This window comes from Saccopteryx leptura, chromosome 8 (genome assembly GCF_036850995.1).
Source record: "Saccopteryx leptura isolate mSacLep1 chromosome 8, mSacLep1_pri_phased_curated, whole genome shotgun sequence".
NCBI lineage: Eukaryota > Metazoa > Chordata > Mammalia > Chiroptera > Emballonuridae > Saccopteryx > Saccopteryx leptura.
The window spans coordinates 77,160,939-77,233,027 of record NC_089510.1 but is presented as its reverse complement, the minus strand read 5'-3'; positions in this window follow the sequence as shown (position 1 = coordinate 77,233,027).

Here is a 72,089-nt window from a genome sequence, read left to right as displayed (position 1 = left end):
TTAAGTCTGATGTTATTATATATATAATTTTCAATAAAATCAGACCTTGTTGTGGAAGTTGTTTTAATATTTTCAGTTGAGCCTAAAGCTGTAATGGTTTGAATGAATTATTTTCCATTTCTTATTTTATACAGCAATATGAATCCCCCTGAGTTCCTGTCTGATTTAAAATGTGGATAAAATTCCCTCTTATCAATTGCTAGTAAGAAGTATGGCAACAAAAGAACTTGATTTAGAGTTAGACAAATCTTGATTTGAGCCTCGGCTTCCTCACTTACTAGGTTCACGATCTCAGGTGAATAAATTCCCCTCTATGAGCCTCAATTTCACCTAGAAAATGGTGAAAAAAAATAATCTTGCCTGGGTAGTGTTGAGAATTAGAAATAGCAGCACACAGGGAGTATTGGTAAACTGTAAATTGCATGCCATGTTCGTTTACTTTATTGTATTTATTGATTTTTTTTTTTTACACTGAGGATTTTCAAAAGAGGGAGAAAACAATTTCTGCCTTAAAAGTATGACAATTTTTAAGTTAGGCTCTATACATTTTCTTATTTAGTCCTACCTTCTTTGCTGACGACTGTGCTTAAGCCTTTATGCTTCTCTGCTAACCTAGTAACATAACAGTGTCTGCCTCTATTGAAAGGACATCTGAGCCAATAGACTAGAGAGCATTTTGCGCTCCGGGGAGGAAATGTGCTCAGGACATCTAAGGTAGCACTCTTATTGTTAGTATTATTCTCCTAGATCATTTTTTTGCTGATCCAGTAACATCATCAGCAGCCAAAGTGGAAAAAAAGTAAATTATTGATGGCTTTGCATACTCGTGCTGAGCTGCAGCACAGCTCTGTGAAGAGCAGACCAGAGCTGAGCTCTCCCAAGGAACACGAAGCGGTGGGAGCACAGTGGAAAGGAGACCTGTGGGGATCGGTTTCCAACTGCATTGTGGCAAAATGAATAATTCAGGAATATTGTTTTGGGTTAGATATCTTTTTCAGCATCTTTAAAAACCTCCCTTTCTACCATGGTGGGATGACATAGCTATTCAATATCACATGAAGCTTTCTTTGTTGGCTGTAGTGCTGGACAGTAGCAGAGTGAAGAATGTGATTATTCCAAATAGATTACAATATGCTTTTTACATCAAAATATTTGTTACAATTATGATCTCTAAATACTTGAGAAGCGGGTTTTGGATTTTGAAATGTCTCGTACTTTATTCAATTGAGTCCCCGTCTTGGATGTAAGTGTCAGGAGAAGGGAAGGAAAATGAGAGCCACATGTGATGTGGCCACTCACCAGGTCATCCCCAAACATTTCATTTAGCTATATACATTCTGTCATTTTGAGCATTTTATTTTTATGTTTTGTAGCCAATAATGTCCTTTAAAATCCTTTTTAGAAAGGTTTGCTAAACTTATTTATAATTTGCCTTTTTTGTTTGTTTGTTTTTTTTGTATTTTTCTGAAGCTGGAAATGGGGAGAGACAGTCAGACAGACTCCCGCATGCGCCCGACCGGGATCCACCCGGCACACCCACCAGGGGGAATGTTCTTCCCACCAGGGGCAATGCTCTGCCCCTCCAGGGGGTCGCTCTGTTGCAACCAGAGCCACTCTAGCACCTGGGGCAGAGGCCAAGGAGCCATCCCCAGCGCCAGGGCCATCTTTGCTCCGATGGAGCTTTGGCTGCAGGAGGGAAAGAGAGAGACAGAGAGGAAGGAGGGGGAGGGGGGTGGAGAAGCAAATGGGAGCTTCTCCTATGTGCCCTGGCCGGGAATCGAACCCGGGTCCCCCGCACGCCAGGCCGACGCTCTACCGCTGAGCCAACCGGCCAAGCCTAATTTGCCTTTTTAAAAAAAGATTTGAGGTGGCTTTAAGAGAAAGACACATACAATAGGTTAATAATATATATAAGTGTAATTAGATAGAGGCATTTTATCTGCCAAGTTTTCTCATGGGGGAGAACTGTGTTTAGAGTGCACAGTTGACCTTCCTGGAGTGAAAAGAAGAATCCCAAAGGTGTATTTCAATACCAAAGCTGATCCCTGAACTAACTTGCACAGGCCAAGGGGAGAAAATTTCTATTGCTCCCGAAGAGATGGGAGGAATGTGAGGGGGACAGGGGAAGAGTTGGCGACATAGGTTACTTAAAGTCCTGAGTGACGTGCAATGTCGGGCTTAGCTTTGCCCCTCACTCCACTGTCCTCTGCCATCAGGAGTAATCATTTTCCCTAAATGCTGCAAACTGTGGGGTTTTGGTGGCAACTAGTGATGGAAATGAGCATAGTGACAGAAGGTGAAGAGGAGGACGCTGGGCCAGAGGGACTTGGGGGCTGCAGCTGATACCTGAGTTACAAAATCTAAAATGGCAGGTGAGAAATAAATTTCCCAGTAATTTACAATTATTTATAGAGGTCTATGGTTTATTTCAACTCTGGCTTGGAGTTTCCTGACAGCCACTGTAGAAAGAGAAGCATGGTCAGTTCCATAATTCTTGTTCTCAGAGAGGAGGATACATATTATCCTCAAGGTGTTTTTTTCCCCCTCACTTTAATTTGAGAAGGAGTTTCTTATGTAAGCCTTTCCTCAAAGGACCACAAGTGACATAAGAAAACGATGCCTTCAAAAAAGTTTTACGGTCAATGTATGAACACATTTTTTTGTGGCTGATCCTTGAACTGCCCTTGATTAGAGTCCAGGACATAAAAGCTAAAGCACAATGCAGTGAAAAGAAAAGAGTTCTTTAAGGGACTACACTAATCTTGTCTACGCAGGAAGCTGTCTGTAGTGGAAGTTCGTGGCTGATGCCATCCCAGTTGATTAGTCTAAGACAATCACGGTAATTACTTTCCCTTTGCCAATGACTCAGTAATTAGGTGGTGACCTAAGCCTGGCCACTGAGAAACGAGGGGAGAAAAGCTAGGGAAGTTCTGGGAAAGTTTTTCTCCAGCTTACATAGGAAATGCAGGAAGAGAATGTTTCTCTTCTTTCATGGGACATTGTTGTATATAATGTAACACCATCAGAATGAAGCCTCAACACTAAGGAAGGCAGAGTGGATAAGTAGAAAAACTCTTCTTGAGCTACTGATTCAGTTGGAAATCTCTTAGTCTTGTGCAAGTTAATGTATTTCCTTATTGGTTAAGTCAGCTTGAGTTGGGGATGATTTTACTTGTAGTCAAAAACATTTGACTGATACATCTTTCAATAATCTGTCATTATCCATTGTTTTATTAAAAACAATAGAAACCAGCCTGACCAGGCAGTGGCGCAGTGGATGGAGTGTCGGACTGGGATGCAGAGGACCCAGATTCAAGACCCCGAGGTCACCAGCTTGAGTGTGGGCTCATCTGGTTTGAGCAAAGCTCACCAGCTTGGACCCAAGGTCGCTGGCTTAGCAAGGAGTTACTCGGTCTGCTGAAGGCCCACGGTCAAGGCACATATGAGAAAAAAAATCAATGAACAACTAAGGTGTCGCACGAAAAAACTGATGATTGATGCTTCTCATCTCCATTCCTATCTGTCTGTCCCTGTCTATCCCTCTCTATGACTCTCTCTCTGTCTCTGTAAAAATAAAGAAAATTTTAAAAAAAGAAAAAAACAATGAAAACCATTATAGGGGAACAAAGGGAAGCAAGTGGGTGAGGTCAAGACCCATCTTTGGTTTGCCTCTGTGATCAACCTCATTTTGACCACTCTCTACCTCCTGCTTTTCTCTTCCATCACTCGCTTGCACAGACTACTCTTGACCCACGCGCGCGCGCGCACACACACACACACACACACACACACACACACACACACACACCTCCTCTGGCTCACTTCTACTCAGCCTTCACTTTTTCAAGTTCATTCAGATGGGGGAGTGAGGATTTCTCCACATGCACCCCTAATCCTATTTAGGGTACCTGTGGTAGGGCATCTGAGTTGGCCCCAATGATTCCTACTTCTTGGCATTCATGCCCTTGTGCAGTCTTTTTCCTTTGATATGAGCTATACCTGTGACTCACTTGTAACAAATGGAATACATTTAAAGGATGTGCATTTTTTATTTATGATGTCACTGTCAAAATTTAGTTACAAAAAGACTGTGCCCTTTGTCTGCAGCATCCTTTCTCACACTCTGACTCATCCTCTCTGACCATCAATTGTCAGAAGTCCCTCAAACATGTCAAGAGAAGCCCACATAGTGAGGAACTTCCTTGCCAGCAACCGTGTCAGTGAACTTGGAAACAAATCATAAGAGTTTGCAAGCACATGACATGCCATACCCAGGTGAACCTTCAGATTAGACCATAGCCCTAGCTGACAGTTTGGCTGTGATCCTATTTGAAATCTAGAGTTAGAGGTACCTAGTTAAGCCATTTCTGAATCACCTACTTACATAATTTATGAGATAAGAAATGCTTGGTATTTTGAGTCACCAAGTTTTGGGATAATTTGTTATACAGCATAGGTTATGAATATAGTAGCCCTTCTCTGAGTTCCCATAGGATTCTATAGTTTTCCCATTATGGCACTTATTATTTATTTAACAGTTTTACTAGATTGTGAATTCTGTGAGGATAGGGACATTATCTTGTGTGTTATTGTATCTTCAAGAAGTAACATTGTTCTTGGCACAATAAATTTAATCCCAAGTGGTAAAATAGTCATTAATTTAACAAATCTGTAAATAGCCTGAGCACCAACTAAAATGGTGCCAACAGATAAAATAGAGTTTTGCCGCTCAGAACCAGATAGCTAGCACTGCCATATCTATTGTGGCAAAACCATCAGTGAGAAGAGAGAGTGCAAACCTGTAAAAACTGATCAGTCCCGCCTTCCCACTGACCAGCCCTGGCCCTGGAGATGCCCGCCTGACCTCTCCGGGTCTCAGTTACTCACTGGTAAGTGAAAGAAGATTTTACATCTTCTTAAAGCTCCCTTTCAGCTCTAATATTCTACCTTATACATAAACCCTTCTATAAACATTTACCTCAAACTATTTCAGATCAATGCTCCTCAATCTTTTGGTTTTTCCATTTCATCGTATCTGTGGAATATAACCCAGTGATTTCCTTCCTTGGGGGAGTAATAGGCACATCAATTTGGGGGCCTATGGGAATTCCTGGGTAATGTGTGTCATGTGGAAAGATTTTTCTGGATGATTCTTAGCTGCTTGATATCCCTTTTGAAGATCTTTGAGGTAACACATAATGACAGACCAGCAAATTATGGTCAACAGACCGGACATTCTGCTGTTTGCTTGATAATATGGATGTAGTAGAACTTAACTCTATGTTCAGTAGAAGCTTAAAAGAAACAGCTGAATAATAATCTAAGCAGAAAAATTTAACAAGCAACCCACTCTGGTAGAGTTGCTGTCAGAATACAGATCTTACAAACACCATCACAAAGTTTTTTATTTTCCCAGGGGCTGAGGTACTTCACACACATGAGCTTCTGAAATTGGTCATCTATTGTGTTTTGACAATAATTTAGAATGCAGGACTTCAAGGTATTTGCTATGTGATGAGGAGGCTCCTATATCTACCAGAGATTATTGTCAATATTCTTGATGGAAAAGCCCATACTGCTAATTATTTTATAGCAGATTCTTCTGAGATACAATAATGACAATAATAAAAAAATGATAATACCCATCATTTGTTTAATTTTTTCATTTTTCAAAATTCTTTCCATCTGTCACTGTGTTATCCTCACAGTGTACCTGTTAAGTAAGCAGTACAGGTGTCCTAAAGGTAATGCTTTCCCTGTAAGTTAATCTGTTTCCTCATTCAATGTGTCATTAATCCAGAACCCACTGTGTGTCAGGAGCTCACTGAAGATGCAGTGCTGATGAAGACAAGTGTGATGCTTGAGGACTGAGAATCTAGGAGAGGCAAACCTGTAGGCAGGTAGCTACAGAGATGTCAGGCATGAGCTTTTGTTCATCATAGTGACCTGCGCATCTGCTTTGCATATGGCTCATAACTAGAACCGCATAGGAGTCATGGGACAGAGAGGATTGTTCCAGGAGTAGAATCGTTCTTGTCGCGTCAACAAATGTCCCTCCATTTACTCTCCTCCATGAGGGAAACTAATTGCTTTTCTGGACTTTTGGGCTTTGTTTTATTCCCAGTGAGGCCACACATTTCAGAAACTCAAGAGACGTGTGACTCGCTGTTTGGCAATGCCACTTCTCATGGTACTGAGGCCCTCTCACCAGTGAGAGGGTCAACCTCTTAAAAGAAGCTCTTAAATGTAAAAAGCTTAGTAAGTGAGATGTGAGACATTTTAGTCTTCAGATAAAGGCTGTGGGATGTTGGAACCTAGGTACACTGGCTTCTGGAAGCCAAATGTACATATCTCTTCCCAACTCCGTGTTCAGTACATCAGATAGGAAGCTGGAAAATCATCCATCATAAGGTCAATTTCACCATAACAATCAGTAAACCCTACAAATCATCACTGTATTTCTCCCGTAGAGCCAGTGTAATATTTATTGGCACACGGCTGGCCATCCTTCACCTGAGGCTGGATTAAATTGATGGATTTACTAAACTATTCTGCATGTGATATGCATAACAGCCTCTTAATTTGGGTATGAATAATAATTATACAGACTGTATTAAATTTCCCCCTCCTCCTACATATGTGGGTTAAAACTCCCTTAATCTGCCCTGGCTGGTTGGCTCAGTGGTAGAGCATCGGCCTGGCATGAAGGAGTCCTGGGTTCAATTCCCGGCCAGGGCACACAGGAGAAGCACCCATCTGCTTCTCCACCCCTCCCCCTCTCCTTCCTCTCTGTCTCTCTCTTCCGCTCCCGCAGCCAAGGCTCCATTGGAGCAAAGCTGGCCCGGGCGCTGAGGATGGCTCTGTGGCCTCTGCCTCAGGCGCTAGAATGGCTCTGGTTGCAACAGAGCAATGCCCCAGATGGGCAGAGCATCACCCCCTGGTGGGCATGCCGGGTGGATCCCGGTTGGGCGCATGCAGGAGTCTGTCTGACTGCCTCCCCGTTTCCAACTTCAGAAAAATACAAAAACAAACAAACCCCCCCCCAAAAAAAACTCCCTTAATCTAGCATTTAAATTTATGCAAAATAGCAAACAATACAGGTTCTATGATGAGAACCTTGGAACACTAATAATGCTGCAATCTTAATTATGCAGCCACCAAACCAATGCTCATTCAAAACCATTCTCCTACCTTGCCACCTGCAGGAAATCTACATGCCAAAAACGAACTTTTCTTCTATCATTGAAAAATATGCATCTTCCTTCTTGCTGGAAAAAATAAACTAAAAATCAAATCAGGACAGAAAAATGTAGATGTGTGCATTTCAAAAATTTTTATAAATCATCAGTTTGAACACCTAGTGCTTTTCTCTAACTTATCCTCAACCAAACCACTGCTGAAGGATTTCCCTGTTTCTGCCAACAGGCTTCCTGCTTTCCTAATAACCCTGTCGGAAGCTCCAGTGTCAGCCAAGGGCTCACCCAGGACTAGGCCTGCAGAAGAGGTTCAATAGATATATGATGGATAGATAATTTTAAAAAATCTTTCTCCTGTATAAGCCCACGCAGTAAATTAACAAGTATATATGTTTTTCTGCCAAGTGCTCACTTCTCCTTTTCTGCCAATACCAACCCAGGCCTTTGCTGCCACACCTCTTCCAGCCATGTGTCTGTGCTGGGCTCTCTCCACCTGCAGGCACTTATACAACAGCTTTACCTGAGTGTGTGTTTTGTATCAAGTACTAGGCTTGTGATAAAAATGAACCAGACTGTCAACCATCAAGCTAGAACAGACAAACTGATGTCTCTGAATATGACAATGGCTATAATCATGGTAAACATAGAATGCTATAAAGGAGAGGAGGGATTGGGACCATTTCAGTGGCTCGAGAGTCCTAAGCTAAGTGTTGCAGTGTCCCTAGAATTTTGCTATGGGAACAACACAGAAAAAAATAGCCTGAGAGGAGGGGAAGTAGTACCGTATTTGGTCTTGAGTAATAGCTAAGTCAGGAGGGAGATTCAGAGGCTTGTGTTAAATGCGGCTTTGCTACTCTCTGAATGACCTTAGGCAAATCACTTAAACTCATTGCATCTTAGTTGCCTCATGTGCAAAAGGCAACCGTGTGCCTTATAAAATTTTCTTGGTGGTGCTGATGAATGTACATTTCTCAGGATGAAGCATACCACACCTCAAATGCTCAATACATGCTGCCTACTTTTGATACTATTCTAGGCAAAGGAAATAGCCTTTGACAAATTATGGAGGTAAGAAACAAGTACAATGTGTTCTAGGAAGGGCAAGCTTCCTGGGAATAGTGCTGGGCATTGCTTGGGGAGTGGTGAAAGATGAGATCGGACTGGAGTGGTAGGCAAGATCCGGGACTGGAAGGACCTTGAGTGCCGTGCCCACAGAATTCTTTGTGCTTTAACCTGGGGGTGATAAGGATCCACTGAAGGATTTTAAGTGACTCATTCTGCTTCTTGCTGCCCAGGTGAACATTGCTCTTATTATCTTTCTCCTGCTCAACACCATCAAAGAGAAATAGAGCTAAGTGTTTGTTAGAGATAGTGAGTAACATTAGGCAGGAAGGGAGGGAGACTCCAGTATAAAATGAACTCAACTGCAGTGAAACAAAAGATGAGAGGCTTTCTAAGCACTGGAGTGTGCAAAAGGAAAAAGTACCGAGAGACAGCAAGAAGGGAGGCGGGTGCTGGTCGGCGTGGTCAGGCCCTGTATGGTGGTGCTTGTCAACGGCAGGCTTCGACCCTTCCAGAGATTGGGTGACAGGGACCCCAACTTTCTTCATCTTTACAGTTCAAAGGGATGGCTCCTTGAGAAGGATAATCCTGGGTTGTAGAAGATACATCTCAAAAAGAGAGAGAGGATGTGTAATTGCAAGTTGCTTAAAAAAATGCTCTGATAAGAAAAAGAAGATGAGGGGACTATATAGTTAGAAAGCTGCTGGAACAAGTAATACCCTCCTGTGGCCATGCTGCACTTTCTCCACCAGGCATTCTAAGGGGCTGTCAACCTAAGGATAAGACATTGGGCTGATGGAAGCCATGCTGCTGTGTATTCAAATCTCTTAGAGTGTGGGGTGGACAAAATTGTTTGTCCTTTACAGTTCCCATAGACCAAGTTTGAGGTCTGGTCAAGAAGGCAGCTTGGCGGAACCCGATTAAAATTTGGTCAAGAAAAACATTCTGCTGTAGCTTTCTTTCCTGTCGTGTGATAGCTAATGACTTCTTGCTTAATTTTTTAGACCCTTTAAAATCTGGTCCCATCTGCTGGAGACACCTAACCAATTAGTCCCCCAACCCTATGATTTATATGACCTACCCAAGTTCAGTTTCAAATAGCCCTTCCTACATCTCTCTCATCTTGACCTTTCGGCTTTGGTTCTATGGTTCTCTTTCTTCTCTGCTGCTTGCATATTTTCACCCTTTATAACCTCACTCAGTGAAGGCCCTATTTACAAAGACTTATTTGATAACTCAAGGCCCATTTCTGTCAACTCTCAACATTCAGTCTTCTTTCCACACAAATTAGCATTTAATTATCCCTTACTGTGTTTGGAAAGTGTACTGGGCTTGCAGTTCAGAGTTTGGGTCTCAGTTCTATGGAACAGCTGTTTAAACACAAGCAAGTCCATCCCTGAGCTTCAAATTTTCATCTGCTATAAGGACTCATCCCTAAGTATTGTTATGATTAAGTTAGATGATATAATGTTTGCAAAAGTGCCTAACAATGCATGGCTCAAGGTTTATTTAGGCACAATAGGTATGTTTTGAATCTTTTATCATTTTTATATATTAATTGTTCCCTGATTTTATTGTAATCTTCAGAGCCAAGAACCTAGCTACTATTCTTCTTTTCCACAGTCTCTTATCAGTGCTAAGCATGTGGTGGCACTGATAGAAGAATTGATTAATTGCATCCTTAGAAGAAAGGGACTGAGTGTGTTTGTTGTATGTTCTGCAAAAAAATATTTAACAGATGCCCGAAAAGGAACTGAGTCCTTCAGACACATACTAAATAGAGGCTGAAAATTTTACAGTTCTAGGAAGCACTAGTGTAGACTAATGGACACTTTGATCTTTAAAGACTCTTTAACAGCCTTTCAAACACTAGGACATTTTAAACAGAAGTCTGGAAGAAAACTGGGAAGTGGTAATAACTATGGGTAGCGCTTAAAAAATGTGGCTCAATGACAGGCTCAGCATTGAAATAATGCAATCAGAGCTGGAATTCCCCATCTCCTCACTCCTTCTTGCTGGGGAAGCTGTCTCAGAGTAATTAGCTTCTAAACATCCTCATGTAATAAATGAGGAGAACAGCAGACACTGAGAGTGATTTATTATTTATCATGAATAGCAAGTGAATGAAATAATTTAACAACCACTAATCTCTAAAAGGGACCCACTCATTTTTAATCATCTCATATGACATGTGATCACTCATTCACATACATCCTCCTGAGCTCATCCTACTGCAAAAAAGTCTTAATGGGCAGCAGAACGCTATTTACGTACTGCTGTGACATGAGCGAATCATTAGATGGATATTACAGCCTGTGGGATTGGGCCCATGTTTGTATGCAGTGTGACAACTTGACACAATCCATACACATGTCACCTTTTGCATCCCATTAGTATCAAGGGAACCCTCAAATGCTAATATAGCGTGGTAATAATTATACGGCTCCCAGTTCTGAGGCTGGGATTAGAAATGGCAACTGTGATGACAGATACAGATTGTGCTGGGTTTGTCACATGAGAGAGAGAGAATGTTAAAAGAATGGTAACCTGATGATAATCTTTGTCATGGGAAGAAATCTAACTGAAGCAGTTCCTATTCTAATTATAATTGTGCCAGTGAGTATTGTACTGCTTATTTCTGAGTCACAGGGGAATGCAGTATCAGTATTTTATGTCTAGCATATTTGGAGAACTTCCTTTATCAACTCATTATTCATATATCTAGAAATTTAAGGAATATAAAACCAAGTTTTGTTGTGATTATAGATGTTTACATCTCTAAAAGGACAGGGGAGAAAATAAAGTTGATTAAGAGGCCAATTAAATTGGCCAGTTAATCTATTGGGCTCTGGTATAGAAAGTAGTGATGATGGCTACTAATAGTGTCTACTCCTTTTCGACTGCCTGCCACATGCTAGGTACTGCTCACACATTATCTTATTTAATTCTCACTACAAACCTGTGGAGTAGACAACTGTATCACTGTTTGCACATGAAAAAATGCATTTACTCAACCTTTGCTTTATATCAATGTTGACAAAACAACTTAGGAAAAAAATTGAATTCAATCAGCTTATTTTGAAAGTAACAAACTTGAAATGATCTTTATTCTATTTTTTTTAAAGATTAGTTTTTGTATTATGCTATAACCTCAATGGGATTATTATTTTAGCCAAACTATTATTTATATTATTATTCTATTATTATTTCTATAACATGTTTAATTTTTAGTTAAATTATTTCTGGTATAATCTCTAAGAAAAGGAATGTTTCTATGCTATGACAAGGTTCATAGATCAGTGGATGAATATGACTGTGTGCACGAACCACCTGTCAGGAGAGATCGTCTTAATATGCAGAGTCTGACACAGCAGGTCTGTGGTGGGGCAGTATGAGATGCTGGACTTCCTTTCGCCTCACTGTGATGCTGATACACTAAGTGAAGGTACTACAAATGGAGGTAGGAGATGTTAAATGAGAAAGAATAAAATCAGTCCCTTCTATGAAGCAGCTGTCATTCTCGTTTTGAAGTTAAAGAAGCCACAGCTTTTTGGGGGGTTAAAGGGTGGGTAAATGCTTTCTCTCTCTTCCTCCATGTGTCCTGTGCATTAGAGTAGAATTAATGTTTTTCCTTATTGCTTTTCAGAAATACTCACATTTCCTTCAGATTCTTTTTAGTCTTTCACATTGTATCATTCCTTATCGGCTACCTTGGTTTTAATTTGATTTTGAGTTATAGTAAAAGAGTGATCTATACTCTTCTAGACTCCTAAGAACTGTAAGTGATTGACTTAATTTGGACTAAAAAAGGACCGGCAATAAAATGGGCAGAACAGGAAAGGCCATTCCGGTGGCTTTTACAGAGTCATTTGATTGGCAGCTTGACAGGGTAGTAGTCAGGACTGTAAACCATACAATACATAGAGTGTAGAGTAGTAGCCTTTGTGTGGAAAACACTAAACTTATAAGGCTATGTGTTTCACGGTCCGGTCTGACTTTAAAGTTTGCCTTCAGCATAAGGAAGACTTTCTATGTGTCAGAATGAGAAGAAAATGTTCTTGTAGGTAGACATTTCTATCAGTACAGGAACTGCCAAGAGCCAAGGACCCTTAATATGCCTTCTTCACATAAAACCTTGTGTAATTTATAAGAATTCTTGGTATTTTATAAAATTTTTTTTGTTATGTGGCTAAAGAGAGGAAGCCCTGGTGTCAAACTGAACTGAGTTTGAATTGTGGCTCTGCCTTTACTTGTCCATGAGACCTTGGGGACTCACTATCTCTGAATCTCTGCATCCTCTTCTTCAAATAGGGATAATAATCATGACCTCATAATGTTAGTATATGGGTAAGTGCTGTCACCTGTGCGAAGGACCTCAACCAAATTAAGTGCTCCGTAAGTTGTAGTTTCCTGTCTCCCTGTGCATGCACTACATCTGCAGGTGTCTCAGATATAATTGCATGCCACGCTTTTCCCAGTCACTCACGGCTGATTTATAAAGCATAGTATTGATAGACTTCATTAACAATGACTAAACTACATGCTCCTACTGTCTGGTTAATCAATGTCAACAAAAATCAGATTAGGAAAGAAACATTAGAAAATAAAAAGCTTTTGATTATTCCTCCTACTTCCTTCTCTCCACCTCCTTTCCCTTCCTCTTCCTTCTCCTCATTGTTTTTTTTTTTTCTTTAGTTAATCCTTATATTCAAATAAAAGTTTGGTGGAATTAATTTACAGCTATAATCAACAAGAAAATAAATATTCTTTTTCTGTTCAAAAATTAAAGGAACCTGAAAAACTCAATTGATTTAATTATATCTCTTTTGTTCATTACAAAATTATGCCCACACCCATGTAATTCCTCACAACAGTCAAATTCCAACCACCTAGTACACAACAACTCTTCTCTCAAAGACTTCTTTCAGATTTAAGAAGACTTAAAAACAAAAAGCCAATATGCTAGAATAAGTCGTTTTCTTCCTTCTTAAAATGTATGAATAGAATTTGTACCAAGGTATCCATGATTATTCTTTCCATTTAAAGAACAATTGTTTTTCCAAGATTAAGGGTTCAATAAAGCAAAAGACCTTAATCTGATTTTGTTTTAGAGTCTTTTCTCATGAATCTGTCATAATTTGTCCCCTCACGAAAACTTAGTGATCCTAAAAATAATTTTAATGCCTTTTCTCTTGCTTAAAATCTTTTAATTTGAGGATTCAAGATATTTGCTTATAATGTGGGCCATTTATGGAAATAGGAGATGATTAGTATTTGGAAAAGAGGTAAGTGCTTAAGATTTGATTTCCTGTGGTTACTTTGAAAGATAGAGTCAGAGCAAAAATCTGACCCCTGTCTTTACTTCTTTAACTAGACAACCAAACCACATTGCTTCTAACTGAACCATTAAACAGGGTAAAGTAATGAAATTTCATAGGTGAAGACTAAGATAAGAATGATAAAATTACCTGGGAGTTCAAAGGACATATCAAATCCCTTATACATTTGGGAATCCTTTCATTCTCATGACATGTAACACGATTTCACACTTTCAATTTCTTACCTTCAAAGTCACAATCTAAATTTGAGACTTGCATTTGCATGGCCAGGAAAACTGCTTTCCTCTACCAGTAGCTTGCCATCTGAGTACCATTTCTTAGTTTGAATGGGCTCATTTGTATGTCAGAATCCTCCAGTGTAGATGGACACTGGGTTATGTTTCCTATTTTCCTTTCTGATGAACTTCTACACTTTCTCTTCCCCAATTTCCTACTGAGACTTGCCTTTGCCGCCCCTTTTCTGGGCTTCCTTGACAGCTTTTGAGCTCCTGGCTGCCTCTTTGAGAATGGGGATGAGCCAGAGGCAGCTCTCACCCCATCTACTTCTGTGTCTAGAAGTTCTCTTGGAGTTTTCCTTCTGTTTCCATTTTATCCCACGCCAGTGTTTACTTCCTCCAAGGATTTCTTATCCAGACAGATCAGTGCAAGAAGGGAAATCCTTCTTTCCCATAATTATTATGTAGCATTCCTAGATCTTTTGTAGTCTCCCTTAAGACAAGACAGGTATGTTTTGTGTGTGTGTTTGTATGATATGTGTATGTGTGTGTGTATATCTCCTTCTTCTTCTTTCTCCTTTCTTCTTCTCCTCCTCCTCCTCCTCCTCCTCCTCCTCCTATTCCTCCTCCTCCTCTTCTTCTTCTTCCTCCTTCTCCACCCTCCTCCTCCTCCTCTTCCTCCTTCTCTTCTTCTTCTTCATCTTCTCTTTTTTTTGTCTGTTTGTAAATCAAAACCAGACACTGAGGCTTTTTTAGAGAATGAATAAATAGCCCTGGCCGGATAGCTCTGTTGTTTGGAGTGCTGTCCTGCAGCACATAGGTTGTGGGTTCGATCTCCAGAGGTACACATACAAGAACAGATAGATGTTCCTGTCTCTCTCTGTGTCGGTCTCTCTCTCCCTTTTGCTCTCTAAAATCAATCAATTAAATTTTTTAAAAAAATGAATAAATACATAAAAATATAGTTTTCTACCATATCCCATAAGAAGCTTGTGAAGCCTTGTAATCAGATGTTAAAACAATCTTGGTGCTGTGCCCACAGAGAAGGTAAAGCACAAAAGGCAGTTCTCACACTGGATGTTGCTGCCCCCACTTACGACTTTTCGGCATTTGTCTTTGACCGCTACTTAATACTTTACTTTCCCAGTCTTATTTGTTGCATCTATTTAATTAATAGCTTTATTTCATGGGAAAGTAAAGTTTCTCCTCCTCAGGCTCTAGTAAGGAACAAACTAGAAAAAGAGCAAAGAAAAAATTTGCCTCAGGCACAGAGAAGAATAAAGGACGATGAGGTTACTTTGAAGATGCTAAGCAGTCTTTTTCCAGTCCCTGTTTCCCAAATATGTAGCACACCAGCTTTAAATGGATCAGTAAGAAAATAATCAGTTTTGTTGGAGAGGCTTCTCTCTGGGCCAGGTTTCTTTTCTATAGTAGCTGCAGTGTTTTCAAATAATTCAAACTGCATGTGCTTCTCTTAATTTTTCCCCTTTTCAACTCATCTGGCCTTTATAAGAGACATATTTGGATGACCAGCTGCTTTTTCCTTTTTTCTTTCAAAGGCAAATTTCCCATGTAACAGAACATCTCTGATATTCCTGTGAGGAAATATAGAAATGTGTATACCAACTGTAAACTTTCCAGCTGAAAATTCCTTCAGATATTTTGTAAAGCAAAAAGAAAAGGATGTAAAAAGTTACTAGTGCCTTGGACAAACATAAATGGGATTGCTTGTATTCTGGATCGAGCCCATGAGTTTTCAGGGTGAGAAGGTTAATTATAAATTGCCCATTGAATACATTTCTAAGAATTTTTCTGGACTAATTTATTATTACAAAAATTAGCCCAACAGTTTTATTTAATGATTCTTGAAATTATGTCTTATATTAGCTTTTTGAGGAAAACATAGATGGCATTGGTCCAGGAAAAATTATCTTTTTCTCATTACGAAGTCAGCATTCCTAATTTTTCTATGATCCTTTATTTTTCCTGAAGAGCTCTGGCTGAGTCTTTGTCATTTACTGTACAGCTATTTTGCTTACATTTAAAGAACTGAGAGGTTGGGTTGTATGCATCAAAAATACATCTCCTGATAATCAGCTCTGTTACTTAGGGACTATAAGATTTTCAGTTCAGCTTTTCGATTAACAGGGAAAGACAAGGTTGGTTTGCTTTGTTGAGATCTTTTCATGTGTTAAAGTTGTAGCCTCAGTTTGCAAAAACATAAATGCTTTGCTACCATTCCTGGCAGTTTTCTGAATTAGGCTGTTTACCCATCACAGTACATGTCAGATTATTGATTTATTTTACTACTGAATAAAGTCACTTTTATTATCATCTTTGTTACTGGTATCAACTTTCTCCTCATCCTCAGCATCATCATATTAGTTACAAAATATATTAATTAATAATTTTTTTAGCTCATTATGTAGAGAGAAACCAATAGAAGAGGCCTACATCTTAGAATATGCCATACAACCTTGTTCCCTTGCTGTGGATTGCTGCTTCACTTAGGCCCTAGAGGTAAAGCCAGGAGCTTGAGCTCACATCGTTCTTTACCTGACCTTCACTTTTATGAACACATGTTAAGAACCTTGCCTAACTTTGAATTAAGGCAAAGATAGGATGGTGTGCTCTTTCAATGTTATAGAAAAGCATTGTCTATCAGGTATGTCCACAGATAACTTAATTATTCTGGAGAATATGCCTGAGTTTTATTATATCTACTATTGATTCCAAGTACACTTTTTATAAAGCTGCATGTTCACTGGTAGGTTTTTATCTAGAAGAGATGCGAATAATTTCTGCCTGATAGAAATGATAACCCCAAAGGTTATTGTTCTATTGCTCTGTAGGACATCTTAACTAGTTTTGTATCTAACCCCATCTTATCCGAAAATTTTCTCTCCCATTCTTATCTAACCCTGTTCTTTATTTATTTTTTATTAATTTTAATGGGGTGACATTAATAAATCAGGGTACATATGTTCAGAGAAGACATCTCCACGTTATTTTGACAATTGATTATGTTGCATACCCATCACCCAAAGTCAAATTGTTCTCCATCACCTTCTATCTGGTTTTCTTTGTGCTCCTCCACTTCCCCCACCACTCCCTCTCCTCCCTCCCCCCCCCCCCCAACTCCGGTAACCACCACACTCTTGTCCATGTCTCTGAGTCTCTTTTATGTCCCACTTATGTATGGAATCATATAGTTCTTAGTTTTTTTTAATTTACTTATTTCACTCAGTATAATGTTATCAAGGTCCATCCATGTTGTTGTAAATAATCCTATGTCATCATTTCTTATGGCTGAGTAGTATTCCATAGTATATATGTACCACATCTTCTTTATCCAGTCATCTATTGAAGGGCTTTTTGGTTGTTTCCATGTCTTGGCCACTGTGAACAATGCTGCAATGACCATGGGGCTGCATGTGTCTTTAGGTACCAGTGGTTTTGAGTTTTGGGGGTATATACCCAGTAGAGGAATTGCTGGGTCATATGGTAGCTCTATTTTTAATTTTTTGAGAAACCACCATACTTCTTCATAATCTAACCCTGTTCTTTATATCTTTGAGCCATCTTTCCTGTCCAGCTGGTTCTCTTATTAATGAGTTGAATGACTCTAACACATACTTATTTTATATCTATACAAATTATGTTTTATACATTCTTGAAAGTTATACTTTCCTATGTGTCACTCAGGGTTCATATGTAATTTTTTAGCAATATATATATATATATATATATATTGCTTGAAAGTGATAAGTCACAGAAACAATTGCTTATTAGTTTAGATAAATTAAACCTTCACATAAATCCATTTTAGTACCCAATACTACTTCAAGGACAGGCCAAATCCCATTATTTAAAATATTGATTTTATAACAATATGTTAAGAAATTGTCTTGGGTTCAATGTGATAGATGGAGGATTCTTAAGGCATGCTACCCTTAGTCATGCAATTAGCAGAAACAAAGTGATGTAGTTACCTTTATCCGCTGAGTTTTTGAAAGAATTTTGATTACCATGACTTGCCTGAGAAAATAAAAATCCCCTTTAATTTCTTCAGCAACTTGGTCCATAACTGGAACTGAGTTAATTTGTTGAAACAAACAGACCAATGTATAGCATTACCTTTCTGCTTAAACTGGATAACTAAATTTCATGAAGGTTGATGTCAGAGTAATGGTGGCATGAGAGATACTCCTGATTTTCCCCTTGAAATTTCAACCAATTGAGCAACTATAACGTAGCAAAGGAACCCAAGCTAGGATCACAGGTGCACCTGAGGGATCCCTGCACCAAATGGACAGGGTGAAAAGGGGTTAGAAGATAAAACACATTGTGGTGGGCTTTGGAGAGGACAGGAGACAAACCTGGAGTGACTTTTTTTTTTCTCCACTGGACTATGGGGAGAAGGGAAGCTCAGGCTCTCTAGATTTTGTCTGAGGGATACAGAGAGGAAAACTCAGAGTGACTGGGTCTCCTTCTGCCAGGAGGAGCAATGAGACAGAGGGGCTGTGGTGGAATTAAACTAAAGTGGCCAGAGTGTGGGGTCACAGCCAGTGTTCCCATGTTTGACCTGCAGCCCACACTCAGAAGAGACAGTGAAAACTAAAGTGAGGGTCCCTAGCCTCTGAAATCCTTGTGGTAAGGAGAACAAAAGAGATAAACCCCACAGCTAGCTCTCCAGAGCTGCTTTCTCCCCTGGAGAAGAGAGGTGCTCTACATCCAGTCCCCAGGTCTGTTGAGACAGGGGAGGGAGCAACTGGAAGCTTGAAATCACTATTGTTAAGAGCAGTAAAGCCAGAGAGCTGAAGCCATGAAGCTGAAGCTATAAGGCAGAAGACGTAAAGACCTCACAACACACCCCACCCACTAGAGCTACTGTGGCCCCACCTACATCATTGCTGCAGCAACATCTCAGGAGAAGACAGCTCAGGAACTTCACAGAGATAAAAATTATAATACAGTGACACCTACTTGAAGAAACCTCTCAAACCCAAACTATATTCCCCCTTTTTTTTCCTTTTTTAAATTCCTTTTCCTCTTTTACATTTTTGAATTTCATTCTTTTAAATTATTATATTTTTATTTTATTACTTGTAGGTGTTTTGTTTTTGATATTTTTGTTGGCTTTTGATCATATTTTTCCTGTGATTTTTCTTCTTTACTTGTCATAATTTTTAAAATTTTTATATTTTTTATTGTATTGAAATTTTTTCAATATTTTTAGATTTCTTTTTATTAGGGTACTTAACAATACTACACTCAAATGCCATTAAAGAAGAAAAAATCAAATTCCATGGCTACATAAGACAGACATATTTCAGAAAGAGAATGAAAAATCTTCAGAAAAAAATCTCAGTCACATGGAAGCCTTGGAGTTAAATGATAGAGAATTCAAAATTGAAGTTCTGAAAATACTCAACAAGATATGAGAAGACACTAGGCAACTTAATGAGCTCAGAACACAAATTAATGAACAAAACAAATACTTCACCAAAATACTAAAACTTTAAAAAACAGGGATGAAGAACTCAGTATGTGAATTGAAGACTGAGGTAGCAAGTTTAGCTAATAGAACAAGCCAGATAGAGGAAAGAATCATTTACATCAAAGACAGGCAACTAGAGATACTACAGGGAGAAGAGGAGGGAGATTCATGAATTAGAAAAACTGAGAGAACTCTACAAGAATTTTCTGACTCCATCAGAAAGAGCAATATATGAATAATAGGTATATCACATGAAGAAGAAGAGAGGGAGAAGGGAATGGAGAGCCTATTCAAACAAACAATGGATGAGAATTTCCTAAGCATATGGAAAGAGTGAGAGCCTCGAATCCTAGAAGAAAACAGAACGCCAAGTTACTGCAACCCAGTCAGACCTACTCCAAGGTACATCAAAATAACCTTGTCAAAAATCAATGACAAAGAATCCTCAAGGCAGCTAGGGAAAAGGAGACCATAACATATAAAGGAAATCCCACTAAGTTATCATCAGACTTCCCAGCAGAAACTTGACAAGCCAGAAGAGAGTGAATCCAAACATTCAAAGCATTGAAAGAGAGAATTACCAGCCAAGAATACTATATCCATCAAAGTTATTCTTTAAATATGAAAGAGAAATAATAACTTTTACAGACATACAGAAGCTGAGAGAATATATCACCAGAAGACCCACACTGCAGGAAATACTCAAGGGGGTTATTCGACCAGACACAAAGAACAAAATAAATCAAAACTACAAGTAAAAGCTCCCACAAGGTCACAATCAAAACAAGGATAATCCATGACAACAATAACCTGAAAGGGGAGAGGATAAAGATCTGTAGTAGCAAAGGAGGATGGAGTGCAGAAGCACTTAAATGACAAAGAATTCTTGTACATGGAACATTTTTCTCTTAACCTAATGGTAACCACCATAAAAAAGCCACTACTGAAACACACAGCTTAAAAAAAGAAGAAACGGGAATGAAGTATGGAATACCACCAAACAACAACTGACAGAAAGAGAAGAACCAAACAAGACACAGAGCTATCAGAAAACAAAACATAAAATGGCATAGGAAATCTTTAAGTGTCATTAATTACTGTAAATGTAAATGGACTGAACTCACCAATAAAGAGGCATAGAAGAGCAGATTGCATCAAAAAGCAAAATCCAATCATATGCTGCCTTCAAGAGACACATCTAAGCTGCAAGGACAAAAGTAAATTCAAAGTGAAAGGTTGGAAAATGATTCTCCAAGAAAATAATATCCATAGAAAAGCAAGTGTAGTCATAGTCATATCTGATAATGCTGACTTCAAGACTACAAAGGTAACCAGAGACAAAGATGAACATTTCATAATAAGGGGACATTGTATCAAGAAGACATAACATTTCTTGTTGGAGAGGCTGTGGAGAAAAAGGAACCCTCATACACTGTTGGTGGGAATGTAAAGTAGTACAACCATTATGGAAGAAAGTATGGTGGTTCCTCAAAAAACTGAAAATAGAACTACTTTATGACCCAGCAATCCCTCTACTGGGTATATACCCCCAAAACTCAGAAACATTGATATGTAAAGACACATGTAGTCCCATGTTCATTGCAGCATTGTTCACAATGGCCAGGACATGGAAACAACCAAAAAGCCCATCAACAGATGACTGGATAAAGAAGATGTGGCACATATACACTATGGAATACTACTCAGCCATAAGAAATGATGACATCGGATCATTTACAGCAAAATGGTGGGATCTTGATAACATTATACAAAGTAAAATAAGTAAATCAGAAAAAACCAGGAACTGCATTATTCTACACGTAGGTGGGGCATAAAAGTGAGACTAAGAAACATTGATAAGAGTGTGGTGGTTATGGGGGGAGGGGGGAGAAGGAGAGGGAAAGGGGGAGGGGGAGGGGCACAAAGAAAACTAGATAGAAGGTGACAGAGGACAATCTGACTTTGGGTGATGGGTATGCAACATAATTGAACGACAAGATAACCTGGACTTGTTATCTTTGAATATATGTATCCTGATTTATTGATGATACCCCATTAAAAAATAAAATTATAATAATAAAAAAAGAAGACATAACATTTCTTAATATATATGCACCAAACCAAAGAGCACCAGATTATATAAGACATCTATTAACTGATCTAAAACTAGAAGTAAACAAAAACACAGTCATGCTTGAAGATTTCAGCACATCATTGATAGATCATCCAAACAGAAAATCAGTAAAGAAATATCAGCCTTAAATTACACTTTGTACCAAATGAACATAATAGACAGTTATAGGACATCGCATCCCAACATTTCAGATTATACATTCTTCTTAAGTGTGCATGGACCATTCTCAAGGATAGACCATATGTTCAGCCACAAAATTAACATCAACAAATTCAGGAAGATTGAAATTATACCAAGCATATTTTCAGATCATAAGGCTTTGAAATTAGAATTCAACTGTAAGAAGAAAGTAATGAATCTGACAAAAACATGGAAATTAAAAAAACATACTTCTAAAATATGATTGGGTAAAAGATGAAATAAAAGTAGATATCAAAAAAATATATACAGACAAATGAAAATGACAACATGACATATCACAATTTCTATGATGAGTGAAAGTAGTAATCAGAGGATAGTTTATGTCATTAAAGCTTATATCAAGAAACAAGGAAGACCCCTAGTAAACAACCTAACATCACACCTTAATAAACTAGAAAAAGAACAAAGGCAACCTAAAATCAGCAGAAGAAAAAAAATAGTAAAAATTACAGCAGAACTAAATGAAATAGAGAACAAAAAATTATAGAAAAAAATTAACAAAGAGCTGGTTCTTTGAAAAGATCAATAAAATCGACAAACAACTGGCTAGACTCACTAAAAAAAAAAAAAAAAGAACTCATATAAACAAAATCCAAAATGAAAGAGGAGAAATTACCACAGACATCATAGATATACAAGAGATCATAGTATGAATGATTATATGCCACCAAATTCAACTACCTAGAGGAAATGGATAAATTCCTAGAACTATACAATCTTTCTAGACTGAGTCAGAAAGAAGTGGATAACCTAAATAGACCTATAAGCAGGGAGGAAATAGAAACAACTATTAAATACCTCCCCCAAAACAGAAGTCCAGGACCAAAAGATTACACTAGTGAATTCTACCAAATGTTCAAAGAAGATTTGGTACCTATCCTTTTCAAAGTCTTCCAAAAAATTGAAGAAGAAGAAGAAGAAGGATACTTTCCAACACATAACCCTTATACCAAAACCTGGCAAAGACAACATAAAAAAAGAAAACTACAGACCAATATCTCTAATGAATGCAGATGCAAAAGTCCTAAAATATATACTAGCAAATCAAATACAACAACACATTAAAAAAATAATACATCATGATCAAGTGGGATTCATTTCAGGAGCACAGGGATTGTTCAACATATGAAAATGATCAACGTGATACACCACATTAATAAAACAAAGTACAAAAACCATATGATCCTATTAATAGATGCAGAAAAGGCATTCAATAAGATACAACATCATTTTATGTTTAAAACACTCAATAAAATTGTATTTTGATTATATATATGGCATTTATTATGTTGAGGTACCACATATAACAAACCATCAGCTAATATCATACTAAATGGTAAAAAAAAAAATGAAAGCTTTTCCTCTAAAATCAGAAATGAGATAAGGCTGCCCATTCTCTCCACTTTTATTTAACATAGTTCTGGAAGTTTTAGCTAGAGTGATCAGGCAAGAGAAAAAAATAAAAGGCATTCATATCGGGATAGAATAAGTACAGGTATCACTTTTTGCAGATGACATGATCCTGTAAACTCCAAAGACTCCACCGAAAAGCTGATAGAAATAATAAACCAGTACAGTAAATCACAGGTTACAAAATCAATATACAAAAATCTACTGCTTTTCTATATGCCAACAATGAAACTTCAGAAAATGAACTAAAAAAAAATTTCTTTTATAATTGCAACAAAAAAATAAAGTACCTAGGAATAAACTTAACAAAGGATATGAAGGCCCTATATACTGAAAACTACAAAATATTAATATTATTGAAAACAATTTAAAAAGACACAATGAATTAGAAAAATATTTCATGTTCATGGTTTGGAAGAATCAATATAATTAAAATGGCCATATTACCCAAAGCAATATACAAATTTAATTCAATCCTCATCAAAATCCCAATGTCATTTTTTAAAGAAATAGAACAAAAAATTACCAGGTTGATATGGAATTATAAAATACCCTGAATAGCCAAAGCAATCCTATGGAAATAGAATGAAGCCAGAGGTTTCATACTACCTGACTTTGAATGATACTCTAGAGTCACGATAATCAAAACAGCATGGTTTGGGCAGAGAAAACAGACATACAGACCAATGGAACAGAATTGAGAGCCCAGAAATAAAACCACATATATATGGACAAATCATCTTCAACAGAGGAGCCAAAACCACACAATGGAAAAAAGAAAGCCTCTTCAATAAAAGGTTCTGGGAAAATTGGAAAACTACATGCAAAATAATCAGACTTGGCTGCAGTTTGTCCCCCTGCACAAAAATTAATTCAAAATGGATCAAAGACCTAAATATAAGACATAAATATATAAGTTACACAGAAGAAAACATAGGTACTAAGCTCATGGACCTTGGCTGTAGAGAACAATTTACGAATTTGACTCCAAAGGCAAGGGAAGTAAAGGCAAAGATAAATGAATGTGACTGTATCAAACTACGAAGCTTCTGCACAGCAAAAGAAACTGACAACAAAACAAACAGACAGCCAACTAAATGGGAGATGATATTTGCAAACAACAGCTCTGATAAGGGGTTAATATTCAAAATAGATAAAGAACTCATAAAGCTCAGCAGCTCAGCAACAAACAAGCAAATAATCCAATTAAAAAATGGGGAGAGGACCTGAACAAATATTTCTCCCAAGAGGACATACAAATGGCTAATAAGTCTATAAAAAGATGCTCATTTTCACTAGCTATTTGGGAAATGCAAATCAAAACTACAATGAGATACCATCTCACATCTGTGATTTAGATTGGCTATTATCAACAAGACAGGTAATAACAAGTGTTGGAGAGGCTGTGGAGCAAAAGGGACCCTCATCCACTGCTGGTGGGAATGCAAATTAGTATAACTATTATGGAAGAAAGTATAGTGGTGCCTCAAAAAATTAAGAATAGAACTACCATATGACCCAGCAATCCCTCTCTCTACTGGATATCTACCCCCTCAAAACTCAAAAGCATTGATATGTAAAGACACATGCACCCCCATGTTCATCACAGCATTATTCACAGTGGCCAAGACACAGAAACAACCAAAGTGTCCCTAGATAAAGGACTGGATGAAGAAGATGTGGTACATATATACTATGGAATACTACTCAGCCAGAAGAAATGATGACATAGTGCCATTTACAACAACAACAACAACATGGACCGGCCATGAAAACATTATACTGAGTGAAATAAGTAAATCAGAAAAAGCTAAGAACTGTATAATTTCACACATAGATGGGATATAAATCTGAGACTCTTGAACATAGATTAAAGTAAAGGGGGAAGGGAATGTGGGGGAGGGTGAAGAGAACTTGAGTGAATGAGGAGGGGGAGGGATGGGGGGAAGGTTAGAAGAACAAATATAAGGTGACAGAAAATGATTTGACTTTGGGTGATGGGTATACAACATAATCAACAGTTCAAATGCTATAGAAATGTTCAGCTGAAACTGATATACTCTTATTTTTCAATGTCACCCTGTTAAAGTTAATTTTCTAAATAAAATAAAAAATAAAAATAAACTAGTTAACCATAGAGTCATATGCAGCCCTTTTGTCATCATTGTCACTGTTGCTTTGACTCACAAGTGATTACATTTTTAAAAAATTAAAAATTTTTGAAAAGATGATACATAATGAATGAATGTTTAAAAATTCAAAGCAGTATAAAAATGTATACAGTTAAAAATTTTTCTTTTGCTACTCTCCCCATTATGAGATTTCTATCCCCTGCCTTCTCTGCCCCAGTAATGGGTAATTTGCTTTTTAAGTACTTTTTCAGTTTTTATTTGTGAAAACAATAGCAAATATGACAATATCCTATTTTTCCTCTCATTCTTTATAAGTTATACATGTGGGTTGGCACCTTGCCCTTTTTACTGAAAATGGATACGTCATCAGTCTTTCATATCAGTACATAAGATACTTTCTCATTTTCTTTTAACACAGTGTGGCTTTATCAAAGTTAACAAACAATAATTTTGTTAATTAAATACCAAGTGAATGTGGAAGGATGCCATTTAACGCATGAAACATTTAATATATGATACCAGTCAATATTCTAGATGCTGAAGATAGCAAATATAATAAGACACAAACCCAGTTTTTAAGAAACTCATGCTACTAATAGAGACAAAAAAACATAGCTAAAATAGTGTGTGTTTAGTATTATGAGAGATATATTTCCTAAATGCCATGAGAAGAGAATTCAAGAGTAATTGATTCTGCCTTGATGGTGTGAGAGGAGTGAAAGAAAACCAACCAACAAACAACAATAGCAACAACAAAACTGTTAATTAAGCCTAATCCGGAGGGACCCGAAACATTGAAGATGTGAACAAAGTCCGTCAACTCCACACCAAAGCTTCATTGTCTAGCTTGGCCAAGCGGCGGCAACTCCGACAGAAATCTGAGGGAGAGCGCGCTGGCCCTTTGTTCTACCTAGTTTTTATAGTTTTGCAAGTGGGAAGTACAGAAGCAAAAATTGCAATTAGGTGCCTTTTACCACTATTGGTTATAGTCATATGTCCTTTAACATGATAGGACCATGTTCAATTTGCAAGCCATACATCATTTTGGAGAAAACAAAATTTACAAGTCAACACAATGGTAGAAAGATGTCTCTTTACATATTAAAAGGCATTCCTATATTCTCTAATGTTTATCTGCCATCTCTGTCCAGAGTCACACACATTAACCACATGCATTCACTTAGGAGAGGTAGTTTCCGTGGGGACAAATACACACAAATGGCTCATTGCTATAAGAAAAGGTTTATTTTGGCTTTACTCTTCCTGCACCTGGCTAGTCATTCACCCCTTTCCCCACAGGTGTGGTGGAATGTCTGGGAATCCATGTTTTCCTTCCCTTTGCATTTACAATACAATGCCAAGGGCCATCTGGTTATGCCAATCACACAGTACAGAGACTATTCTCACAATTTCTCTGTGCACCTTAACCCAAATTAATAAAATGTTCTTCAAGCCTCTTAAAATATTAATATTAATTCTGCAGCTTTTGGTACTTTACAACACCTGCGGCTGAAGTGGCGCAGTGGCTCCTCAAAACAAGGTGACATTTGAGCAGGGTCTTGAAATAAGAATATGAAATATGACAAAATCATTTCTTAGTCTAAATGACCAACCAAATTCATGATTTTTAAAAGAAAATATTTGGCTGTGATTATTTTTTCCCTAATTCTCTCCTATAACTCTGTCCTAGGTTATTTAGGATAAGTAAGTTTACACTCTAGTTGGTGTTTCCATCTTTTAAGTGTTTGTAGATTGTTTCATTTTCAATCATCAATTCACCTGATACAGTTCACAGCTTTTCATGTTCCCTCCTGTTCCAGCCATTTTTCTTGAAAACAATGGTGACTGCGTTGGCTACATGACCCCACTTTGTATCCTTTTAAAAAGCAGAAGCAGTGCTTTTGTAAATTTTGATGTAAACAACTCCTACCTTCCCAAAGACTCCTGCCAGGTTAGTTCATTTGCACATTCATCTCATTTCCAATCTATTTATCCCAATGTAATAGCTTAGTTATGGAGCTCTCCTGCTGAATCAAGAGCTCTTCAGAGGCTCACCCTGAGAACACCTCCCAATATGAATTGCAAGCCATTTATTTTCATTTGTTTACAGGCTTTCATTTGTTTCCATTTGTTCTTGGTCTTTCAGCTGGCCTTTCAACCGTGAGATAGTGTCCATATACATGTCAATTTTTGTTAAGCTCCTAAGTAATTCTAAAGCCCTATCCAAGATATTTCCCTGAAATCCTTATCCATTGGCTACACTGCTCTCCCAAGTTCCTTTATGGTGTAATTCTCTAGAAATGACCTATCAAGTATGATAAAGCTTTTTGCTCACAACCTGTATTTTTTTCCCCACTTCTTTTCTTCCTTTCCTTACCCAGGTCTGAGTTCTATGACCACAATGACACTCAGTGGTCAGGCTAGAGTTTTGGCTGTCTTACAGAGGCATGGTGATTCTTCACCAACTGTGAGGACTCCATGGGCAATGTTTTTAAAACCTCCTTTTCCAAGATTCTCACCAGTCTGGATATTGTCTGGAGCTCTGCTATTATTCTCAGCTTAGAGCAATCTGCTGAGAGCCTCAAGTACAGAGAGGGTGGGTACACCGCTCTCTTGAACCAGCTGTTTTGAGTGAGGAATGAGGCAATCTTATAAAGCCAGACAGAGCTCGAGGTTGAATTGTTTTACAATAATCTGGCAAGTTTGCCCTCAATGTACTAATTTCTTTGATAGTTTTAAGTGGTAGTGAGACAGTACATTGTTAAATTACAACCCCTAATACTCCCAACCTCTTTCTCTTCTTTGCATTTCTACTTAGTATTAACCCCTTTTAATATGCTATATGTTTCACCTAGATTTTATTTTGTTTGCCCTGTACTTGAATGAAGGCTCCATGAGGAAAGGGATTTTTTTATTATTTGACTGTATGTTCAGTGCCCAGAAAAGCACCTTAAACTTAGAAATTGCACAATGTACGTTAGGTGAATGAATAAATTTATATATAATGCAAAGGTTGCACATCTGCTTAAGTTGTTCTCCATAGGTTCAGTTTATATATTTGTTTTTCTGCTTCTGTTGATATGCTGCCTTTTCCCTTTCACATCTCTTACAGCCTTTGGAATACTCCTAGGTACCTCTTCCCTCTAGGAAACTTTTCTTGAATTATCACATAGAGTTTACCCCATCAATTATCCATTCAATATTTATTTTACTATTTTAAGAATGGCAGCACTCTCATATGAGGTGACCCTGTGATCTAAAGGCCCCGAAATGCTTTATACCTGGGTGGCCAAAGCTGCCGGCCTTGTTATTTCTCCACGTCGGCACACCTGTGATGGTAGGAAAAATACTTCAGTTTGAGTAGCGGGCACAACGCACATTATTCAGAACGCTGCCTTTAGGGTTAGTCCAGTCAGTCCAATTTTGAAACCCACCTGTTTTTACTATTTCTGTGATGGTAGACAGTTATTAAAATATTCTGAGCCCTAACACCTTCATCTATAAGATGAAGATGAAGATAATAATATTTCCCTTGCAGGGCGATTGTGAGAACCAGCCATAGTATATCAAACAATGCGCTGAATAGACACTACCACTATTATGATTATTATTACTCTGAATACTACCACTATTATTATTATATCATATCCACTTTCTTTTTATTTACCCTATCCCACAGTAATCTCACTCCAATCCAGGATACAAATTTAGCTATTTCAATTTGGGATTAAAATTTCCACACATCTGTTCATTTAACAAATATTTATTGAGAGTTTAGTATTGCCAACTACAGCACCAATTGCAAGAAATAAAGGATGAATGCATGTTAGTATCTATAACTTCAGAGCTGACTGTCTATGACATTTATTCATTTGTTCATCAAATAGTGCAACAAATCTTAAAGAAGCATTGATTATGTCCCTGGTGCACTTACAGGGAATAAGAAAACTCTACGGCACATTAGAATGTGATAAGGGCTCTGAAAACAGCAGAGCTGAGTAAGGGGGAACAAGAATGCAAAGTGTATGTTTTTGTGGGGAGTAGGAGCTTTGAATTTTAACTTGAGGGGTTAAGGCAGAATTTTCTGGGAATATGACATTTGAGAAGACATCATGGAAGAGGATTTCAGCAGAGAGAATGCAAAAACTAGAGCGCAGAGTGGTATGTATTAAAACTGCAGTATAGAGTCAGCAGCAGAGGCCGGAGCCAATGCTCTGCTTGTTGTAGATGTAGGTGGTGTAGGATCTGAGGCTGGGTCATGTGAACTGGTCCTGATGGAGTTCCTTGGGCAGTCAGCCCAGGGTGAGGGCAGACTTTCCTTTTGGACCATGGTTTCTTTCCACTGCACTGATGCTGATGCCCTCTAGCCCCTGGATGCTGTAAATTATATGATAGTAAATTATAGCCTCTCCTTTGAGCTTCTGGGACAGGATGTTTTCTGCAAGATTTTCTGTCAATCCCTTTCCCCAGCTGCTGCCCACTTTTTTCCTCCACTTTATTTCCCAAAAACTAGGGGCTTACTACTGAATACCCTATTCATCTCTCCTTTTAGAAAGTCAGATGGTAACTACCCACATGCCACACATATTCTACCTCCACTATTCTTTTCTTCCTGGCTTTACCCCTAGATTCCTCTTGTCAGAGAGACTGAGGCCTTTCAGCTTCCTCGTCTCCATTGCGTTATTTTTGCTGTAAGAGCAGGGAGGGCAGACGGCTGGACCGCAGTGTGAATGTGGTGGAAAAATATGGTGGCATGGGAATGCAGGACACAGGGAAGATAAAGAAGTAGGAGTCTGGGCTACATTTTTCATTGCCCAAGTCTTAGTCTTAGTTATTTTCTAATATTCCCTTATATAAGACTGAACTGCTTAGCTCACTCTTGTAGAATAGTAGACCCAAGGTGCTGATAACATGGGTGCTTTTATTCCATAGTTAGAAAGGACAGATCTGGGAACAAAACATGTAGCAATCATCATGTGTTTGCTGATAACACCTAATAATCCACTTCAGTTATTTTTTCCATCCTTGTGACACCAAGGTTTCTTATTTTAATGGTCTTTGTACCCAACGAAGAATGGTGCTACCAGGAGTCAGAATTAAGTCTCCACTCCCTGAAAGGTGAGATCTCCTCCTGACCTTCTGGGTTTCATACCGCTATTCAAATAGCTTAAAAAAAATTGAAAAAAGGAACAAATTATTTCCATTGTTGCTTGGAACAATAGGCCTGTATTTTCAGAGAACAACAGATTGGTATTGGGCAGCATAGACAAAATGTAGGAATTGCCCTGGGGTGCTAAATAGAATACTGTATGTAGTGACAATTTATCTAATTGGGAAATAAAACATCCTTGTCACCAGCCCTCCAATCTTGCTTCTTTAAAGTCACTGACAGTTAAGTGAAGCCATTAGCTTCTGCTCATAAATAGCATGACCCCTTTCCTCTACTGACTGAAGTACTTACTTTGTGCTGCTCATCTTTCTTTTCTCCTCAGACCCCCATGTCTGAGGGCCACTATGGCCTGTCCAGATTATTGTGCAAGGTTTCGGTATCTTTCCTTCTTGGACATCTTGGGACATTTTTCTTAACCTACTAAAAATTAGCTCACTTATGTGATTGAAAACAAGACCAGTTTATCTATAAATCCAGTCCAGGTTTGAACTAAACAGTTAAACTAATATTCACAGTGGTTTACACTGTTTTTTCTTTTTTTTTCCCCCTAGTTTTCAACTATCTGTTTTCAAAGAGGAGAGAACCATAGTTGAGCCTTATCAGTTGGGTAAGTGGAGTGGTGTGACTTGTAGATATTTTATGTTTATTGTTTAAAATTTTAGTCACATTTTGTTGTGATGTTTTAAGATATCATCAATATAAAAGATTCACTCTTAAAGAAAATTTAAGAGTTTCGCAGTCACCAGACATTTTAGCAAAAGAGGTTAATGGAGGACATTATTTTATCTCTAAATAGTACTTTATTAAAGTATAATTTACTCTACTAAAATGCTCAAATCCTAAATTACAAGTGTCTTCTAACATTGGCATGTGGTTAGCCATCACCTGACTTTCCAAAGGAACAGAAGATGAGGAAATTTGCATAAAAGAGTGGTAATAAATAGTCTAATTTTCAGTTATGAGTTAGCATTAAAATTTTAATCTATTTGTTAGAGTGTGTCAAAATTAAAAATTATTTCTAACTCAATCTTTTTGAGAATATGCTAAAATAATGATGTTTTAAAAAATAATGAGAATAAAACCCCAGCCTACTCTATACAAAGTCAATAATTTTACTAACAAAAATGACTTTCTTTGCGACCCATTGTGTCTTGAACATCTAACTTATTTCTTCATGTATCTGTCTCCATATGCTAGATAATGACAATCCTGATGACGATGATTATATCCCATTATCCATCCCCAGGGCCTAGTATGGTACCTATCACATATTAACTGGTAATAAATGTTTGTGGAAAGACTGGATTGAATAAAGAAAATGAGAATCACAAAAGCTGCTTTCAAGTCTCACACTCAAAGAACAGTGCTGATACCTTTGGAAAGCTTAGTTGAGAGGGAAAAACTCAGGGATTAAGGGTTATTTTCTGCTAAATCCTGAACATAGATAAAATATTTAATTAAATACTGAGAGATAACTAGAAGTACTTGTGAAACTACACAAATGAATACATTTACAAGTATTTTAACTTACCAATTATAGATTTTAAAACTTTGCAACTTTAATAATGATCTTAATAATAATTTTTCTGTTAAAAGCGATTAATTAAATAGCACATTTTCTATTCATAGCAATTAACAGAAAAGTGGTTTTTATTTTCCCTCATCTTTAGTCTAAGCTGTGTCCAGCCATTTGTTCCACAAATTCAAAATCATCAGCTCCATTGGTTGGTGAAAACCACTGAATTAGTTGTTATGAGGTAGAGAGAAATAGTTAATCTCATAAATCCAATTTATAAAGTTTTGGCAATTTTTTAAAAACCTTTTCTCTCTAAATGTGAGAGACATGAAGCAAAATTCCAGATTCAATTTAAGTAACTTTTCTCTTTGGAAATGTTATTTATCTGAGCAGTGAGAGTAAATGCCACTGCATTCAGTTCTAGAGAAAAGTATTTTTCCAGATTTTTTGGCTCCATTTTAAGTAGGAAAATATAAGTTTCATAATGTAATTCTTCTTTCAGAATCATTTGTATCTGTGTATTTGGCAGGTGCTGAACACACTCCATTGTACCGCAGAAGAGATCATGGTGAATCAGCACAAACAGTTCCAAATTGAAACATTCAGAGAGGGGCTGAATTTCCCTTGTTCTCAGAGGTTGTGAAGTAAACACTGGCAGGGTTTATTTATAAAGGCTCAGGGCTTTTTTGAATGTGTCAGCAGCCTGCCATGGCTCTAAACATATTATGTTGCATTTTTTTCCCGATGACTCAAACCTATAAACTTAAAATTACCTAATTAAAAAGATAGCAAACTACAAAAAAATGGGACCAAAACTTCAGTTCCGTATCTTGCCTGAAATGAGATAATTTCGGTAATGCCTCTTCATGCCAAATACAACATTTCCTTTTAGTTATGAACATTCTCTGACATTAACTGAGGTTTCTTGGTTGGCTGATTGTTGTCATTTTGAATGATATACATGGCATTCTTTTCCTGCTTTGGTAAAATATGGATTTTGTTTCATATTTGTTTTCCTTAATAAGCTATGAGTTACATGGGTAACTAAAAGAAAAACAGCTTCAGAGAAGTGTTAACAAATAATATTGGAAGGTATACAGTTGTTTTAGATAAGAATTTAAAGGTAAGATTTGTTGTGACTAAGTCTCAGCAAAGAATCTGTACTTACTGAAGCCTAATGATAAATACTTAAAATCCGATAAGAAATACTTCTCAGGTATAGTCATTTCTAGCATTGTTTTGGCATTTAGAATGCATTGATAATGCTTCAGTTGAATGACATGTATTTGATGGATGTGCTGAAAATAGAAAATCAGCTGTGAGAGGGCAAGGATGCCTTCTTTCCTCTGTTTTTTCCTTTCTCCATGGAATTGGTTTCACTAAACCTCAGTTTCCCCATTTGTTCAATGGATATAAATTGCTTTCTATATTCATTTCACAGCCACATTGACTATAGGGCTCACCCAAAACAATGTCTATGGATCCCTTTAAAGTAATAACAGGCTATACAATTTTATTGGATTTATTATTAGGGCTGTATAATACTATCTCATCTCATACCTTTTTCTTCTTATAATAACTTTTATTTCTTCATCCAATCCAAAATGAAACCAAGTGAAGACTTTGTAAATAATTTATGTAGCAGAAGGATTTTGTGAGCCCACTTATTCATGCCGGAAGCAAAGGTTAGGAAGATTGTAACAGGAAAAGAGCAGGAGGGCTATTTCCCCATATTTCTAAATTTTCTGCAAGTATTTGCTTTAAAAGAGAAGTAGATAATAGTGAAGAAAGGATTCTCTAAATCTGTTTATAAAAAAAAAGAAAAGAAAAGGACTGGAAACTATTCTTCAAAGGAAATTTATACTAACCCACAACATGTAAAAGGGACAAGAGGTTTAAACAACACCTCCATACTTCGTCATTTCTCAATGCCAATGGATCAAAAGTACTTCAGACGAGTGCAAAGACTCAACAGGAAACAGATTTAAATTCAGTATTTATTCTATGTCTTCTAGGGAACTGCAGCTATGTGGGGTACAGGTATGAAGAAGACAGGGTAAAGGATAAGAGGATGAGTGTCTATTCTGCGCCAGACATGATTCACATATCATTGCATTTAAGCAGCACAGTAACCAGTAGTACAGACATGACAGTAGAAACTCAGGAGGTTGCCTTCTGGGTCTTACTGGATAATGACCCCAGTATCCAAACAGATTTGTTTCCGAAGACTGTTCTTTGGCTGTGGCAGAAATTGAGTCATGTTTATATCACAACCCTTAAAATTAACCTTTAGGAAAAATAGATGCTCACCTATTACATGTCAGTCAAGGTCACAGTAGTTAGTGAGAAGAGTTTGGTAAATTAGATGAATATACTTTGTGTTGTTGATTTCTTATCATAAAATCTTTGCACAAGCTATCTGAAGCAAGGGGGTATTCCATTTTATTTATTTATATTTTTGGTAAGAAGTAAACAGTAATTTTTTAGGTTGGCAGCATAAAATGCAAATGACAGCTAAGATGGGCCAGCAATTTGTCTGTCTCTAAATTTGTTTATGAGAGATTGTTAGTAAAAATATCTTTTGTCCTGGAACATGAAGAAGAGCAATATTTTGATGATGAAGCCAAATCAACTTATGCAAAAATTTAATGTGTTCTTGCCCTAAAATTTATTTATTTAGACTAAAACTCAACCTACACTTATCCATGGCCTTTGCTGTTAGTGTTACAAAATGGAGAGATTGCTTGGGTGAATTGAACCAAACATAACAATGTAAGAGAAAAAAAGTTCCTATTTTGACCAAAACATCAGGGTGCAAATTATTCTTTAAAAAATAAGCTTGGCAACTTCTATTTTCATCCATGACAGAGAAACTTGTACCCATCTGAATCTCCTGCTAAAACAACTATAAAACTGAACAGAATGCATAAGGCAACTTTTTCCAGGCCCTACCAAACAATGGAGGACTGTAACCTGAGACATCAGCCCCATCATGGGCCTAGCTTCCTCCCCCCCCCCCCCCCATAAATGTTCTTGCCTCTGCACAGGAAAGGTGAAGCCAGTTCGGGTGGCAGTCTTGGTAACTGGTTTCAATATTTACTGGTCTAGTGTATGTGGAATTGGAATCCTAGAGAGCAAAAAGAACCTGGAGTAGATACTATATTTGAAGAAGTAATGTCCAAAATGACCCCCATTTAAAAAAAAAAAAACCACATCAATTTACAAATCCAAGGAGCCAAACAAATTCTAATAGGAAAACTACAAATAAACTACACCTAGCCATAGTCTATCCAAACTGCTGAAGAACAGAAAGAAAAAAAGTTAGTGCTGGGAGCAGTGACACAAATGATAGCTGCTTTCTTATCACAGTAATGGAGGCCTGAATACAGTGAAGTAATATTTAAAATTTATTGAAAGTGAGAAAGCAATCTGTGAATTCACCAGTTTATATTCAGACTGAAAATAGTGGTAGGCAGTAGAATGCCCTCCCTTCCCAAAATGCCCACACCCACTGTGATTATGTGCCCTTACAGGACACAGTGGTCTTTGCCGGTTTGATTCACGCTACCCACTTTGAGATGGGGAGACTATTCTGAATGCGTAGAGTGGGCCAAATATAATCACATATAATCCTAATCCCTGAAGGCAGAGAATATTTCCCAGTTATGGACAGAGGGAGATATGACTCTGGAAGAAGGATAAGAGAGAGGCACAAGGCTGACTTTGAAGGTAGTCGTGAGCCAAGACATGCGGACAGCCTCTAAAGCTTGGATAGAAAAGGAAATAAATTCCCTCCTGGAGCTTCTAGAAAAAACACAGCCATGCTGTCGCCTTGGTTTTAGCCCAATGAGACTCATGTCAGACTTCTGAACTGTAAATTAATGTATTTTTTTGTTTGTTTTTAACAAGTAAATATGTGGTAATTTGTTCTGGTAGCAGCAGAAAGCTCACATAATATACAAAAATAAAGATGAGATTAAGACATTTTCACAGAAACAAAGGTTGAGAGAATTCATCTTTAGCAGACCTGTATTTCAAGATATTTAAAAAAAATTTATTTAGAAAATTAACTTTAACAGGGTGACATTGATCAATAAGGATACATAGGTTTCTGGTGAACATTTCTGTAGTATTTGAACTGTTATGTTGTATATTCATCACCCAAAGTCAAATAATTTTCTTCCACCTTACACCCTTCCTTCCCTCCCCCCTCCCCATTTTCCCACACCTCCTTTCCCCTCCCCCACATTCTCTTCCCCCGGTAACCACTTCATTTTTATCTATGTCCATAGTCTCAGTTTTATATCTCACCTATGTGTGAAATCATACAGTTCTTAGCTTTTTCTGATTTACTTATTTCACTATGTATAACATTCTCAAAGTCCATCCATGTTGTCATAAATGTCACTATGTCATCATTTCTTATGGCTGAGTAGTATTGCATTGTATACATGCACCACATCTTCTTTATCTAATCCTCTATCGAGGGACACTTTGGTGGTTTCCATGCCTTGGCCACGGTGAACAATGCTGCGATGAACATGAGGGTGCAAGTGTCTTTACATACCAATGTTTTTGAGTTTGGGGGGGTTATACCCAGTAGAGGGATTGCTGGGTCATATGGTAGTTCTATTCTTAATTTTCTGAGGAACCGCCATACTTTCTTCCATAATGGTTGTACTACTTTACATTCCCACCAACAGTGAATGAGGGTTCCTTTCTCTCTGCAGCCTCTCCAACACTTGGTATTACCTGTCATGTTGATAATGGCTAATCTAACAGGTGTGAGGTGGATAAGACATTTTTCATAAAGTAAAACATTGAAGAATTGGTCACCAGCAGAACTAAGCGACAAGAAATGCTAAAGTTCTTCAGGTGAAGGGAAAAGAAACCAGATCTATGGGATTGAGTATACAGCATTAGGGAGAATAAATGTGTTCTTTGTGGCTGTTATTGTTTTCACTGTATTAAGGATGGGAGCAATACTCTTTCTGGCTCTACATACTGAGTGAAATCTGGAAGTCAACAATTGCCCTTTAAGTGCAATAACATGGACTGAAAATGAAAGGCTGGTAAAAAGGAATCTATGCTAAAAGCATAAGAAAGCTGGTGTGGGTACATTAACATCAAACAAAGTGGACTTTCAGATCAAAAGCTTTACCAGAGGAAAAAGAGTACTTGTAAATGAACAAAGGGTCAATTTATCAGTTCAGCATAAAAATATTAAAATGTGTAGGTACCTAACCAGAGAAGTTAGAAATACTAAAAATATAGCAAAACTATAGGGGAAAATAGACAAGTTTATTATTTGTTAGATATTTTAGAAGTCTTCTTTCAGTGATTACTAGGATAAGCTGACAAATTCAATGAGAATATAAATACATAAGATTTCACCATCATTATCAGCCACCTGAACCTAACTGCTATTCATAAAACATTATACTTGATAATTGCAAAATATACATTCCTATTAAGTATTCATGATATATTCACCTAGATCACATGCTGGATCTTAATATAAATCCTAATCAATTTAAAATAACTAAAAGTGTATGGAATATGTTTTCCTGACAAGTGTCACTAAATTAGAAATCAATAACAAAATGATATCAAGAAAACTTTTATATATTTGGAAATTAAACAAAACATTTCCAAATAACTCATGGATTAAAGAACAAGAGAAATCAGACAATATACTGAACTAAGTGATAATAAAAAAAAATCCACATATCAAAATTTCTGAGAGGCAGCTAAGTGGTTCTTAGAGGAATTTTGTCAACTAACATGCTTACAGTGGAAAGAAAGAAAAATTATAAATCAATCATGACCTGGCTCAAGAAATTACTAATTTTTTAAACATTGTTAATAGCATTATCTACACAGGAACATAGTTTAGACAAATTTATAAAAACCTTGTGTGGTCGGGTAACCTGTGTGGTAGGGTAATGTTACCTATAGTGTTCTTTATAAATGACCATTCTTAAATTTGGCAAAGAATTTCATTAGCATAGATTCCATCTCATGGTGAAAGAAAAAAGCAAAGATTTTTTTGCTTAAAGACTTGATCCTACCTTCTTTCTCTGCCACTGACTACTGGTATGACTCTTGGATTCAATTTTCTCACCTGTAAAAGAAAGAATGTTATCCAGGAAAATGAAACACTACTCAAGAAAAGATTTTTAAAATGTTAAGTGCTCTCTCTCAGGGAGTGTGTGGAGACTTTTCCTTTCCACTCTTCCCCCTCAACAAGGCATTATCTTTGTCTTTCCCTCTCCTAAGCTGCAAGGCCCTTACTTTTCCTTCTGCAACTTGTTTCCTGAACCATGTAGCTGTGCTGGCTCACTCCTTCTGCCTTTGTGACTTTCTTTTTTTCTTTTCATTCAGGAGGGGAGACAGAGACAGACTCCTGTGTGCATCCCGACCAGGATCACCTGGTAAGCCCATTAGGGGGCAGTGCTCTGCCCATCTGGGGCCTTTCTCCATTGCTCAGCAACCAAGCTCTTCTTAGCACCTGGAGCAGAGGCCATGAAGCCATCCTCAGTGCCCAGGGCCAACTTGCTCCAATTGAGCCATGACTGCAGGAGGGGGAGAGAGGAAAAGGAGAAAGAAGCAAGAGGGGGAGGGATGGAGAAGCAAATGGGAGCTTCTCCTGTGTGCTCTGACTGGGAATCGAGCCTGGGACATCCACAGGCACGGCTGACACACTACCACTAAGCCAACCAGCCAGGGCCTGTGACTTTCTAAATAAACTTTCTCTTATAATTAAAAAAAAAAGATAAAATGCCAAGTTCCAAAAAAAGGTTAAGGCTGTTAGCATTATCAATGAATGGAGCTAGAAATTATTCCTGACTCTCTCTTTTATTTATTACTTGTTTCACTGACATTATCATTCTCTCTGACTTTTAAACATAATCTTGAACACAGCTAAGGTTGATGTTAAAGATCTTCTAAGGAAATCACTGCAAAATTAGGCCACAAAAGAAATGATCAGAAAACTACACTGTTAGGCATTGGGGACAAGTTTACAGCCTATGACACCTGTGAAGGCTGTAAGTTCACACTCCTGGCTGTAAGTCAGGGTCTCCCTCACCTGGACTTGCTTATCTCACAAAGCTCTACAACCCTTGGACTCTCTTCCATGCCTTCTGAGTAGGTGATCATGCAATACCTTCTTCCCTGAGTGTTTTTCAAAAAAAATTTTAACCTAAAAAACTTATTATGACTCCATCTATTTCTAATTCAGGCATCATTTTCCTCAGGAAGCCATACCAGCATTGCCTCAAGAGCTAAGGGCCCCTCTCTTCTACTCCCACGGAAACCTGCACCTAATGCTATTTTATAGTCCCAGACATCCTATTGGATTATCTGTGCAGGAGTCTGTCTCATCTAGCATACTCTGAGTTCCACTGGGGGAAAACCCTATTTCATTCACTTTTGTACCCTTAAGGTATAATAGAGTGCCTAGTGCATACTAAAGACTCAATAAATATCCATTGCATTTTTTAAAATTGAATTGAATTGCTTATACTCATGAATCTATTGAAAATGTCATGGCAAGAAGCAAAAGCTATAAAAGCCATAATGAAATTATGGAATATTCAGGGCTTTTAAAAATATGGTTGCCACTAAATATTAAAATTATTAATTAAATATTACAATGGATATAAATAAAAACTCAGGGGCATTTTTTTTGAAGTCGTTTGGCAAGTGGAAACCTGTGTTTATGTGGTTAAAATGGAAAATTTGGAAGTGATTCTTCATTTAGTAGGAGTCTTTATTTATAAAATAAGCCATAAGATTGGTTTAAAATAATGAACTACTTGTGGTCATTAAGTTTCCACAGGGAGGTTTAGAATGCCCATTTGCCAGGAAATGTAATATACACAACATCAAGTATATCTGCATTTTAAATGAATGTGTTGGGCATGCCTGCAAGATTTTCCTTAAAGTTTACAAGAAACATAGGGTATAGTACTTCAGAAAGATTATATGAGGGTTCCTTTTTCTCCACAGCCTCTCCAACATTTGCTATTACCTGTCTTGTTAATAATAGCTAATCTAACAGGTGTGAGGTGGTATCTCATTGCAGTTTTGATTTGCATTTCTCTAATAACTAAAGAAGATGAGCATCTTTTCATATATCTGTTGGCCATTTGTATTTCTTCCTGGGAGAAGTGTCTGTTCATGTCCTCTTCCCATTTTTTTATTGGATTATTTGTTTGTTTGTTGCTGAGTTTTATGAGTTCTTTGTATATTAGGCCCTTATCTGAGCTGTTGTTTGAAAATATCATTTCCCATTTAGTTGGCTGTCTGTTTATTTTGTTATCAGTTTCTCTTGCTGAGCAAAAACTTCTTAGTCTGATATAGTCCCATTCATTAATTTTTGCCTTCACTTCTTTTGCCTTTGGAGTCAAATTCATAAAATGCTCTTTAAAACCCAGGTCCATGAGTTTAGTACCTATGTCTTCTTCTATGTACTTAATTGTTTCAGGTCTTATGTTTAGGCTGTGGAGAAAAAGGAACCCTCATACACTGTTGGTGGGAATGTAAAGTAGTACAACCATTATGGAAGAAAGTATGGTGGTTCCTCAAAAAACTGAAAATAGAACTACCTTATGACCCAGCAATCCCTCTACTGGGTATATACCCCAAAAACTCAGAAACATTGACACGTAAAGACACATGCAGCCCCATGTTCATTGCAACATTGTTCACAGTAGCCAGGACATGGAAACAACCAAAAAGCCCATCAAAAGATGACTGGATAAAGATGTGGCACATATACACTATGGAATACTACTCAGCCATAAGAAATGATGACATCGGATCATTTATAGCAAAATGGTGGGATCTTGATAACATTATACGAAGTGAAATAAGTAAATCAGAAAAAACCAGGAACTGCATTATTCCATATGTAGGTGTGACATAAAAGTGAGACTAAGAGACATTGATAAGAGTATGGTGGTTACGGGGGGAGGGGGGAGAGGGAGAGGGAAATGGAGAGGGGGAGGGGCACAAAGAAAACTAGATAGAAGGTGACAGAGGACAATCTGACTTTGGGTGATGGGTATGCAACATAATTGAACAACAAGATAACCTGGACATGTTATCTTTGAATATATGTATCCTGATTTATTGATGTCGCCCCATTAAAAAAATAAAATTATAAAAAAAAAGATTATAGATTATTCCAACTAAAACTTTCAAAGAAGGATTGATTGTCATGACTACTTTAACCAATATGGGAAAATTGGAAAAATGTTTCAACAGAAAACAAAACAAAACAACCTGGAAATTGCTGGAGGCCAAAATAATTTCCCCAGAGACTTTGGGAGTCTCGGCCTTGAAGATGTGGAATGGGAATTTTCCTATTGCTTTGAATTTGGGCTGAAGTCCAAAATGGAGGACAACTAGGGACAGTTGCTTCATTGACAGACAGTTCTGGCAATAAATATGTTCCTTATAGGATGAGCTACGATATGGCCCAATTGTGAACTACAGTTACTTCAAAAAATTCATTTAATAACCAGGAGTTTATTAAAAGATAATTACTTAAAGGAAATTTGTAGAAGTAGAGAACAGTGTGGCACAAGAGGGTAAGCAGCTAGGTGACCTTGTCTCAGGTTAAAGGAGATGATTTCAGAAAACATCTTTGAGAAAAGATAGTGAGGGAAGAAATACTTACTAGCAGGGAAGATGCTGTCTTACAGAGTGGAAGACATTTCTTGGGAGAATGTGAAATCTGTTCTCTAGCACAATGCTTCACAAAGGACTGATATTGGATAAAATGTAATAAAATGAATTTTTAGAAAAATGAAATAAAAAAAAACTTCATCAATCACATAGAGTAACATCATTGCTACAAACTTTTCTAACCAGTATTTTTAATGTCTGTACTTATTTTGTCACAGATTGGTAGCAGACTATTCAAGGATCAGCATGGAGTACACAGACCTCAGATTAAGTGGCCCTGCTCTAGATCAGGGCTCGACCTGGAGACTGAGTTAAAATGCCCATTCTGAGCACTGCAGTAAGCCCAGGGGCCTCTGTTTCTAAGAGGCTCCTGGATGATGCCACGGCTGATGGTCTGAGTTGCAAAACTCTAGAGCAGAGCCAACCAGTGGAAACAGTGCACGTGCCACACTATAATTTAATTTTTTAGTATTAAGTCTTTCAGATCTCAGTTTGGACCAGCCAGATTTGAGCTCTAGAGTTTGGTCAGCATTGAAACTGGAGCCCGGTTCTTTCCAGGAGAAATGACAAGGCACAAGGAGGGCTGAAGATGGAGAGAATGACAGTGAGGCCAGAGACAACTGTGCCTGCAGTTTGAGGACATGGCCAGGAAGGGTGTGTTCCTTTTTTTGTAGGACAAGTGGATGCTGTGCAAGATAGCACGTTATCTTGAGAAGACCTCACCAGAGGAGTGCTTGCCGGGGTGATGGGATCCCAAGGATTTCCAGGGGCAGAAGTTAAGAGTTTTGCAAGAGATTAACTGGAGAATGTTTTAGAAACATCAGGAAATGTGGTTTTTGTGAGTCCCCAATATTTTGAACACCTGCCCTACACAGGGGCATTTGACAATACAGAAAGATCCACAAAAAAACATGCTCTAGGGAGAAGAGAAGCTTTGAATTGGAGGAGCAACTGAATTTTTGATATCTGGTTGAATGGATTTTTTATTTTCTGAGAAGTTTTCTATACTTGAAAGTAAGCACAAAGTTGTGGAATCTGCCCAAGGATGTCACTGAATGGTGTGGAGGAAAATCTGAGAGCAGATTTGAGAAAGGTTGTGGAAAGAAATTGTAATTTTGTCTTCTGGCATGGCAGTCAACTGGTCATAATGGGTATGTGCTCACGTTGCATAAATGATGGACATGTGAATGCTCTGTTATTTTTTATTTTACTCAGCAGCCTAACACTGGCTGGACACATTGCCAGGAAATGCCAACAAGTTCTCCAAAATACATTTCAGAATTAATATTTCCATATTGTTAAATTATTTTGTGCTAATTTCTGTAAATTTATCTTTTTCCCTATGTTTTTTTATTTATTTATTGTGTTTACATAGATTCTAGTGTCTCCCCAAAAGCATCCCCCCTCCCCTGTATTCCCCCCAACATCTCCCCTACCCCCCTCCCAAAAGCTCCCTCCCCCCTTCCCTTCAGGTTTAATTCCATTCCTCAGTTCACATTGTTCCTTGGATTCCTCAAATGAATGAGGTCATATGATATTTTTCTTTCTCTGCTTGGCTTATTTCACTCAACATAAGAGTTTCCAGGTCCATCCATCTTGCTGAAAAAGGTAATATTTCCTTCTTCCTCATAGCCCCATAGTATTCCATTGTATATATGTACCACAGCTTTTTAATCCACTCATCCACTGATGGACACTTGGGCTGTTTCTAGTTCTTCGCTATTGTGAACAATGCTGCCATAAAAATGGGGGTGCATTTCTTTTTTTCAGTCGGTGATATGGTGTCCTTGGGATATATTCCTATAAGTGGGATGGCTGGGTCAAAGGGCAGATCCATTTCTAATTTTTTGAGGAATCTCCATACTGTTTTCCACAGTGGCTGCACCAGTCTGCATTCCCACCAGCAGTGCAGGAGGGTTCCCCTTTCTCCACATCCTCACCAGCACTTACTGTGTGTTATTTTGTTAATGAGCGCCATTCTGACTGGTATGAGGTGGTATCTCATTGAGATTTTTAAAAAAATTTTATTGATTTTAATTTATTGTATTTACATAGATTCAACTGTCCCATCGAATATACCTCCCTCCCCCCATCCCCGTGTTCCCCTTGAAACCCCCTTTGCCCCCTCCCCCCAATGCCTTCCCCCCTTCTCTCCAGGATTTGTTGTCCTGTTCTCTTTATCTCTGTGTTATGTATATATAATGTCACTAGTCCCTTTCCCTTCTCTGATCCCATCCTCTCATCCCCTTTCCCTCTTGTCCCTTTGATCCTGCCTCTGCCTCTATTCTGTTCCTCAGGTCCCATTGTTCATTAGATTTCTCATATGAGTGAGGTCATACGATATTTTTCTTTCTCTGCCTGGCTTATTCACTTAGCATAATAGTCTCCAGGTTCATCCATGCTGTCAAAAAAGGTAAGATTTCCTTCTTTTTCACGGCCATGTAGTATTCCATTGTGTATATGTACCACTGCTTTTTAATCCACTCATCCATTGATGGACACTTGGGCTGTTTCCAGATCTTGGTTATTGTAAACAATGCTGCAATAAATATGGGGGTGCATATCTTCTTTTGAATCAGTGATTTGGTATTTTTAAGCTGTATTCCTAAATGGGATAACTGGGTCAAATAGCAGTTCCATTTTTAATTTTTTGAGGAATCTCCATACTGTTTTCCATAGTGCTTAACCAGTTTGCATTCCCACCAGCAGTGCAGGAGGGTTCCCTTTTCTCCACACTCTCTCCAGCACTTATTATGTGTTGTTTGTTAATGAAGACTATTCTGACAGGTGTAAGGCGGTATCTCATTGTGGTTTTAATTTGCATTTCTCTAATAATTAGTAATGTTGAACATTTTTTCATCTGTCTATTGGCCATCTGTATGTCCTCTTTGGAGAAGTGTCTATTCATTTCTTGTGACCATTTTTTTTATTGGATTGTTTGTCTTTCTGGTGTTGAGTTTTACAAGTTCTTTAAAAATTTTAGTTATTAACCCCTTATCAGATGTATTGTTGAATATGTTCTCCCATTGTGTGGTTTGTCTTTTTATTCTGTTCATATTGTCTTTAGCTGTGCAAAAGCTTTTTAGTTTGATATAGTCCATTTGTTTATCCTGTCTTTTATCTCATTTGCCTGTGGAGATAGATCAGCTAATATATTGCTGCGATAGATGTCGGTGAGCTTACTGCCTATGTTTTCTTCTAAGATGCTTATGGTTTCACAGCTTACATTTAAGTCCTTTATCCATTTTGAGTTTATTTTTGTGCATGGTGTAAGTTGGTGGTCTAGTTTTATTTTTTTTGCAGGTAGCTGTCCAGTTTTCACAACACCATTTGTTAAAGAGACTGTCTTTACTCCATTGTGTGCTCTTACCTCCTTTGTCAAATATCAATTGTCCATAAAGATGTGGGTTTATTTCTGGGTTCTCTGTTCTGTTCCATTGATCTGTATGCCTGTTCTTATGCCAGTACCAGGCTGTTTTGAGTACAATGGCCTGGTAGTATAACTTGATATCAGGAAATGTGATATCTCCCACTCTATTCTTCTTTGTTAAGATTGCTGAGGCTATTTGTGTTCTTTTTTGGTTCCATATAAATTTTTGGAATATGTGTTCTATATCTTTGAAGTATGTCATTGGTGTTTTAATTGGTATTGCATTGAATTTATAAATTGGTTTGGGTAATATAGACATTTTAATGATGTTTATTCTTCCTAACCATGAACACGATACATGCTTTCACTTGTTTGTGTTCCTTGATTTCTTTTATCAATGTTTTATAATTTTCTGGTACAAATCTTTAACTTCCTTGGTTAAATTTACTCCTAGGTACTTTATTTTTTTGGTTGCAATAGTGAAGAGGATTGTTTCCTTAATTTCTCTTTCTAACATTTCATTATTCATGTATAAAAATGCCACTGATTTCTGTGTATTAATTTTATATCTTGCCACCTTGCTGAATTAGTTTATCAGGTCCAGTAGTTTTTTGACTGAGACTTTAGGGTTTTCTATATACAGTATCATATCACTTGCAAATAATAATAGTTTCACTTCTTTTCCAATTTGGATGCCTTTTATTTTTTCTTCTTGTCTGATTGCTGTAGCTAGGACTTCCAGTACTATGTTGAAGAAGAGGACATCCCTGCCTTATTCCTGATTTTAGAGGAATTGCTTTAATTTTTGTCCATTAATTATGATGTTGGCTGTGGGTTTGTCATAGATGGTCTTTATCATGTTGAGGTATGTTCCCTGTTTTCCCACTTTGCTAATAGTTTTGATCATAAATGGGTGCTGGATTTTATCAAATGCTTTTTCTGCATCTATTGAAATTATCATGTGGTTTTTCTCCTTCCTTTTGTTTATGTAGTGAATCACATTGATTGATTTACGAATGTTGTACCATCCTTGCCTCCCCAGAATAAATCCCACTTAATCATGTTGTATGATTTATTTCATGTATTGCTGGATCCAGTTTGCTAATATTTTGTTAAGGATTTAGCATATAAATTCATCAGGGATATTGGCCTATAATTTTCTTTCTTTGTGTTGTCTTTGCCTGGTTTTGGAATCAGAATTATGCTCGCTTCATAAAAGGAACTTGGAAGTGTTCCTTCCTCTTGATTTTTTTGAAATAGCTTGAGAAGGATAGTAGTTAGTTCTTCTTTGAATATTTGGTAGAATTCACCAGTGAAGCCATCAGGTCCTGGGGTTTTGTTTTTTAGAAGCTTTTTGATAACTGTTTCAATCTCATTTGTTGTTATCAGTCTGTTTAGGTTTTCTGTTTTTTTCCAGATTAATTTTTGGAAGATTATATATATGTTTCAAGGAATTTGTCCATTTCACCTAGGTTGTTTAATTTTTTGGCAAAGATTTCTTCAAAGTATTTTCTTACAATATTTTGTATTTCTGTTGTGTCAGTTGTTATTTCTCCACTCTCTTTTCTAATTTTATTTGACTCCTGTCTCTTTTTTTCTTGGTGAGTCTAGTTAAAAGTTCATCAATCTTGTTTATCCTTTTAAAGAACCAGCTCTTGGTTTCGTTGATCCTCTGTATTGTTTCTTTAGCTTCTATGTCATTTATTTCCTCTCTGATCTTTATTATTTCCTTCCTTCTACTACCTCAGGACCTTACTTGCTGTTCTTTTTCCAATTCTCTTAGATGTAGGGTTAGGTTGTTTATTTGAGTTTTTTCAAGCTTCTTAAGAAATGCCTGTAGTGCTATGAAGTTTCCTCTCAGTACTGCTTTTGCTATGTCCTATAAATTTTGAGTTGTTGTATGTTCATTATCATTTGTTTCTGGAAATTTTTTTATTTCTTCTTTGATTTCATTGTTAGTCCATTTGTTATTTAATAACATGCTATTTAGTTTCCATGTGTTTGAGTTTTTTTCAGTTTTTCTGTTGTGGTTGATTTCTAGTTTCATGCCATTGTGGTCAGAGAAAATGCTTAATATAATTCAATCTTAATAATTTGTTAGGCCCGCTTTTGTTTCCTAACATGTGGTCTATCCTAGAATATGCACCATGAGCACTTGAACAGAATGTATATTCTGCTGCTTTAGAATGAAAGGTTCTAAAGCAGCGGTTCTCAACCTGTGGGTCACGACCCCGGCAGGGGTCAAACGACCAAAACACAGGGGTCGCCTAAAGCCATCGGAAAATACATAATTTGGAAAATACATATTTTTTATACAATACATTTTTAAATAAAATATGTATTTCCGATGGCTTTAGGCGACCCCTGTGTTTTGGTCGTTCGACCCCCACCGGGGTCGCAACCCACAGGTTGAGAACCACTGTTCTAAAAATATCTATTAAATTGAGTTGATCCAGTGTGTACTTTAAATCTGCTCTTTGTTTGTTAATATTCTTTCTTGGGGATCTATCTAGTGATGTTAGTGGGGTATTGAAATCTCCTACTATTATGGTATTGCTGTTGATCTCACCCTTTATATCTATCAAAGACTGTTTTATATAATTAGGAGCTCCTATATTAGGTGCATTGGTATTTATGATGGCTATATCTTCCTGTTGGATTGCTCCCTTTATCATTATGTAGTGACTTTCTTTATCTCTTTTTATAGCCTTTGTTTTAAAGTCCATTTTGTCTGATATAAGTATTGCTACCCCAGCTTTCTTTTCATTTCCATTTGCATGAAATATTTTTTCCCATCCTTTTACCTTTAGTCTATGTGTATCTTTTGTTTTGAGGTGTGTCTCTGTAGACAGCATATGTATGGGTCCTGTTTTCTTATCCATGCAGCTACTCTATGTCTTTTGATTGGATCATTTAATCCATTTACCTTTAAGGTTATTATTCATATGTAATTGTTTATTGCCATTTTGTTCTTTAAAGCTATATTCCTCTTTTGCTGTATTCTTTTCCCACTTTGTTCTGTTTACACCAGGCCCCTTAACATTTTTTGCGGCCTTGGTTTGGTTGTAATTAATTTCTTGATTTTTTTTTGTCTGGGAAACTTTTTATTTCTCCTTTGAATTTAAATTATAGCCTTGCTGGATAAAGTAGTTTTGGTTATAGGCTCTTGTTCTATGTTACTTTGAATACTTCTTGCCATTCCCTTCTGGCCTCAAGTGTTTCTGTTGAGAAGTTGGATGTCATCCTTATGGGGGTTCCTTTGTAGGTGATAGCCTTTTTTTCTCTAGCAGCTTTTAATATTTTCTCTTTATCACTTAGCTTTGGTATTTTAATTATGATGTGTCTTGGTGTAGATTTCTTTGTGTTTCTCTTTAGTGGATGTCTCTATGCTTCTTGAATTTGTGTGACATTTTCCTGTCTCAATTTAGGGAAGTTTTCTGCTATGATTTGATTGAACAATGTTTCTAATCTTTGTTCTTTCTCTTCTTCTTCAGGAACTCCTATCATGTGGATGTTGTTTCTCTTTAGATTGTCACACAGCTCTCTTAGAGTTTCCTCAGATTTTTTCATTCTCTTTTCTTTTTTGCAGCTCAGCTTCCATGTTTTTAATTATCTTGTCTTCTAAATTGCTGATTTGATCCTCTGCTTCATCCAGCCTGCTATTAACTGCTTCTAGTGTAGTCTTCATTTCAGATATTGTATTTGTCATTTTTGATTGGTTCTTCTTTATTATTTGAATGTCCTTTTTAATACTTGTTATTTCTTTATTTATGTGTTCACTGTGACCCTCCATTGTTGTTCTAAGATCTTACAGCATTCTAATAATTGTTATTCTAAACTCTGCCTCCAGTAGTTTGCTTGTATCTGTCTCACTCAGCTCTTTTCCTGAGGGTTTTTCTTGTTGAGTCGTTTGGATTGTACTTCTTTGTCTTCCCATTTTATCTGTGTTGCCCTGGACTTCCCTGGCTGGGATCTGGGGGATATCTATGGGGGTCACTGCTTGTGACTGGTTCTTATCCACTATTTGGGAGCTACGGGTTATTCGGATCTTGTGGCTATCTCTGCTGGGTCCAGGTGCCATTGTAAATAACAGCTGCACTCCTAGACTTGCTTTTATCTACTCTTGGCCTGGGAGAAGTTACTTTAAAAGTTCAAGTTCCCCTAAACTTCACTTTCTGTTGTCTTTTATTGCTGGCTACTTGTTGGGCTCAGTACTGTAATTCAGTGATTAGATATGGTATTAGACATGGCTTACTTCTTTGCTTCAGGTGTTTTTCTTTTTCTTTTTCTTTTTCTTTTTTTTGTATTTTTCTGAAGTTGGAAATGAGGAGGCAGTCAGACAGACTCCTGCATGCACCCGACCGGGATCCACCTGGCATGCCCACCAGGGGGCGATGCTCTGCCCATCCGGGGTGTTGCTCTGCTGCAACCAGAGCCATTCTAGCGCCTGAGACAGAGGCCATAGAGCCATCCCCAGTGCCTGGGCCAACTCTGCTCTAATGGAGCCTTGGCTGCGGGAGGGGAAGAGAGAGACAGAGAGGAAGGAGAGGGGGAGGGGTGGAGAAGCAGATGGGCGCTTCTCCTGTGTGCCCTGGCTGGGAATTGAACCTGGGACTCCTGAATGCCAGGCCGATGCTTTACCACTGAGCCAAGCGGCCAGGGCAGGTGTTTTTCTATTCAGTCATTTTAGCTCCCGTGTTGTGGTTTCTCTACCCAGCCAGCACTGCTGTTGCTGCCTGGGGCTTTTGGGCTCAGGTGCTGCTGGCTCCAGCCCACCTCCATGACCGTCCCTGCGCGCCCACCTGAATCACCTCCAGGACTGCCTCGGTTGGCTCAGCTCTCAGCAGCCGCCTCCGGGATTGCGTGGGCCCTCTCGAATCTCTGCCGAGGTCACCCGTGCTGACATTGCTGCTGAAGGCGTGTCCGTACCCGGCGCGACTTCCGCTGTTACTGGTGGACTCGCGGGAGCGCATGTGCTTCCCCACTCAGTTGCCACTGGGGCTTTGCCTCCACTCGTATCACCGCCAAGGGCGCACCCAGCCTGGGCCGGTTTGCGCTCCCGTCAGCCTCCCCGTGGCTGCCAGGCAAGCTCCACCCTCACTAGCAGGCTCATATGTGCCGGCGCATTACCCCTCCGTTGATTCTTGGGCCTCAGTGTCCACTCAAGCACAGGGGTGTGCGCAAGCCCAGGCTAATAGCTACGGCAGTCCCGAACTCCGTGGATCAGCTTGTGCTTGCTCGCTCAAACCTCAGCCACACCCTGCTGCCTCCCTTGTTCCCTATGTTTGTGACAACAAATTTCAAATTAAATTAAGAGATAAACATTAGTTTGGAAATTTCTCTTTTTCTGAAAAGCATAAAGTCAGCCACCAGAAAATGGTTAACATGTTTCTGGCTACAAATAATAGCAACCCAGATGTCAAATGTTTTAAATAATAACATTAATAATGTGTCTCATAGCCAAGTAAGTCCTAAGAAGGGTGGATCTCAGGGTTGGTTGATACTGTACCTCAATGATGTTAAGTTTCTTTCTTTTTTCTTTAAATATATTCTTCACTCTGCTAGTCTTTGAATTTGTTTTATCTTCAGACTGGTAGGAAGCAGGCTGTGTCCATTTTAAACAGCATGTTTATGATCAGTAACACCCAGGTCAGGAAGAAAGAGTCCTTTTTCTCTTTTTCTAGAATCCCCCCACAGCCTTTCCTCACATCTCCTTGTCCACAGTTTCATCACATTTCTATTCCCCAAATAATTTATAGACAAAAAATAGAATTAACCACATTCCACTGAGGTTAACCTGGAGTTGAGATTCATGTTTATAGGAAGAAAGGTGACTATTTAGACAAATTAGATTCTATTAAAAAAAGGAAGAAGAGAACACCAATATTGTTCACCAAAGATCTTATCTAGATTTCTAATCTTAGTGAAAATGTGCTTTCAATGAATAGAGACCTGTGACACTCTGGATGATGGGACATGTATGTATAAGCCAAACTAGGATCCAGACTAGTTACGGAAACTGCTTTATGGGAAAACGTCACATCAGATCACATCATGATAAAAACACAGATTATGGAAAGGTTTATGGATAGACCTAAATTTAAATTAAAAGCCCTCTCTAAAGAGACATGGTATTTCAGTGGAGAGCTTTTATAAAAAAATCAATCTCCCAGATACCCAGTTGAGTTAACTTTGCATTGGCTAACCATGTGCACACTAGATACATTCTGTTGAAGTTTTAAAATGCTTTCTTTTAGTTGTGTGGAAACTTTGCTTCAAATAAGGATAGGAAAAGAAAAAATATGTTTTTATGAGTGTACTTGTTTTTCTACCTTTGTTATAAATGGAACATTTCAAGAAATGCTATCTTTTTAAGTGGTTAATTGTCAAATTATTGTAGTTATGCCCTGAGACAAAGATGACGTCTTTAAAAACCTGCAACAATTCTAGAAGATTATTCAAACATAAGGCTCTTTTTAGCATATTTTTCCAGCACTAATCTATTTAAACTTATCTTGGAGCCATAATGTGTAGATCTTGTTTTTCTAGTACAGTACTTGAGCATAATCGTATGATATTCTATTATATCTATTATTCTACAATGTGATAGAAATATTTAATGTCAGACTAATTCCTTCAGGAATACTACTTGGGGAAAAAATTCACTCCTTTCACTGGCAGCTTATATTAATGCTCTTCACCTTGAATGCCAAATATAGAAGAGAAAGAAATCCCAGAAGAGAGATATTGTTTTCCTTCTTTCCTTTTTTTTTTAGGAGATACATTTTTGTTCCATAATTTTTCTTGGCTAGATGGTTTTAAACTCTCCTCTTCTCCATCTTTCTTTCTTGTTTACTCCAGAAAAGCAAACTTGACCTTGACTTTAAGGTCAAAGCATTTTTAGACTGTGCAGTCAGCAGAGAATAGAAAAGGAATCAATGTGAAACATATTAGAGAAGAATAAGGGGAAGAGTAAAGGAGAAGTGCTAGGAAGTCATGCAGGAATTGGAAACAACAAGGTAACAAAGTAAGAACATACTATAGGGAGAGTTTATGATTGCTTTCCCTTCTACTTCCCTTTTCTTGCATGGACATGAGTGAAAATTATGGTAATTTAAAGCCAAATGCATTTTCAAAGTATTTTCAGGGGCTAAAAAATTACTTTGACATGTAAAAATGAGATGTTTAATTTTTTCCCCCTGAAATCTATTTTTTTCTTTCTCTGTTTCTATTGAAGATAGAGAAAATGACTAGCTCACATACCTGGTATGGCACATGAATCTTGGACTGTTTCTTTGAAGCTCCGTGGTCAAATATTGTATTGAAAATTTTGCAGTCTTTTATCAGCATAGTAAATAAACCTAATTTTGAATTTTGACTCGATAAAGATGCACACTTCATGTAAATGCTGAAAAAGGTTAAATAGAATCACAGTGAAAACTTTGATCATTAAACTATCCATAACATCTTGTTTTTTCAAAAATTCAGCTATAGATCTGAAAGAAAGAAAGAAAGAAAGAAAGATTAGATTAATTGTCATTTATAATTATTTTTTTCCTCATTATTTATCTTTGGAGTCAAGAACAAATTAGGCATAAGAAAAAAGATTTCCATTTTTTATTGAAGCTTAAAATTTAATAAAACTTACTGGATGGAGTATGATCAGAAAAGATTTCAGAATAACCAGTGAAAATTTTAACCTTTATATGTTAGATGTATACATAACCTCTACATATATGCAGATGTAAAAAGACAGGCTGTTTTTAATCATATCTCATAGAGAAATAGAGTTTGTCTGATTTTAAGTAATTTTTTAGGCAAAACAGACTATATTGTGTTTTCTCACAAAGAAATTAATATTGAATATATGGCAACTTCACTAAAAATCTAAATTAAATGTTGCACTTGAGATTGAACTATTCTATAACTTAGATTGCTAGACATATATGTTAGAGACGATTATATCTAAAATAAAGCCTTTATTATCAAGCATTATTTCAAAGCTTTTTACTTTTGCACTGACCTCACATACTTAAATATTATAAATGCACAAGAATTCAAGGAGAACAGAGCTCTGGGTAGGCTCACTGATAGCCATGAGTGTTAATTACTGGCAGAAATATGTATTCATGGCTTTGCCTGTATTACAGTAGAAAGTGAAGAAAATTGAAAAGCTTTCCCCTTCCCCTTTGGAAGATTTTGAAATGATTCCCTGGAAAAGAAAAAATCTGTATTAGGGGCCGTGTAGGGGAAGATACACGTTGGCCGTTACTTTGATCAGAACCGTGAGTTCAAAGATGATTTCTACTGCATCTTATCTTACATCTACATCTCATTTCAAATTTGACAGATTCCCACAAAAGATTAAAAAAAAAAACCCAAAACCAAAATAGGCACTTCTGAGCTGAATCAAACATGTGCATGTGAATTCATGGGAAATCAGCAGGGCAACAGACAGGTTCTCTCCTCTAACATCGATTCTCCTCGTATTTATTTTTTCAGTCTGAACACTCCAGGCAAAAATTCACTTGGCTTCAACTAATCTGCAAATATCATCATTCACTGTTGTTTTGCTACTCATTTCTCAAATCTCAATTAAATGTGTTGACAGTTGACTTGCTAGAAACACACAGAAAGTTCTTTTTCCAACCAGAGGTCTTCACTCATTTCCTGTTAGTGACTTGGCAAGTGGAGTCAAAACATCCATTACTGAGACTGAGTTTCAATTTGGAAGGTTATCACTAGAGTCAGCTAAATAATTATAAAATCCTTTACCAATGTAAACTGCCACAGAAATGTATAGTAGCGGCTGAGAACAATATGTAGATCATGACTCCTATTTACAATGGACTTTTAAAAGGGTGAAGTTTAGATTCCTACTTGTGGAAAGCTTGCATAACCTTTTGGGGCATCCATAGAATGAACTGAAAAGTGTCTTCTCTCTGCAGTTATTTTTTTATATACATTAAAACAAAAACCAACAACAATAAAAATACCTCTGCAGGTCTCGATACTCTGGCTTAGCCTCCACATTCACTGCAAAACTCAAAGCAAGGAATGATAGGAGATAAAGTTTTGGCTAAAGAAATGCCAATTGAGGGGGGAAAGGAAAGCTTTGCTCATTTTCCCCTCATTTCTTCTATGTAAGTAATTTAATATGTATAAATAGCTTAAATATACAGAATTTAATATATATATAACAAAATAAATAAATTATATGGCATTTCTTTGAGAGTATTGGACTGCAACCAATCATAGAATGTTAGAAAAATGCCTATGCATAAAATGGTACTCACTTCACGTTAACAGGCTTTAATAAATGTTATCTACAAAGGAAAAGAAACAAACTATTAGGAGTGCTTCACAGAGACTAACTGGTCAACTTGCCTTTTTATAGCTGAAGAACTGAAGCTTGAGTGGTTGACAGACTTGCTCAGCTCATACAGTGGACAACTGGCAGCCTGGCTCAGTGACTTCTCTACCTCATCGCAGCCACAGAACCCTTTGGGCCTGAGTTCATCATTTGATAACAAGAGTAACTCTACCTGCCCAGGGGTTATTGATCAAAGGTGACAGAAGTTGTAAAAATTCCTTTAAAATTTTAATTCATGATACAGTGCCTTGCATGTGGCAGGTAGTCCATAAAGGTCGGAGGAGCAAAATTTGTCTAAGAGCTGTGGTGAGGGCTTGCTCTGATTAACTCCCCTAAGCTCTTGTGCTCACCCCACCTCTTTAATCAGGCTTATGCCACCGGCACCTCTGACCCTTATTTCATGGTGGGTGAATCACCCACACTACAAGAGCAGAGACAAGCAGCCTCTACCTGGTGCCAGGATAGGGACCGCTTTTTCTTTTGTTCAAAAGTAAGAAGTGCTCAGCTTGACCCTGGTGTAAACCTCTCACTGCAATATTTAGGAGCCAAGCTGTTTCTGCCAATCTAGCTGTCCCTGGCAACCTTCTTTTCATCTGCTTTTCTCTCTAGGACAAAACAATTAGGTGAAAGGTATTTCCTCTCCATGGCACCTTCCAGCCTTAACAGTCTGCCCTGGGGGCAGGCTGGATGGTGAGTGACTCGGCTGCCTGGTTTACTGCCAGCCTGTGTGTGTTGTGGTGGTGGCCTGGCTTCACAGTAACTTAGAGAAGTGAGGAAGGGCAGCGGGCTCTGAAAATGAGGAAGCAGGAAAAGAAAATGCTAGAAACTCACTAAATCAGTGGTTCTCAAAGTTATTGAAGTCGAGGTGCATTTAAAATCCTACAAATAATTGTAGGTGCACTATATACAAATTTCTGAGAAATATGTTATAATAATTAAGTCAAATAGTAAAGAAAAAATATAAAGTCCAAGCGTGCTTTTATGGTAATTAAACAAAATAAATATGACAAAATTAAATTTATTCTGACATTAAAAAACATTGTTATGTTATATTTTTTGTGTTATGCTTTTTAAAATTTGTGAAAAAGAGAAGTTATCTTTATATATATATAGATACATTCTTAGTAAGATTTAGTAAATTCGGCAGGTCCCGGCATGAATGTATTAAGTTTTTTCATTCTTGTGTTTATGAGAAACATGAGCCTGATGTGTCCTAGCAATTTCTTCAATGTTTGGGCATATATTTGAAAGGCAAACTCTCATTTTCTCATTAATACATGAAGAATTTCTCTCTTTTTACTCTTGTGATGAGGGTAGAAAATCCCAATTCAGATAAATAGGATGTTGAAAATTGTAGTGAAATGTTCAAAGCTTTTTTAGATATTGCCACATATTCTGCTTTTATAGAAATCCAAAAGGCTTCAAGAGACAATTCCTCATGTTTAATCATCAATCCACGATCAGTGGATATAGCTGCCAGTTCTTCTTCTGTAATGTTAAACCAAAATCACTTAAGCTTCCATGAATGGGTTTCTAATCCAATCGTATTGTTTGGTGTTAAGTGATAGAAAATGCTATAAATTAAATTCTGCTCATCAACCTTCAAGTCCTATTTTATTTACACTTAACTTTTGCTCACTTCCAGAATCAGATTCTTCAATATCACGCTTCTTTTTGAGAGATCTATCCATTTTATTTGGGTGTGTTTATCTAAAAATAATATAATAGTGTGCTAATAATATATATAATACTGATGTGTTAACAAAAAGAATGGTATAATAAAGTAACTATATTTATTTTTATATCTGGGTACGTGCCACGAACCAGCGCAGCAAGTAATTCCAGGTTCCGAGTGAGAATGGTGCAGGATTAAGAAAATACATGGAATTAAGAAACTACGGGGTAGGGAGGGCCCTGTAATTGCTGCTGACAAAAACAAAGTGTGCTCAAAAACTGTATCTTGCTTTATTTACAGGGCAAAGTGAGGCCATTAGCAAATCTTAACTTTATACCAAAGGATAGAAGAAACTTGCCTTTAGTCTTTCTGGGGAACATGGGGGGTAGTGTAAACAATCCAGCACCACAGCTTAACAGCCTTTTGCAACCTAATCAGGCAAGTGAGGTGGGGGGTTGGGCAGACTGTCAGCTTACAGTCAATTCCCCACACCTCTGTCCCCCAGAAATCTAAACTCCAAAAACCCTGTTGGTTTTTTGGTCCCCAACAGGCACATATTTCTCTGGAATACCATAGGGTGCACCTGGAAATCTTCTAGGGTGCACCAGTGCACCCTGGCACACACTTTGAGAACCACTGCACTAAATACTGAAAAGATTGTGGGATCTTTGTTTTGGCTGACTGGGCAGATGGATTGTGCTGTTTGCTGACTTGGGGAAAAAAAAAAAGCCACCATGGCTTTCTTTCTCTATCCAGTTAGTACATTACTGTGTTTAGTTAATTGTATTTACGCACTTTGGCTAAATGAGAGTTTAAAAATAAATGTTTTTAAAGAGCATGGTGTGAGGAGAGGTGAGTAGGACCTCTCCCAGCTCCACCTGATCCCTGCCTGTCCTCATACACTTCCACCGCTGTCTCCCACCTCCCCATCTCCTTCTTCAAATAACCACTGTGCTCCCAGCACCAGCTGCCACAGGACGAGTCTGGAGAGAGAAGGGGAAGGAGAAGTAGGGTTAGAAGACAAGACAAGGGAAGTAAATGGCAGTGAAAGCCAGGATCGCAGCCTCTTCCAGAGAGTCGTCTGTGTTGGGCGAGGTATCCCCGTGCTTCTCCTCCAGAGTGGCAGCCTTGCCTCTTGTCTAGCTAGCTCCCCACCAACTTCAACATCATGGTTTATCAGTCAGTGCTCACAATCTCCTACACAAGTGACCAGGGCATTGTGGGCCAGTGAGTGAACAGCACACAGAGGTTCTTATTTGTGGAACTATACGGCCACTAAAGTTACATGAGTTGTATGACCAAGGTCAACTCTCTTGGTGGCTCTGAACCTTAGTTTCCACATCTGTTAGAGTGGGACAATGCTGGCTCTGTTTTCCTCACAGAGGTCTAAGAAAGAAGTAAGATGTGGTTTCTGATACCATAAAACATGATGCCAGCCAAGGTTATACAGTAATTTATTATTCTATTTTATGTTACAGAAGAATTTATAAACTGAATGTTCTTAGATTTCTCCAGCATACAGATATAGGAGACTTCACATTTGGAGTTAAACTTGAATTTTGTAGGGCATAAAGACATATTTTGCTGGCCATAAGCTCCACCCCAGATAGACTTGGTTCCATGTGTGCCCTTGCAGGTCCAGCCCAGGGCTCCCCTTCTGATGGGCCCCTGCTGCTCTCCCATCAGCCTCTACCTGTCTGAGGAGCAGATCCTTGCCCAGCAGCCTGGACCTACTGCTCTCGGTGCTCATGGTCCACAAAATGCTGGACTTTTGGAAAGTGAGAAGGGAACAGTTTCCTGGTTCCACTGTTCCAACCAATAAAAGAGGCATCTCTGTAGTGAGGGGGGAGCTGGTGTAGTTTGCACATAGCACTGGGTGTGGAGGGTTATGGGCAGCACTAGAACGGGCCATTGTGCCTGGATGCCCTTTCACTCACTCTCAGGCCCATGCTGAGGTGGGCTCGTCATGCCCTCTCGTTCCTCGCTGATCACTTTCCCTCAGGGATTCTGCAAAACCCGGCTGGCATTAAGGCTCCTTGTGCCTTCCTACCACCCCTGGTCCTTTCTGCATTTCTCCATGGATTTGGTCCCCATGTGGAAATATGCTTTGAAATTTTTTTGGAGACAGTTCATGTACCATGTAACTTACCAGATGGATAGAAATATCTTAATAGACAGGGGTTTCTTCTGAAGTTAAATGCCAGATACATCCTAATCCCAAGCTAGTCGGAGCTGTCTTCTCCTACCTCAATTACACCATTTGGAGGAAACCTCCTCCAAATGGCATCAGAATGAGCCCTTTATGGCTAAATAAAATAACAGACTCTTTCAACTAATGCTCTAGAGAAATATATAATGTCTTTTATTTCTTCTAAGATCCCTATACATAGGAGTAACTTTATGTTTAAGGTAATGAAGGTTTAAAATAAGGAGTATTTGAGAGCTTAATACTCCTTTATGTTGCTCAGGAAGAAGAAAAAGCCAGATCTCTCATTGATGAATTATGGAGTCAGTTTTATAAAATAAGACTCATGGAGTTTCAAGCAAATTTTTTGTTACTGGCAGAGCTTTTATTTTCACGTGTCTTCTAGCATGTGAGTTCAGCAGCACATAAACCGTTCTGACCATTTACCTTCAAACTATAAATAGTTCACTCACTTGATCATATCCATGTTAGAAAATGTCAGCATTATACAAGGTGGTAAACAGAGACTATCCATTAGAAACTTAAAATTTATACCCAAAGAATAATTTATGAACTCAGTCACTCAGGCAGCATATATTTATTGAGTGTTTATTATGTGCTAGGTGCTAGAGTGACACAAAAATGAACAAGATGTAGATCCTGCCTTGAGTGGGAGCAGGAGATTTCCTCAATACACTCTATTAGTGGTACCCAAACATTCGGGAGTCAGCCAGGAGTTATGCTGACCATAAATCGATAACCTCATTTCAAGGCTCAAACACAGAGATGGTAAATAAAGCCCAGGCCTGCCCCAGGCAGTATTGACTGAAGCAACAAATGACTTATAATAGCAGCAGGCAATGAATAATTTTGCTACCAACAGGAAAAGAAAATTCTTCCTTCTCTCAATCCCTTTCATTTAAATAGCATTTGGATTTCTTAAAAATACACAAAGCTTACATTAACGCACTGTCATCAATGGTTTGTTTGGCTGACAGGGGGCAAGGGCAGGGAAACCAAGTGTTCTAGGAGAGGGCTATTGTCTGTGACTTGCCGTGGCATAACTGATCACCTGGTTTGCCATTTCCCCCTTATTATTTGTAATAGTTTCTGGACAATACTTGAAGTTAATATTTCACAATGATACCTTACCAATCTTTTAAGTACTTGGAAGACTCACGTTAGTTGAGGAAGTTAGAAAAGTCCTTAAGCACACAATCTGGGGCTAGTCAGCTGGAATTTTAGCCTCGCTCCTGCCATGTGCTTACAGTGGGATCTTGGGCAAATTACCAAACCTCAGAGTTCCTCAGTTTCCTCGTCACTAATATGATACTAATAGTATCATCTCTTAGGATCATTGTGAGGATTAAATGAGGTTGCTGAATTCTTAGTAAAATGCTAGGTCATGGTAAGTGCTGTGTTAACTATCGTTCATCCCAGCTCTTAGAGCACAAAGATAATCTCAAAGACAGTTATTATCCACTTTCTCATCTTGTTTTTCTCCTATAAAGCCACTAGCTAAGTTGCAAGTATGTAGTAAGTAAGGAGATCAGATGATTGCATGGGAAATATAAGATATTTTTTAACACAATTAAAATTACAAATAATCTATAATATAATTAAAATAGTGATTTAGTAATAACTTGAGGATATTTATCAATAGCAAATCTGGGAATGATATTTAATCAAGAGCTAATTTTAACCAAGAAAATCTTAGATTTGATATTTATAATATTCATTAATTTATATTTACTGTATGTATGTATCTGTTAATTTATGTTCATGAATACATATTTGGCCTGAAAATAATAGAAGACAGCCTACAAAGATGCAAATTATCTAGCAAGATAATACTAAATGGAAATTAGTAAAATAGATTAGTTAAAATGAAAATAAAGATAGGAAAAGAAGACAGATGTTTTGTATCTGAAATTGTACCTTGAAATCCCATGAACTTGCTGTTAAGTGTTTTTACCAAGTTGATTCTAAGATGTCAACTTTAAGAGAAGAAATGGAAGTGTTAATACAATTTATTAAAATCATTATGTAAAACAAACTAGTTCTTCAGGAAAAGGATAAAAGTTACTGATGCTTTGATAAGAATAATATTCATCAGAAACTTGGATAATTTTATTAACTATTGTCTCCCCAATAAATTCAATGAAAATACATGAAAAAAAGAAACTTGGAATATGATCTTTAATAGATTCATACAGTAACCGTTTACTTAGCCCTATAGAAATTATTGTGCTATGTGCGACAGAGAACAGAGACATTTAAAACTGCCTCTGCTATAAAATTATATATGTATCTAATACATTAATAAACTAACTTCAAGGTAGATAGTAATGGTGAGAGTTACACAGGTGGTGTTAAAAGAAGCAATTTATGTTTCATAGCAATCTATGGACCACTCCAGCAGGAAATATTGTTAACAAGTATATTCTTTGTATTTTATAATATATTAACTATGCTAATTCTTAATAATGGTTTTAAATTCTTAATGATTCTCAAATTGGATTTTAAAACCACAGAGTATAGTAGAATGCACTGCCAACTCAGAGATATTACAGGTAATTGGAGGGTAGAATTGGCTAGATACTAGAAACCTATCCCATGATCCTGTATGCAGCTCAGAATATGTACTTATAAACTTACTGCCAAGCTTCAAATTAGTCCTGCATTTCAAATTGTCAAAAATTGGTTCTAGAGCTTTCAGAATGAGCACAACAAAAATTCATTCTTTATATTTATTCAACATTATTTGACATTTCTTATAATATGGAAGTAGTGCTGGGCATGGAATTGCAACAAAAGTGAAATGTGGTTCTTCTCCTGAAGAAAAAAAGCTCTTTGTTTAGGTGGGGAGACAGATATGTAAACAAATAAGAATAGTGACATGACAAGTACCAGTACACATATATAAGAAAAGACAGGCCCTGGCCGGTTGGCTCAGTGATAGAGCGTTGGCCTGGCGTGCAGGAGTCCTGGGTTCAATTCCTGGCCAGGGCACACAAGAGAAGTGCCCATCTGCTTCTCCACCCTTCCCCCTCTCCTTCCTCTCTGTCTCTCTCTTCCCCTCCAGCAGCCAAAGCTCCATTGGAGCAAAGTTTGCCCAGGTGCTGAGGACGGCTCCATGGCCTCTGCCTCAGGCGCTAGAATGGCCCTGGTTGCAACAGAGCAATGCTCCAGATGGGAAGAGCATCGCCCCCTGGTGGGCATGCCGGGTGGATCCTGGTCGGGCACACGCGGGAGTCTGGCTGCCTCCCGTTTCCAACTTCAGAAAAATAAAAAAATAAATAAATAAAAATAAAAAGAAAAGACAAGCTCTGCCTAGCAGTGTAGAGAGGAAGCCACACGATGCTGCCATTTAAGTTTCTTCTTGACAGATGAGTATTTTGCCAAGTGGAGTTTGTATGATAGAGATGAAATTTATCTCTAGTAGAGGAGGTGGTTTTAGAGCACCTCTAAGTCTATCAACTTAATATTTCCTAAGTACCTATCAAGGATTCAATGTGGGGTTAGGTGGGGTGGTAATTATGAAGAAATAGAAAAGTTGCTATTATTCTTCAGAGTGTCTACTTGTAATGAGTAGATTAAATTCCCCACATATTTTTAACAGTGATTAAAAAAAGGTCATGACTGTAGGTGCTAAATGGTGTGTTATAACATAAAATCTGAGAATTAAAGAAGAACATGATTATGCATTTTAGAGGGACCAGGGCTAGCCTCCCAGATGGGGTGAGGCCTAATCTGCTCCTTGGAAACCAGGGTGGGATATGCATAGTGGGGGACAGCATGGTTCAGCCGTCCAGCTACAGACATTTATTGGTGCCTACCATGTGTGGGACATGAATAAGGAAGCAGCATCAGGCTCAGGAGAAAACTGGGACTGTGGATGTATGGATCTGTGAGAAGCCTGAGTTGGGGTGTGAGAGACTGTGTGAAGAGGGTATAGAGCAGGGGTAGTCAATCTTTTTATATCTACCGCCCACTTTTGTATTTCTGTTAGTAGTAAAATTTTCTAATCGCCCACCAGTTCCACAGTAATGGTGTTTTATAAAGTAGGGAAGTAACTTTACTTTATAAAATTTATAAAGCAGAGTTATAGTAGCAAGTTAAAGCATATAATAATAATTACTTACCAAGTAGTTTATGTCGGATTTTTGCTATGTTTGGCAGAATAAATCTTTATAAAACAACTTACTATAGTTAAATCTTTTTATTTATACTATGGTTGCTCCGCTACCATCCACCATGAAAGCTGGAACATCCACTAGTGGGCGGTAAGGACCAAGTTGACTACCACTGGTACAGAGGGAATCAGACAGGACCAGAACCCTGTGGCTGGGTTAATGGGTGTTCTGAAAGGAAGTGGCTTTTATACTTGGGATTGATGAAAGTGGGGAGTCACTGAAGGTTGCTGAGTTTGGGAGGAAATTGATGTAAGTAGCACAGATAGAGAATTACTTTTCCATATGAGATGTAATACTGAAGGGGATTGTGGAGATCCCTGCATTCACCTGCTCTCCAGATTCCATCCCCCCTGCCATCTTTCAACGGAAGACTAAATTAAGGCCTAAAGAGGATATGTGATTTGCTTAAGCCTGAATATAATAGTCTTATCTCCATTTCAGTCTCCTTTTCTATATCCCAGCATCCTTGCCTGGGACCACCCAGGATGAATGTGGGAGGGAAGAAGGTAGAAGGCGGGGTTTAGCTGAGCCCATGTTACAACCATAGATTCAGAATGAGCTTGCAGAAGAACTAAACCCTGACTAGCCCCATCTTATCACTTTACAGAGAGGAGAAAGTTGAGGGCCTAGTGGGAAAGTGAATCACACAAGGGGACAGTCTTAAGGCAGAAGCAAGGCCTGGCCAAGCTCAGCATTCTTCCCTCCATCGGGTTTCCTTGCTCCTTCAGATCCTGTGCTTGTGTGGATAGACTCTGTTCTCTGTCCCCAGCTAGTTACTGCTCTTATGCCATGTCCGTTTGTCCCTCTGACAAAGAAAGACATCATTATTTAGAACCAGGATCCTTAAGCTTCTGATGGACTCAGAGTGTGTGTGTGTGTGTGTGTGTGTGTGTGTGTGTGTGGTGTGTGTGTGTGTATTTTGAACTGGGAGAAAAAAGCTAAGAAGGCAGGTAGCAGAGAGCTGCAGAGTGAAGGCAGGTGAAAGATAGCTCCAGCATGAGTTTGCACCTCCATCCCCTAAAAAGCCACATTTCTTTCCATTCTTCTCTCCTTCCCTCCTCTTCAGCGGAGAGCAGTGTCTATAGGAAAGGGTTCGAATGACGGAAGGGGAGGAGAATCACTAGAATTTGGGGCATAGACAGCATAAGAAGTGCAGACCATTGAGAAAATGGAAAGGCTCCTCTTCACACCCTTGCCCTCAGTTCTGTGCTCCTCTGAGCCTGACTGTGTGTGGTGGTGGAAGCAGGGGCAGAGGTGAGCCTCCCTAGCACCTCCTCTCCTGCCTTCTGAAGCCACGCTGTGTCCAGGAGAGATGGGGAGGGTCAGGGACTGACTATTATTTGTGGCTCTTGGGGAAGACACTTTGCAAGTGGCCCCACATGGGAGGACTGGAGCAGCATCACCAAAGCCCTGCTTGTACCTTCAGCAGGGAAGAGGAAATTTTGGCCCGTAGTGCAAGTGACAGCCAACGTCAGAGATGACCGAGTGAGGAGTGTCCAAGTGGGGAAAGCAAAAACAGAAAAGGGAAGAAGTTTAAGAAATTCAAACACAAGAACATTTGTAAATAGTGTTAAAAGGCAATTGGGAATAGGTATTTATATTTGATAATTTGTAAAAGTAAGCACATCTTTATATTAATAAAATTGTTCTGGGCAGCCTCTCCACTGCCCTCTGGGGATGTGGCGTATACTCTTGACTGTGGCTTAAATAATAAATGGACACTCACATTTTAGCCTTAAGGAATCAAATGAGACTTGCAAAACAGCTGGCTTCCAAATAACTAAGAGTAAACCATATAAAATTATTTTCCAGTATAAATGATAGATGGTTTAAAAAATTAAATTACATTACCCTAACTTTGATTGTTTTTATAAATAATTTTTGCAATGTGAAATTCCAGAATGCATACTTAAGGCCACTCATCTATTTACATGCTAATATATATTTATTATTAGTACACATAACATTTTTTTCTTATTTAAGAATATAGGTGTGTGTTTATAATAAAAAGAATGAATATTCCTGAACTCCATTCACATAACTGCACAGTATATTTTTCATTCATTTAAATTGAGTTGGGACTTATCTATATAGCTTATGTGATTATATTTCGGGAAGGCTCAGGAGTAGAAATATTATAACACAGACAATGGTATTAGCATATTCAGATCTGCAACTCAGCCCTTACTGCTTTACACATGTAATTAGGTTGTTTCCATGGTAATGATCTAATTATGGGCTTCTCCTTGGCCTTGTGTAATCACATTTGCTGCATTTTGGCAGAGATGTTTTCCTTATTTAGTTGAACTGCAACACTTGACAAGATGTTCTCTCTTAAGATGAATAATGATTTTTTCTTGGGAGAGAGAAAGAAAAAAAAGGTGAAACAATACCATCAAAGGTGATTTGAGAAGGATTATAGATATTTGACAAATCATACCAGTATTAAAATCTCTGTTACCCTTGAAAGCATGATCTATTTTTATCTTTTGTGAGTGTGTATCATTACTGATTGAACTCATAGAAGGTTCTCACTTCAAAAAAAATCATACATGCTATTTAAATATATTATTTCCATAGGGCCCAAGAGCCTGAAGGAAATATTCGGTCAGGAGAGAGAAAGCTCTAGAGACCTTGGCAGGAAGAGAATGGGAGATGGTATTCAGTGAGAATATTATAGTGCAATTGACAAGGCTATTCATGAAAAGGCATTTGATTATAGTTGCCATGGCAATAGGAAACACCTGAAAAAAAATCAGCTAAGGCTTATTTCAGCAGGGATCTAAGTGTAATCTTTATGTACATGTGGAAGAAGACAGGAGGTGTAAATACTGTGGCAATGACAGCTGCATTGTCACGTGGCTCTGTCAGAGGGAAAAAACTGAAATATTACAAGAATAAAAGTTTAACTCTTTTATATGTATAAAAGGCCACTGTGCTATAAAGCATTTTATATAAAAATTTTTATAGCAGAAATAATGCATATTCAGGATGGTGTGGGCTGCTTTCTCTGAGGGTTAGCTAGAAAGTTTATGGGCCTCACTGGCACAATATCTGGGTACTGGTACCCACAGGCTAGCAACTGACAGTGTTCTTCTGTAATTATTACAGATGTGACTGCAAATCCAAAATGAGGAGAGTAGAGCTCCAAGGATCCAGCATTGAAATGGCATTTTTCAGGGACTAGAGTGGGTAGATACAGTGTTTTTTGTAACCTAATTGATTAAAAGCAATAAGATAGCTTGGTGCTTTGGAATAATTAAAATGATAAGCGATTTTATGTTTATAGCAAACTAACCCTTATAAAATACCTTATGGTTTGGTTATAGACTTATATAGTTTTATTTTCCTAGGGGAAAATGGTACTAATAAGATAATTAGTTATCATTTGCAGATAACTAACAAGAATGTTTATTTCATTCTTTAAAATGTATTTATTCAGTGAAAAAAATATATTTATTTGCTACTTGTAATGCACCAGGCACAGTACAAGGCCCTGGGAATAATGCAATGAATCAGACAAACACGATTACTCTTCTCAAGTCATTTTGTGGAGAAAAGAGGAAAGAAAACAGGCTAATACAACACTGGGCTACATAGTATAATGTAGGGAATCAGTGTGCGGTGGCTGCAGAGAGCCTGAGGTCTGTCAGGCACTGGGCTACATAGTATAATGTAGGGAATCAGTGTGCGGTGGCTGCAGAGAGCCTGAGGTCTGTCAGGCACTGGGCTACATAGTATAATGTAGGGAATCAGTGTGCGGTGGCTGCAGAGAGCCTGAGGTCTGTCAGGGGTCTAGCACTGGGAACAGGGCCAGAGACAGCCTGGAACAGGGGCCGGGCCTCGCAGTGTGACTACAAGTAGGGCAGCAGGCGGGGAGCCGCAAGGGCTGCAAGGGGAGATGAGAGATGAGGCTAGAGGGCAAGCAGGACCCAGAGCACCACAGAGCTTGTAAATCATGCAGAGGAGCTAGGCCCCTGAGCACAATCAGAATCAATTAGAAGGTTTCAAGCAAGGGAACAACATGGTCGGATTTGCAATACCTGCTGCAGCTACCTTTGGCATCCAGTTTTGAAGTGGTGATTTTTTGAAGAATCAATCAATGATTTACTTTCTGAAGCAGTTAGAGTGCTCATTAGGACTTTCAGAGTGTGGTCTTAGGTAAGTCCCTTTACCCTCCTAGTACCCTGTGTTATGCTCTACCGAGGCCTCTGGCTCTGTTGATCTGAATTTATGTGGTTTGCAGACAGATTTGCTTACAGTGTGAGTACCTGTGTATGCATGAGTGAATTATATTTGATTACTCAAGAGCTCTGTCCTATCCACAAGCCAGCTGACTAAAACACCTTTTCTCCCACCACGTGACCCTGCCAGGAGGATGTTGGTACCTGTCATGGAGAAGGATGTGGGTTTGCATGAGTCACTGTGTGGGAGGGTGAATGACAGTTTGAAGAAGTGGTTGTAAAGCATTAGAAGCATGGCGGTGAATGGCTTTCAGAGGCTCTGCTCTGTTTTGATTACACCAAGGACAGTTTTTTATTGAGTACCATATAGCATGTGGCAGTGTTTTAAGTACTTTAAGGCCACAGTCAAAATAAACCAACTCGACTCTGTTTGGAGGACAAACCTATTAAACATGTAAAGAGGAGAGATATACTTGATATAAATCAGAAATATGCCTTGAAGGGAAAAGGAAGGTCAGAGATCTGTTGGTTATAGAATAAACTTTCTCTTAAGGGTTTACTGGAGAATGTGGGTCTGAAGTGCAGTTTTCTCATAAGGGAGAGAACGGCAATGTGGTAGTACAGTCCACTGAATAATTGTGCTTAGTTTGTTAATTATTAGCATCAACAATGTTATTTGAAAATACTTTTGTGTTTAATGCTGATGTATAGGTAATGTTTTATACTGAAGAAAGGTTATCATGCATTCATTCATTAAGTGTTTACTAAGTACTTAACATTTGTCAGGTACTTCGTATAATTAGTTAAAAAGATCTCACTCAGAATTTCATTTTATGGAAGGAGACTAGACTTGGGATGGTGAGAGCACAATGCAATGTGCAGATGATTTGTAGAATGAAACCTATGTAATTTTATTGACCAATATAACCCCAGTAAATTTAATAAAAAATAATATTTATAGGTAAAATTAAAAAAAAACTAGATCATTTTAAAATGCAAGGTTAGAGTGATGTCAGAGAAATGGCAGTGTGAGTGATACTCCTGATCTTTCCCCTTGAAATTTCAACAAATTCAACAACTAAACACAGAGAAAAAAATCTCAGGAGCCCCTGAAATATACACACAGCAGATCAAGTTATGATTGGGTGAAAAGGTGGCTGATGATAAAATTCACTCAGAAGAAAAAAAAAGAGGGAGGACGGGGTATTTCGCTTTTCTCACTGATCTGAGGAAGGGGCATTTTTGTTTGGAGCCAGGCGAGGTAGAGAGACTGAGGTGGAGGGGAAGGAGCTGAGTTAGGGTGGGTGCTCGAACAAAAAGAACACACACTCACTCTGCCTGAGATTGTGGACACCGGGCATGCACACGGGCAGTGGGCTCCACCTGAAATTGCCGATGCTGGGTGCCTGGATGGGCTGGTGTGAACATCTTTGTGCATTCCCAGCTCCACTAAGATACTCTGTACCGGGCATGCGCACAGGCCAGAGTGCTTAGCCGGAGATCACTGGTGCTGGGCACCCGCATGGGCTGTGTAAGCAGTTCTACCTAGCATCACAGGCCTGGGCTCTAGCATGGGCCAGAGTGCTGAGCCTGAGAGTGCCGATGCTGGGTGCCTCCATGAGCCAATGCGAGCGTCTGTGTGAGTTCCCAGCTCCTCCTGAGATCAAAGGTGCTGGGTGTCCTCATGGGGGGTGGAGCATCTGTGTGCATTGCTGGAGTCGTGGGAGCTGGACACACATGTGGCCTATTGTGGGCTCCCAAAGAGTGCGTAAGAAACCCCTGGAGATGGGACCCATGGTGTGCTGAGGCGTGCTAGATCTGCCTGCCAGCCCATAGAATTTTGCCAGTGTGGAGCAGAAAGGCGCTTGATCTGCGATCTGCACCCTGCCCTGCCTGCTCCTGCTGGTGGCTCTCATTGCCACTGCCCTGCCTAGAACTGTGCTGAGCAGTACTGAAGGACCTGGCTATGCATAGCTCCAGTAGCTGTGCAAATAGTGGCTGAGGTGGGCCTCACAGCTAATTCCTCAGGCTGCTAGCTCGGGAGAGAGGGATATGGGGAGAGGTGCCTGGAGAACTGAGACTGCCATTCCTAGAGCCATAAAATTGCAAAGCCCTAACAAGCCCCGCCTACCTACAGGACTGAGACCCAGCCTATGTCATTACCACAATGACACATCAGCAGACCTCTGACCAAGAGTCCCATAGAGACAAAACTAATAGTACAGTGCCACTTACTGAAAAAAAGAAAGAAATTACCTTTCAAAACCAGGAAAAATTATATTTTTTAAATGCTTTTTCTCATTTTTTTCTTTATTCCTTTTTCTTTTTTCTATTTTTTTCTCTTTTCCTTTTGAACTTCATTATCCATAGTTGTTACATTTTTCATTTTTGTTTTTTGTGAGGGTTTAATTTCTGAAACATTTATGTCTTTTTATTTGTTCTTTTTTTCCTTTCTTTTCTCTCTCTACCCTTTTCTTCTCCTTTCTCTTTTTTCTTTCTTTCTTTTTTGCTCTCATCCAAACATCATTTTTCATCAAATTATTATATTTGGACTCATATTATTCTTTGTGGCATCTTGCTTGTTTTGACTTCAATTTTTCTTTTTTTAAAGTTTTTACTCTGTTCCTTGTTCTTTGTAGTTTTTGTTCCACTTATCACTATAGAATTTTTATTTTTTTCACTGTATTCTTTCAACTTTTATTTTATTTTTAATTATTTCTTGGTAGTGTTATTAACAATACCATTGTCAAATGCCATCAAGTAAAAAGAAAAGACAGAGACATAGCTCAGATAGATGATGAAAAATCTCTAGAAAAAATAGCAATTACTTGGAAACCATGCAGTTAAATGACAGAGAATTAAAAATTGAAGTTCTAAAAATACTCAGTGAAATACAAAAAAGCACTGAAAGGCAATTTAGTGAGCTCAAAAAAACAATTTAATGAACAAAAAGAATACCAAGGAAATTAAAACTATAAAAAGGAACCAAACAGAGATGAAAAACAATATGTGAACTGAAAAATGAAGTAACAAGCTTAGCTAATAGAACAGGCCAGATAGAGGAGAGAATTAGTGACACAGAACAAGCAACTAGAGATACTATAGAGAGAAGAAGAGAGAGACTCATGAATTAAAAAAAATGAGAAAGCCCTATAAGAATTATCTGATTACATCAGAAAAAAGAATATAAGAATAATGGGTATATGAGAAAGAGAAGAGAGAAAAAAGGAATGGAGAACATATTCAAACAAATAGTTGATGAGAACTACCCAGGCCTGTGGAAAGAGAGCCTTAAATCCAAGAATCAAATAGAACACCAAGTTACCTTAACCCCAAAGACCTACTCCAAGGCATATGTAATGAAATTATCACAAATCAATGACCAAAAAAAAAAAAAATCCTCAAGGCAAATAGGGAAAAGAATACAACATATAAAGGAAGGCCCATTAGGCTATTATCAGATTTCTCAGCAGAAACTCTACAAGCCAGAAGAGAGTGGACCCCAATTTTTAAAGTACTGAGAGGAACTTCCAGCCAAGAATACTATATCCATCAACACTATCCTTCAAATATGAAGGGGAAATAAAACCATTCACAGATATAGAGAAGACGAGGAAATTTATTAGCAGAATACCCCCACTTCAGGAAATACTAAAGGGGGTAATCTGACCAGACACAGAGAACAAAACAAAACAAAACCACAAGTAAAAGCTCCAACAAGGTCACAATAAAAACAGGGATAGTCTGTAACAAAAACAAAAAAGAGGAGAGGACAAAGATTAGCAGTAGCAAAGGAGGATGGAGTGCAGAAACACTCATGAGATAATGAGCTACAAAGAATATGATATATATATTTTTAATTACCTAATGGTAACCACACCTGAAAATACCACTACAGAAACACAGAGCTTAAAAAAAGAAGGAACAAAAGAAAGAAGTATAGAATACAACCAAACAAAAGCAAATGACAGAAAAACAAAAGGGAAGAACCAAACAAGAAACAGAGTTATCAGAAAGTAATGTACGAAATGGCAATAGGAAACCCTCAAGTATCAATAATTGCATTAAACTAAATGGATTGAACTCACCAATAAGAAGGCATAGAGTAGTAGAATGAATCAAAAATGAAAATCTAATTCTATGCTGCCTTCAAGAAATACATCTAAACTACAAGGATAAAAACAGATTCAAAGGGAAAGGTTGGAAAATGATTCTCCAAGCAAATAATATCCAAAGAAAAGCAGGTATAGCCATACTCATATCTAACAATGCTGACTACAAGACAACAAAGGTAATCAAAGACAAGGATGGTCATTTCATAATGATAAAGGGGATATTGAATCAAGAATACATAATACTTCTTAACATATATGCACCAAACCAAGGAGCACCAAAGTATATAAGACATCTACTAACTAATCTAAAAATAAAAACCAACAAAAATATAATCATACTTGGAGACCTCAGTGCACCACTGATGGCTCTAGGTCGTTCATCCAAACAGAAAATCAAGAAATAAATATTGGCCTTAAATGAAACACTAGAACAGTTGGATATGATAGACATCTACAGGACATTTCATCCCAAAATGTCACAGTATACATTTTTCTCCAGTGTGCATAGAATATTCTCAAGAATTAACCATATGTTGGGCCACAAAACTAACATCAACAAATTCAGAAAGTTTGAAATTATAATAAGCATATTCTCTGATCACAAAGCTTTGAAACTAGAATTCAACTTTAAAAAAGAGGTAAACAAAACCCAAAGTACGTGGAAATAAAAAACATACTTCTAAAAAATGATTTGGGCCCTGGCCGGTTGGCTCAGTGGTAGAGCGTCGGCCTGGCGTGCAGAAGTCTTGGGTTCGATTCCTGGCCAGGGCACACAGGAGAAGTGCCCATCTGCTTCTCCACCCCTCCCCCTCTCCTTCCTCTCTGTCTCTCTCTTCCCCTCCTGCAGCCAAGGCTCCATTGGAGCAAAGATGACCCAGGCGCTGGGGATGGCTCCATGGCCTCTGCCTCAGGCGCTAGAGTGGCTCTGGTCGCAACAGAGTGACACCTCGAATGGGCAGAGCATTGCCCCCTGGTGGGTGTGCCGGGTGGATCCCGGTTGGGCGCATGCGGGAGTTTGTCTGACTGCCTACCCGTTTCCAGCTTCAGAAAAATACAAAAAAAAAATGATTTGGTCAAAGAAGAAATAAAAGCAGAGTTCAAAAGATACATACAGACAAATGAAAATGACAACATGACATATCAGAATCTCTGGGATGCAGCAAAAGCAGTAATAAGAGGAAAGTTTATATCATTACAGGCTTATATGAACAAACAAGAGAGAGCCCAAGTAAACAACTTAACATCACATCTTAAGGAACTAGAAAAATAAGAACAAAGACAACTCAAATGCAGCAGAAGAAAGGAATTAATAAAAATCAGAGCAGAAATAAATGAAATAGAGAACATAAAATCTTTAGAAAAAATCAATAAAACAAGGAACTGGTTCTTTGAAAAGATCAACAAAATTGATAAACCCTTG